Here is a 72089-nt window from a genome sequence, read left to right on the forward strand (position 1 = left end):
TTCCCTAGTCGGGCTAGTTACATACTGCTCTAGGGACCCTTCTAAAACACATTTTACAAACTCCTCTCCCTCCGTACCCCCAGCTCTAGGCCCCCTCCAATCCACTCCAGGAAGATTAAAGTCACCCACTACAACCACTCTATTCTTTCTGCACCTATACAAAATGCCCCTGCAAATGCCTTCCTCCACTGACCTCGGGCTGTTGGGTGGCCTATAGTACACCCCTAGCATCGTAATCTCTCCCTTCTTATTCCTCAACTCCACCCACAGCGACTCAATCCCTAACTCCTCCATATTGTCCTCCCTCTGCACGACTGTGATGTTCTCCTTTACTAACAGTGCCACCCCTCCACCTCTCTTCAACCCTCCTCTGTCACACCTAAAACACTTATACCCACTGAGTTCAAATTTCACCAACTGCTGTGGCGAGATTTGAACCTGGGTCCCCAGAACATTAGCTGTGTTTCTGGATTAATAGTCTAGTGATAATATCACTATGCCATTGCCTCTAACCTCTGCACACTGCCAATCCTGGTGTTATGTGCATCCTGTATCAGTGATCATGCTTCAGCTTCTGAAGCCCTGGAATTCCCTTGCTAACTTCTCCATCTCTCTGGCTTTCTCTCATCCTTCAGGATGCTCGTTCATATCCAACTTTTTGGTCATCTGTCCTAATATCTCATTTTGCTGGGGTCAAATTTTGTTTAATATTATTCATTTGGTGTGCTTTTGGATAGTTCCAATGGTAAAACAACATACACACACACACACATACATACAATGGAAAGATGGAATCAACTGCATGAATCAAACTTAAATGACGTTTACCTTTCGGATGCAAGCCAAATGGTCAAGTGCTAATTGTCCCCACCCCCCGCATCAGAAAATTGAAGGTTGTCATCAACATTGTTGATGCAGGTTCATTGGGCCAAAAGGCCTCCATCTGCATTGTGATTTTTCTTCCTTTTTATATAGGAATTGTATGTGGAATCATTCCCTGATCAAGTGCGTTGAATATGTTTCTCGTCTCTGTGATTGCTGCTCTTGTCAGCCATCTTGAATCCAACTCTCTGAAGAAACTTGACTGGATGATGCCTCAGACAATCTAATGGAGTCAAAAAACAAAAGCTGTGTAAGAAATTCCTGTGTAGTGTCTTTAACACGATGAAGTGTTAGATCACCAGTATACTGTGCACCATATGTACCTGAAAAATACATATAAGAACAAAGAACAAAGGAAAGTACAGCACAGGAACAGGCCCTTCAACCCTCCAAGCCTGAGCAATCATGGTGCCCTAACTAAACTAAAAAAAGCCTTCTGTTCTTACTCGACCTGTATCCCTCTACGATTTACCTATTCATATACTCATCCAGATGTCTCAAATATTAATAATGTGCCTGCTTCCACCACCCCTTCTGGCAGCACATTCCAGGCACTCACCACGCTCTGTGTGAAAAACTTCCCCCGTACATCTCCCTTAATATATCCCCCTCTTACCGTGAACCCATGCCTCCATGTAATTGACATTTCCACCCTGGGAAAAAGCCTCTGTCTATCCAGTCTAATTCCACAATTAATGCTGAGTAGCCTGAGATTGCTGAAGTCTCCTAGCACAAAAGAAAACAATTTTCTGTATCTATTTCTTTTCGATTTTTCTTCCCAAACATGATTAATAAATGTTCCACAGATACGAGAGAAGAAAGGCTTCTGCCACCCTATAAGCCATTCAAAGTTTAAACGGTTAAGCTTCTGCCTAAGGTATGTGTTGAAACTTAATCACTGTCTTCAGGTCACCACTTTATGTATAGCAGGAATGAAAGGGTTAAACTGGGAGTCGATAATATTTCCTGCTGCTGCTTGGGAACCTCGCCTGTGTGTTTCTCATGAAGTTCTATTTACCATGGGGGTTTGTTTTAGAGAATGGATTTTATACAGGAGGTGGCTCATCTGTTTGATTCCCAGGAGTGTCTTCCTCAACAGGTACAAATGACTTGTTGTTCCCCTGTTCTGTCTGCCTCCTTGGCGACTGATAGACGAGAGCTGTGTTCCCCATGCAATGAGACTCTAAGTGATCTGGGTCGAGTTAGCAGCAGGTTTGCAGTGGGCGGTGGTTGTGGTGGAGTGGGGCGGGGGGGGGAGGTGGAGGTGGCACTCTGCTGTTTACTGCTGAATAAAATGACTTTTCTCTTTCGGATACCTTATCAAGCTGAAACTTTTAAAACAAAGAAGCTAACTTTTTCTCAATGAAGCTAGGGGTTCCTCCACTTTCTTTGTGTAAATTTCCTGTTTACAAGTGACACCTCCTTGCTCGGCTAGATCAGTTTCACTTCCCGGCAGTAAGGAAAGTCAGGTTCTGTGACTGGGTTGAAAATCTAGCTCGCTGCTGACAGATAAATGCGCTAATTTTCTTCTGGAGCTGACTTTGCCCTGTACAGTGAACCTGTTACCAGTGATTGTTTTGCAGGACCCTATAATCTGTCCAAAAGATGATGTCAAGTACTACAAGGGCCTCTGCAAGCATTGCTGGTAACGTTTGGGCGATTGAGTTACAAGGCTGCTTTCGAATTAGGTTACCTTAGTTATGGCCTGGGCTGGGAAAGGAGTTTCACAAACTGTTCCACCGACACAAGTTGCACTCCTTGCCAGAACTGACAACATCTTCTCTTGCATCTAGCCTCAAGCTGAGAAAGTTCTATTATTTTCTGAGGAATGTAATATTCTCTCTCGCACTTAAAGATATCAGTAATAACACTGACTATCAAAAGAGTTTCCTGTTTTAAAACACACACAATTTGAAAAAATAATAATAACTTCAGTGATCTGGGCATTACTGACAAGGTCAGCATTTATTGCTCCCTCGTAATTACCCATTCCCTAATTAAATGCTGTAATGAACGGGGCGAAGGGGACTTTCCAGAATTTTGACCCAGCAACAATGAAGGAACAGTGACTTGCAGGCGATGATGTTCCCACGCACCCCCTGCACTTATCTTTCTAGATGGCAGAGGTCACAGCCAGGATTCTCCCCAAAAAATTCGAAGTTCCCAATGTGAGGGAAAATGGGAATAAATCCCACTTGTTTTATTAGTGTGATTTCCAGAATGAATCTCCGACACTCTGTGCATCACAGAGTGCACTAATGGGATTTATCTGAATCCGAAAGGCTGGCAGCATAACCCTAAGCAGGCCACTGTGTACGCACTGATCTGTCGGCACAGAGATTGATACATGTGCAGTGCCAAACCCGCCACCGCCCCCGCCCCCATCACCAGCCTCCAGATCGCTGGCCAGCCCAATTTCTGGCCAGCTCCGCAAGCCCCCCACCGCTGGCCTTCTGACACCCCCATCCTTGATTGCTGACCTCCCAGACCTCCCCAGGCCAGCCCCTATGTCCCCTCTCCAACCAGTCCCAATCTTCCTCATCACACCCTCCTTCCCCCAGTAAGAGGTCTCACAACATCAGGTTAGAGTCCAACAGGTTTATTTGGTAGCAAACGCCACTAGCTTTCGGAGTGCTGCTCCTTTGTCAGGTAAGTGGGAGTTCAGGACAACCGCTTACCTGACGAAGGAGCAGTGCTCCGAAAGCTAGTGGTGTTTGCTACCAAATAAACCTGTTGGACTCTAACCTGGTGTTGTGAGACTTTTTACTGTATTTACCCCAGTCCAACGCAGGCATCTCCACATCATGGCACCCCCCCCACCCCAATAGTCACGACCCACCTCCCAACAGTCCTGACCCACCCCCTGACTGTCCTGACACCCCCCCGCCCCCCCCCCCCCCCCCGTCGATCCCAATGACCAGCCCTAATGTCTCCCACCCCAGCAAGCCAAGACCTCTTGGACTGTCATGACCTTCCCCGATGACCAGCCCCAACCCACTACCCCTGGCAGCCCTGACACCCTCCAGCCACCCAGGCCCTCCCTCCCTCCCTCCCTCTTGCAGTGATCCCACATGCAGAATGGTAGTCGGTTTCCTCTCCTCCACCGATCATCACCTCCCCAATAGGTCCCACCCCCACTAGGCTTCACCTCCCCTTCTGCCCCATCACCTTGGCACTGCCTGGTGTCCCTTGGGCAGTGTCAGTTTGCCCCTTGGACAATGCCAGACTGGCATCTTGCCACTGTCTAAAGGGTACCCCTTTACCCCTGACCTCTTGGGGGGGGCCTCTTTTCTTTCCAGGCCACCTGTTCCCCATTAGTGAGGAGCAGTTGTAAACCTGTTGGAGGGAATGACTCCCGGTGAGCCGGGGGGCGGGGGGGGAGGAATGATATGGACCAGGCGAATCCCATCCCGGGTCCGCTAATCATATGGAAATGTCAATTACCGTGACATTTCTATATGGTAACAAGCCCTGGCACCGGGCTGAAGATACCAAAAATCTTTGCCTGCAAGACTCATGGAGGCAATGAGTCCCGAGGGGAATCCCGCGAAATAGCTGCTGCTGATGTCACCCAGTTTCTCATTCAGCACAACAGGCTGGAGAATCATCCCTCCATGTATTTGTGGGAGAAACCTTGCTGCACTTCATCTTGTCGATGGTACACAATGCAGACACAACACACTGGTGCTGGAGGAGGCCGACTGAATGTTTAAGAGTGTGGACAGGGTGACTCAATTGAAGTCTTTTGTCCTGGATGGTGTTGAGTTTCTTGAGTGTTGGAGCTGCACTCATCCACGCAAGTGAAGGTTATTCCAACACACTTCTAAATTATGCCTTGTAGATGGTGGACAGGCTCTGGAGAGAAAGGTGGTGCATTACCTGCCACAGAATTCCCAGCTCTGTAGCCACAGTATTTCTGTGGCTGGTCCAGTTAATAATCTTGTCAATGGTAACCCCACAAAAATGTTGATGATGGGGAATTCAGCAAAGGTAATGTAATTGAATATCAACGTGAGGTGGTTAGACTCTCTCTTGTTGGAGATGATCATGACCTGACACTCATGTAGCATGGACATTACTTGCCATTTGAGGCTGAACCTGAATGTTCTTGGGTTTTGCCATGTGTGGGCATGCACTGGTTCATTATCTGAGGATTTGCAAATGAAACTGAACATTGAACAATCATTTGCAAATATCTTTGCTTTTGACAATGAGAAGCAACTGTAACTGGTTTAGCCCAGGATATTGCCCTGAGGAACTCTTGCAGCATCTGGAGCTCAGATAATTGGCTTCCAACCTCCACCACCACAAATAACTTCCTTTTTGCTGGATATAACTGCAACCTTTGTGAAGTTTCCCCCCATTTCCCATTGACTTCAATTTTACTGTGTGTCCTAGATGCCCCACTCATCCAAATATCACCCTGATGTCAAGGGTAGTCTGTCACACCGCATCTCTGGAATTAAACTTCCTCTGAGAAAGGGGGACAATGTTTGGGCCAGGGCTGTAATCAGTGGACTAAACTATTTCTTGATATCACACAGAGTGAATCAAATTAGTTGAAAACTGCCTCCTGTGATGGTGGGACCTTGAGCATAGGCCGAGGTGCATCATCCATTTAGCATTTCTGGCTGAAGAGGCTTGTAACTGCTTCAACTTAGTCTTTTGCAATCATGCACTAAGCTCTCTGGAGCTAGTTCTTTAATTATTCACCACCATTCAAGACAGGATGTGACAGGACTGCAGAGCTTTGATCTGATCCATTAGCTTTGAGACCATTTATCTCTATCATATGCTGCTTCCATTGTTTAACATGATGTGGAAATGCCAGCGTTGGACTGGGGTAAACACAGTAAGAAGTTTCACAACACCAGGTTAAAGTCCAATGGGTTTATTTGGTAGCAGACACCACTAACTTTCGGGGTTCTGCCCATTCTTCAGGTGAGTGGGGAGTTCTGATCACAAACAGGGCATATAAAGACACACACTCCGTTTACAGAATATGGATTAGAATGCGAGTCTTTACAGCTAATCAAGTCTTAAAGGTGCAGTCAAGGTGAGTGGAGAGACTGTTAAGCGTAGGTTAAAGAGATGTGTATTGTCTCCAGACAGGACAATAAGTGAGATGTTGCAAATTCAGGCAAGTCATGGGGGTTACAGATAGTGCGACATGAATCCAAGATCCCAGTTGAGGCTATGCTCATGTGTGTGGAACTTGGCTATCAGTCTCTGCTCAGCGACTCTTCTCAGCTGTCTTGGAGAATGCTTACCTGAAGATCAGAGACCGAATGTCTGTGACTGCTGAAGTGTTCGCCAACAGGAAGAGAACAGTCTTGCCTGGCAATTGTCGAGCAGTGTTTACTCATCCGTTGTCATAGTGTCTGCATGGTCTCCCCAATGTACCATGCCTCGGGACATCCTTTCCTGCAGCGTACCAGGTAGACAATGTTGGCTGAGTTGCAAGAGTATGTACTGTGTATCTGGTGGATGGTGTTCTCACGTGAGAACACCAGGCAAGACTGTTCTCTTCCTGGTGGTGAACACTTCAGTGGTCACGAGCATTCGTCTTCTGATCTTTGGGTAAATGTTCTCCAAGGCGGCCTTCATGACATACGACAGTGCAGAGTCTGATAGCCAAGTTCTGCACACATGAGGATGGCCTCAACCGGGATTTTGGGTTCATGTCACACTATTTATAACCCCCATGACTTGCCTGGCCTTGCAACATCTCACTTACTGTCCTGTCTGGATACAATACACAACTCTTTAACCTATGCTTAATGCTCTCTCCACTCACATTGTCTGCACCTTGAAGACGTGATTAGCTGTAAAGACTCACATTCTAATCAATATTCTGTAAATGGAGTGTGTGTCTTTATATGCTCTGTTTATGATCAGAACTCCCCACTCACTTGACGAAGGGGCAGAGCCCTGAAAGCTAGTGGCGTCTGCTACCAAATAAACCTGTTGGACTATAACCTGGTGTTGTGAGACTTCCACTGTTTAACACACATTGTGGCTTCGCCAGGTTGACACCTCATTTTAGCTATCTGCTTCTGGCTCTCCTACACACCTTATTGAACCAGGGTTGGTCCCCTGATTCGATTGTAATGGAGGAGTGAGAGATATGCCAGGCCATGAGGTTGCATACAGTTCTTCTGCTGATGATGGCCCACAGCATTTCATGGATCTATTCTGATTCTAACCCATTTACCACTGTTGTAGTGACTTCTTTAATTCTTACTTTATTTTGTTGTAACAGTTTGATATAACTGAGTAGTTTACTGAACCATTTCAGAGGGAAGTTAGATTGCTGTGAGTCCTGTATGGAACAACTGAGTAAGGATGGCAGATTTTTTTCCCCTAAAGCCCACTAGTGAACCAGATGGGTTTTTATAACAATCTGGTCATTAGATGGTCACTATCACTGAAACTAGCTTTTCATTCCAGATTTATCGAAGGAAGTCAATTTAAAATTCACCAGCTGATATAGTAGGATTTGAATTCATCTATAGATCATTAGCTCAGCACCATAATCACTATATTACCTAAAATTGTGGTTCCATATATTACTGTACGTGAATACCATAGAATTTGTGTAATGTAAAAGTTTTAAAATTTATAGATTATTCACAAGTAGGCTTACATTCACACTGCAATGAAGTTACTGTGAAAATTCCCGAGTTGCCACACTCCAGCGCCTGTTTGGGTACACTGAGGGAGAATTTAGCATGGCCAATTTGTCTAAACTGCACATCTTTGGAGTGTGGGAGGAAACCAGAGCACCCAGAGGAAAACCATGCAGAGACGGGGAGAACGTGCAGACTCTGCACAGACAGTGACCCAAGCTTGGATTGAATCCAAGGTCCCTGCTGCTGTGAGGCAGCAGTGGTGACTACTGTGCCGCCATGCTGTCGCACTTGTTAGATTTTCCAATTTGGACAGATATCAGAGAAAACTAAATCTGTTCCTGCAAGTCAAAACTAAAAGGGTGGAATTACTGCAAGAAGTAACAGAATAAATGTTGCCTTTCACCTCTAGATCTGGGTTAGATTTCATCACAAATAAATTGGACTAAAATTTCCTCTTCTTTCTGGATATAGGACAATCTATGTGAAAGTAAAATGGGCAGTTTCAATCTGCTTCCGGTTGTGGAGATATCCACAGCTCAAAATAAATTAGTGAGCCACCCCAAACTAGCCTAAAAAATTCACACAAATGCAGGAAGGATTCCTCTTCTACTGTTTTCAGTTATGATGCATCATTTACAATCAAATTAGTTTGTTCAAAATTAAATGTGTATTTTACTTGTTGGATCAACTGTGTCAGATGGTGAGCAGCTGAGCTCTGCAGCTCAGGAATCTCTGGTCTTTGTCGATCTGGCTGCTTTTTATCATATAAACACTTCCTTACCCAAATCAGAGAATCTACCTGAAATCTTTCAATCAGATCGTCTGCTCAGGAAGGGAACAGAAAGCAGCAAAATAATATTGCTCCCTATCATTGTTTAATGCAGCAATCTCACAGTATTGACCTCATTTCTCTGGGAACGTATGCTGTTATTATGGTACAGAGCTGTAAAAGAAAGAGGAATGGGTCAAATAGATGATTTATATCGTAACTTATGCCGTGCCATAATTTCCTGGGAATTTAGTGTCACTTGTGTTACCTTCTAAATAATGAAAAGATAATTATCAGAGCTGTGTCATCCTATGGTGATTGTAATTTTGTTAGACTAATGCTGGTTTTCTCATCACCATCATTTATAATAATAGCGTTGGTGGCCTAATAGCTGCATGGTTTACCGCTCTTAGATTGGTACCTTTAAACGTGTTTTCAATATGCACGATTCTGCTGTTGAGTAAAAAAAGGCATTTCATTAACTTATCCAATCACTGGCTGTAACACAGCAGTTGCATTGATGATGAGTAAAGAAGCTCAGCGCATTGGCAGAAACTCCAGGCTCAACTTCCACCCGGAACAAAGTGATCCCGATAGAAGCCAGCCAATCTTTAGATGCAATTGCTCATCTGCCAAGAAGACATTGGCTTGGTAGGCATAGTGCTTTGGATGAGTGCCGTACTTTGGCTTCTCATAAAGCCAGTATTCGATGTATTTAAATGGCCACCCAGTTTCCAATCAATTTTGAATGGGTGGGGAAATGTTGGATTCAACACTTTTGATTTGCTACCGTATAATATGTTGGGTTTTCTAATCAGAAATGCAAGAAAATAAGGAGGAAGTTATTGACAGCAAGGTTGGTGAGACAGATGGTGAAATGCGCATTGTGCGCCACTGTAGCCATTGCAGGAAAACCGGGGCCATTATTTTCGTTCATCCTCTTTCAGACAGGATAATTTCTTGTTCAGTAAACAGAATGAACAAATCATATGAGTATAACTAAAGCACTTCACCAGTGTCTAAAGTCATCCCTATTCAGCTGTGTTTTTTTCTGCCCTCATGCCTTGCGCTGGCAGCCTCACCCCTCTCCACCATTTACCACTTACCGTTACATCTCACCTCAACTGGTATAATGAAAGTAGCATTAGAAAGAATCATGTGGGCCCACACGTACTCTGAGAAGTCTGACTATCAGGTTGACTTTGCATAAGCTTATCCAAAATAATAGATGAGAACTGGTGCCTTGGAAGTATAATTCTAAGTCTGAAAGCACCTTGCAGAGTAAAATCACTTGGGTGGAAAATCAAAATATTATAGAAAAGAAGTTCCATCAGTTCAGTCATTCTGAAATGCAAACCTTACTGGTGCAAACATCCTTGGTCTTCTCCATTAGTCTAGCTGCCAACAGCAGCAACCTTTCGCAAACCAAGTCAGCACTGAGGCACCATAATCATCCTGAATCAGCTTCTCTGGGGGCATGTTCTTCATATGCCTGACAATAGTGCTCTACTCAGAATGCAACAGACTCCTAGGAGGACAGTGGAAACACTTTAGGGAAATGCTCAAAGCATCTTTGAAGAGGCCAAACATACCCACCAACTCCTGGGAGACCCTGGCTTCTGACCAACCAAATTGGGGAAGGTTCACTCTGGAAGGCATCAAATGCACAAAGAGACTTCATGCAGAGGTGAAGTTGAGGCATTGGAGAGAGTGCACAAACCTCCAAACAACCCGTCTATACAATCCTTTAAGCAGCACCTACAGAATCTGCTGATCACACAATGGACTTGTCAGTCCTTTCAGAATCTATTGAACCAAACTGAAGCAAATCATCCTCAACCCCGAGGGACTGCCTAAGGTGAAGCAGAAGCTGCCATATAAATATACTGAGGCAGAGGGAACTGACTTGAAAAATCTGAATAAGTCCTTATTCTGTTTATTTGAATACAAAAGGAAAACTCACATCTTCTTAACATATACTTCCACTTGAGGTACCTAGACTAGATACCGTGTTGGTACTTGTCATCCCCCCTCTCCCCCCACCCCCCACCCTCTCCCAATTCCTTTATAAATGCAATTTAGTTGAAATTAGTTAGATACTTTACGAATAAGCCAATGAGATCGGGTCTCCTTATTTACACCTGAAAGGCCTCAGATGTTATCCAACAAAGCTAAACCTGACAAGATCCTTGGGCAAAATTGAACTGATAGCACAGGTAACTCTACATTCATTCAAACCAAATACCGTATGTGTCACTCACATAAAACTGCGTTTGTGAATATAGTAAAAAGTTTGACAACACCAGGTTTAAGATTTTTTACTGTGTTTACCCCAGTCCAACACCAGCATATCCACTTTGTGAATATATGCATGGATTGACAAAAGGATGCAAATACTGACAATCTGTAAATTGGGTAGGATGCTGGACCTGGAATAACCCAGGCTAATTTTAGGAGTGATAGTATCTAACTGGAAGTAGCCACAGCAAAAGTATGTGGCTGGGTACTCAGGCAGGTGGGTAAATGTTGTTGAGTGTTGCTTAAAATAAATGAATATAAAGGTTTTGAATGGCTTGATCATAATCATCTGGACTTCAGATTAAATGAAGTGCTGATAAATTCAACACATTAATTTTGCTTTGATTTTGACGCTGTGTTTTATTTTTCCCATCTTCTTTCAGGCCATCCTGGTGATCCCTGCCATTCCTAAGCATGGAGCTGGCAGCTCCCAGGTCCTGCCATTGAGATTCCTGAGCCAGCCTCCAGGGAAATACATGACAACAGTTTGAATAGTTTGTTCACTCAATTCCCCTGCATATCTTCCACCTACTGTCTCTCTTGATGCCGCACAAGAACTAGCTGTGGATAACTGTGCAGGAAAAACACAGTTTTTCTCAGCCTGCCATTTTGTGCAAGGTGCCAACACATTACAACCTGGCACTGCCAGTGGCATCATTAAAAAAAACCCGGCTGCCATCCTTGGACAAAATAGCACAGGTAAATCATTAATTCATTGTAGCTTAAGGGTTCTGATAAATTAAAGAAAGAAGAAGCATAATGAGATTGATGCTACAGAATGAAATCATTTGGCTCATTGTGTCCATGCTAACCAAAGCTGCCTCACTCAGTCTAATCCCACCTTGCAGTTCTTTATCTGTGGCCACTAGATTACAGCACCTCAAGTGAAAATTCATTTATTTTTTAAATGTGGTGAGGATTTTTCCCTCTCACACCCTTTCAGGTAATGAGTTTAAAAGCTCCATCATCCTTTTGGTGAAAACATTTCTCCTCAGCTAACTCTTCTCCCAATTATTCTCAATCTGTGCCCACTGATTATCGACCTCTACTAATGGAAACAGATCCTTTCTATTCACCCCAGTTAGGTGCCTCATAATTTTATACACCTTAGCCAATCTAATCTTTCCTCAAAGCTAAAATTCTCAATTTCTGGCAACAGAATCTTCATTGAAGTGTATTTATTAGTGTTACAAGTAGGCTTATATTAACGCTGCAATGAAGTTACTGCAAATATCCCCTAGTTGCCACATTGCGGTGTCTGTTCAGGTATACCGAGGGGGAATTTAGTCAATGCACCTAACCAGCACATCTTTCAGACTGTAGGAGGAAACCGGAGCAGCCGGAGGAAACCCACGCAGACACAGGGAGAATGTACACAGACAGCGACCCAAGCCGGGAATTGAATCCAGATCCCTGATGCTGTGAGGCAGCAGTGCTAACCACTGTGCCACCCAGAAAGAGAATAGAATTCACCAAGCTTGCACAAGGCAAGTAATCACACTCCCTGAATCTGGCACCTAAGAGCACTTGCCCATCCTGACAACTATTTACCCTCTTTGGTGTGATTGCATCTTTCCTGTAATATGGTGCCCAGAACTGAACTCAGTCTTCAGGCTGCAGTCTAACTGATGTTTTTTACCATTCTAATCTAACCACTCTGCTCTTATACTCTAGCTAGGCAGTGGACAATGAAGGAAGATCTTCTTGACCGTATTATTTACCTATCTTGCTACCTTCAAAGGTTTGTAGACATGGACTCCAGGGTCTCTCTGTCCTTCGATACCTCTCACAATCCTGCCATTGATTGCGTACTCCTTTGCTTTTTTTGCTCTTTTCAATGTAGTATCTCACATGTCTCCAGATTGAATTCAGGTTGTCACCTTTCTGCCCAGTTGACCAGTCCATTGGTATCTTCCTACAGCTTTCTTCCTCACTACCAACTAGACAACTCAAATTTTACCCGCTTGTTGTATTTGCAGACTTGTGACAAACAACCCAAGGCTGTGTTTTCCACATTGTTTTTGGAACTGAAGTATCTAACATAAGAGAAAGCTTACAGCCTTAAAAAACTGAGAGCACGATTCGCAGATATTTGACCTGATTGGTATTCAAATCAAGGGCCAGGAATCCTCACTTGCCAACTGGTTTGGGGGGAACTTCGTCAAGCTGCAAAATGAAGAAAACTGACAACATATAAATGTGGATACAGGGAGGACTTCACTGCTATTCTTTGAATGGTGGCTTAGGATCTTTTGCATGTGCCCAGGAAGACAGATGAAGCCTCAGTTTAACATCCAATAAAAAAGTGCAACACTCTTACCGTCCTGCACTGAAGTGTCAGCCCAGATTACGTGCTCAAGTGTCTGTAATAGAGTTTGAACCCGTGACCTTTTGAATCCGAAGAGAGAGTGCCACCATTGAGCCAAGGTTGACATAAAACTCAACACAGACTGGTTGGGCCTGTTTTTCTGTTGTAATTTCTATGTAATTCTACATTGGGGTTTCTCTCACTGGGACTGAAAAGGTGAAGGGGTGATCCTATGGAGATCTCAACAATTAAGAGGGTTATAATGAAGGATTTCTTTCCATCGGTCAGTAAAAAGGAAGAAAGAGTGCATAATTTTGAGATGATCACCAAAAAAGAATGAGGGAGGAAACATCCTTTGTACACAACTAGTTAGAATGTAAAATTTGCTGCCGTGAACTGTTGTTGAAATAGAATCAGTAAATCGCATTAAAAAGAAATAGTTTGAGAAAGAGGAATATCAAAATTGTCAGGGAGAGCTTTGACTTGAAAGGTGCATCGGAATAAATCACTGGCACAGACTTGAGGAAGCAGCTGGGCTGGTTCTGCGCTGCAAAGGTTAAGTTTCTTTAATTTGATAATATATCCAGCACTGACTCCACCATTAGTTTGAGAAGTATGGCATCAAACTGATTTGAGTGAGACACCGACCTTATTTATAGTAAGCCCCTCAATAAACAAGGTAAAAGAATGGACGGCTTAACGGGGACAGTGGAATCACGATTCATGCAATCAGTGCTGCCTCATCATCCAGTAGGTCCTTAACACCGTGCTGAGTAAAAGGGAGAGAACAAAACTTAAAATGCAAAAATAAAACCCCACTCTTCCTCAGTAGTAACAAACCAACAACGCTCGCATTTATGTTTGAAATGATATAGAGCATGTTTTAGCACAATCCTCAGTTGCTTAGCAATAAGATTCTATTTTAGTTAGCAATCAGGCCGTAAGTGCTTCTGCCCCCAAAATAAAATGTTACTATCTGATGAACATGCTTTTCACTCTTGGAATTGATAACAGCTTCCTTTACTGTTCACTACCTAACAATTTCCTTCAGATTGCTTCTTACGGACAATTAGATTCTGCTCCATTTATTATAAGAATACCTTAGGAGGAACATATAACGACCACACCAGTTCGATTAGTGAAGTATTTAACCGTGAATTGCAGCAAACCCATAGATCCGTCAAAGTCAAACAAAGTTAACAAGTTGACTTAGAACTTCTAAGTATATCAGCCACCCTGTGTAAAAAGAACCCCAATGATCTTCTCCTCAGCTTTACTATGTTTTTCACTAGAGGGCACTGCCACTGCATTCTGCCTCTGACTTGAAAGTGCTGTGTGGCCATTTAAAAAAAATAATTGTGCCACATTTTCTCATAAGCTGCAGGCAAAGTTTAAAAAATATATTTTGTGTGGCATTCTATTTCTTATTCCATCTACTTGACTGAGGTAAACAGGTCACGGCACTTGTGGTTACAGACCAGTTTTTTCTTCCAGTCACAGATGTTTATCACACATTATGAGCCACGGACAAAACATTGCAGTAAAACCAGGCCAGCCTGCAGTGAGACTGCTACCCAGAATTCAAGTAGTGCTGGATAGTTCCCACTAAGTTGTGGTCGACTTGGAAACAGCGACTTATTAATCTTCTGTTGGAGGGCCAGCTGCAGCTCTGGCAGATACCATATTTTACCACCAACCTGGGTCTGGACACTCATTGTCCATTTAAGAAGGGGGGGAGAAAAAGAAATCCTACAAATCAGCTGCTTTCTACGTGCAGAAATTGAGCTTTGCTATGATAATTCTGGTGCGTCATCTTACTGTGGCTAAGATTTACCAACATAGAGAGGCTGCCTTGTTTCCAGCATTAATCATATTCCCCCAGCATATTGCCATGGTTGCCTGGACACAGGATTTGAGCAAGGCCCCTCATTTGATTCCCACACATCAGACCCTGAAAAGCACTTTTTTTCTTCAGCTTCTGATTGTCCCTCTGCTGAAGCCCTTCCCCCTGCTGTGTCAGTATGGGTGGGCAGAACACTGGCAGAATAGGCCAGGGGTGAGGGGCAGCCCAGGCTGCTGGTCACACATCAAGGCCTGAAAACAAAGCCCCCAGGAATCATCCTTACAAACACAAATTCCCTTCAGAGAAAACAAATTTGGTTTTCCCTCATAGTGTGGGTGTCACTTTAGTACTTTCTGAAACTTTATTAAACCTGTTGCTCTGTATTGTGATTGTGTTCATGCAATATCCAATAAAGAAACCTTCTTTAAATCTAACAGGTAATTGTACCGGATCGTGGCCATAATAGGAACAATATACACCAGTTAAAGTAGTACAAATCTCTGCTACATTTAGTAGATGATTCCTTCACGGTATATTCACAGAAAAAAAAATGAGTCTTTATGCAAACTCGAAGTAAAATTTTGACAAGGTTGTGCCTTCTTTTGTAACTTGGTGACCCTACAATCAAGGAATAAATCTAATCTTTAAAGATTCAGCAATGCCCAACAGTTAAGCTGTCTGACTTCGAAGAAGGATTGCCAACCATCACTAAGGCAGAACGTAGTATCATTCAACTTAAAGCAGTTATTGCCCCAAATAGCTACATGGATGATGCCCACATGAAGAAAATAAAAGAAAAAGAGAAAAAAAAATCCCAGTGCTTTCAGCAGTTTTCTGTGGCTGTTATCTGTGTGCTGTGTTTGTCCTCGTGTAGCTCCACCTCGAGATGCCTGAGCGTTGATGTAAGACTTTGAAATAAGCTTGCACAGGAGTGCCCAGATTAGCAGCTTTGCCAGGCTTTAGCCACTGTGACCCTTTACACTTCAGCAGTCTGAGCCAGACACTTTGAAAAGCATTACTTTTTTTTAAAACAAGGATTCCTCAAGTTTTTTTTATCAAAAAGTTTCATTTCTCTAGGCAGAATAATCATCCCTCTTGCTAATCAGGAAAGCAGAATTCTTGTGGGTGTTATAAAAATGTGAGGAGCAGCTGAAGAATTAGAAAGAGGAACGATCAGGTTAAAAAAAACCTACAAAATTGGTTGAATGATTTAAGATTCAGCTGTTTACAGCAAAGTGTTTAACATGAATATGAATAAAGGCAGCAATATGCTAACTCTCAAAGTTGGGCGGTTCAGTAAATGTTCAGTGGCAACAATTTACAAGAGTGGGAATAGGGAAAACCTTTCAAACTCCACCTCAGCTTTATATAATCCCTCTCTAAGCTGTTTTAAAAGATATCCAGCTCCATGCTGTATAAATATTATGAGGCACCACTGGTGTCCGACTTCATTGCAGATGATATGTTGTGCCAACAGGATTGAGAGCATAACTTAATAATGTACATAGACACAACTGAGTTTCTTTATTATTAAACTAAAAGCAAAATACTGCGGATGCTGGAGATTGGATATCTGTTCCAAAGAAGAGTGATATTGGACTCAGGGCATTAACAATAGGCAGGAATTTCCAGCCCTCCCCGATATGCCGGGCCCACCAAAGGTGATTAGTGCTCCCCCTCTCTCCTCAATGGCGGGTTCACAGGCAATGGGCGGATGAGCCATGCATTACACTGGAATCACCGGCAGGACTGCAAGATCCTGCCAGCAACAAATGCCGAGCTAGCTCCATGGCTGTGGGGAGAAGGGGTATGCAAAAAATCCTACCTCCTGTCTCCACAGAATCTGCCAGATTCACCGAATTTTTCCAGGCTTTCTGTTTTTATCTGAGTTTTAATATTAACCTTTGAATATTCTTCAGGATGCTATAACTATTAGCCAGCCTCAACCTGACATTAGCCACTGTGAATACTCAGAAACTGAGGTCTGTAAAGTTTATACAACATCAGGCCATGAGTAGCCGAGACAATCCTGTCATATAAGGAGTACTGAGAAGGATGGTCCAACAGTAATGTTCTGGGTCATAACTGATACAGGTAAAAATGTGAAGTGACTACTGCAGGCCCGTGCTTGCTTGCACCAAGCAGGCATCATGTCATTGCAAGGGTGAACTATGGTATGATATGGGGGTAGATTAGGACTGCTGCTGAAACAGCTCTGCTCACAAGTTTCCCACTACAACTCTCTTCCCTGCTGGATTTATTCAGAAACAAATTATAGAAACAGGGCTTCCTTGCCCTCATCCTCCAAAGTGTGTCAGAGAGAGGGGCAAAACTTTAGTCACTACACACAGAAGACACAAGTTAAAAACATTTCCAAAAGCATGAGTGAGATAATGCTGTGCTTTCAAATTGTAGAACACAAACAAATGTTTCACGAAAATTTGGTTGCAAGTACTTCCATTGTCAAAGTGGAATAAACAACAGCGTAAAGCCTTGTTGAAAGCTTGCCGAGTAGCGTCTGAACATTTGCTCTCTTGTTTCCCTAAGCAAGTCGTTGAAACACATCATTCATCCTGCTGGGTTAAGGAAGTTTACTGATCCTATCGACTCAATCATATATAGCCACATTCAAAGCAATGCAGGAGGCTGTTTGCTATTGTTTCCACTTCTCAAGCATGGTCAACATCAGTAATTCCAATTGTGTTCTTTATCTTCATGCTATAGATGAAAAGGAGTAGATATATGCACTTCAATGTTTATTGCTTCCCCAGTTCTTTGGGAGAGGGTTAAAATGTTTTATATGAACTAACATGTCACTTCTTGTGACCTATGCAACCCTGATATGTTTTAAAGAAGTAGGAAGAAAAAGAAGGAAACGGAGACCAAAATGTAAAAATCAGAGGAAACGCTAAAAAAAATGAAGGGAAAATTAAATTTGTGAGAAGAAGGAGCCCCTCTTCTAATATTTTTTCATTATATTAAGTCCATTGTCCATTTTGGAAACTTCCTCTCTTCATTTTCCATTACATAGAAAATCTGAGAAAGGTAAGCAATACATTTAATTACTTCTTTTTCTTTTTAAATATTGATGTCAAACTCAAACTTTCAACCTTTACAAGTTGTGAGTTGTGCACAGGCTTTCCACTGCAAAGTTAACAACTCAATGTAATCTCAAACTGCGATAACTTTGCTTTTAATTCTGTCGTTAGTCTTTTGGAAATTTCCTCCTCTCCCCTCTCATTCCTCCAATAACTCTTCAGAGATCTGAAATACTGATTCCAAATTGTCCTCGTTTGCTACATGGTGAATAGAGATTTATTAATTAGCGCAGAAAAGGATTGCTTTTCTGAAAGTCTCTCTCCCTGCTTTAGATGACTGGGCCAGTGTCATTTTTGAATGGAAACCCAGTTGAATCAAAAAGATCTAACTCAACACTCTTAGTTAAAAATCTAACATCCTGATGTCAGTTTATTAAAAGGACAAGTTTTTTATTGGTTACAAGGAATGCTTTTGAAATAATCTTTATCAAATATATACCATTGCTCAAGTTTCGACCTTAAGATATTATAAAATAGATTACTGTACGAAAACAATCTAATGGACAAATTATAACATTTTTTCTGAGTTTTAAACATAGATAAGACAAGAAGAGAAATTCATCATGTCTTAAGAAGACTTAAGAAGAGTTATGGAAGTAACAAAAGTTTGCACATGATTTCAAGGGGTTATTTTAATGGTCAGACCCTCCGTCAACGGGGTGAAATTTCACTATTTACATGTTCGGAACTAACACAGCTTGCCTATCTTCGTAGGCCATTCCCATGCTCATATACTTAGCAAATGCAGCTTTGTGTACATTTCACAGAATTTTGGCAGCATTACTGACTTTTACAGAGAACTGAGCCCTTTGGTAGACATAAGCCACAAAGAAGAGGATTATAGGGGTTACTCTATGGCTGTCTGTCACACAAATAGCTAATTAACTGCTGATTGTATCCTCTTAAATCTCCCCTTATATTCAGAATATTGGCCAAACCTACAAAAATAATTACAACACATCTGAAAGCCTAGTCAAATAAATGCAGAAAATCTATGGAGTACATCTACATGGGAAAGACAGTTAATTTTCACTGTAAGCAGTAAGGCACACACAAGTACAAAGTCGCAATGCTCATTTTCCAACAAGCTACTTGCTGAATTTAGTTTCCCAAATTCAAAATGTGACATTGATTATTCCGAATATGGGCAAACAAAGTTCAAGCCCAAACTGTCAATAATTAAGGCATAAATGCAAGATAATCAATAATCATTACAACAAGGAATTAAGAGACTTCTTTAGCCAGAAAATGGTTAGTATATGGAGCTTGCTCCCACGTGAAATAGTTGAAATGAAAGGTACAGATGCATTAAAGGGGAAGATGGGCAGAGTACATAATGAAGGAAGCAACGGAAGGATGCGATGAGGTTCGGTAAAGTACTGAGCAAGCAAAATTGCATGGAACATAAGCAACATGAATCAACTGGGTCAAATGGTTGATTTCTGCAATATAACTTCTATGCTGATTACGACAAGCACAATGACCATGACCATAGAATCCCTATAGTGCAGAAGGGGACAGTCAGCCCATTGACCCTGCACCGATCACCAAGTCCTATTCCCATAACGCCACATATTTACCTTGCTGACATTTACCCTGATGTCTGGGACTGCTGACCCTGAGTGAAACAATGAAGTCTTCTTCAACTCTGACTTTCTCACCCAGTCCTACCCACTTTGAAAAAGACAGAAAAAAACGGGTGAACATTCCAAAAAGATAAAGGGTGGGATTTTCTGGTTGCGCTTGCCCCCAAACCAGAAAATCCGGCTCAAGATCAGTGGACTTTTCCATGGTCCGCTCCATGCCCGCTACGATGCCCATGGCAGCAGGACAAGAAACCCCCCCCTCAAAGACACAATTGAATTGAAATAAAAGCAGAAAATGTTGCAAAAACTCAGTAGGTCTAACAGCTCCATGAAGAGAAAAATGGAGTTAATGTTTCAAGTCCATATGACTTTTATTCAATTGAATTGATATACATGAATGCACAAAGACTTTAAAAACAGATTGAAGAGTTTAAAACATTCATAGTTCTGATATTCTTCTTTCTTTTTCACCTTTTCACTCCTTAAAAGAGTACAGACCACAAACATATTCTCTCCATCTAAGTTGACCCTAGTATCAGGGGGATCAGCGAGGTAAATACGTGGGTTAAAGGAATAGGGCCTTGGTGGGATTATGGTCAGTGCAGACTCGATGGACTGAATGGCTTTCTTCTGTACTGTAGGGTTTCTAAAATTCTATGATACCAATCCTGTTTTGGTAAACTCTCCAACTGTTGCCATGTATAATCCCAGGCTCTCATTCTCTGTATCCCACCTCCATGTATCTTTTGATTTGTTTCAGGTCTGATATGGGGGGGGGGGGCAATTTTTAGCCCACTTTAGTCATCAGCATAAATGGCAAAATCTCACAAGTCAAAAAGTGAGGTTCTTGCCAGTGAGATATTGCTTTTCCAGTTTTCCACACCTCTCACCAATGACATAACGAGGTTCCCATCCAGAAAGGGCAGGAAACTAATTTCAATGTATTTTAATACACTTAAATATATATAAAGGGCTTATCTGCCATATGTTCCCCTCTCATCAAATATTCATACCTTGCTGACATGATATCACATTGGCAATTTTATACAAGGTACTTAAAAACTTGAAACAGTCAAAGGGAATGCCCTGGGGTGCAAAAGTAAGCCTCCTGGGGAGAGGGACATACCTGGGCAATGCCCTGGCACTGTCCCCTGGCACTGCCCATCTTGCAATGCCAGGGAGAAGCCCTCTGAGGGGGTGATTCCCCTTATACATGGAGGCAAATCTCCCTGATGCCTGTTTGGGGGTGAGGCCACTTTGGTGAAGTGGTGGAGGCTGCCTCGCTAAATATTTTTAAGAAGCGGGTTGATGGGTTCTTGATAAGAGAGGGGATTAAGGGTTATGGGGAGAGGGTGGGAAAGTGGAACTGAGCCACAACAGATCAGCCATGATCTTACTGAATGGCGGGGCAGGATCGAAGGGCTAGATGGCCTACTCCTGCTCCTATTTCTTATGTTCTTATGTTCTTATGTTCTTATGGTGCTTGACAGAGGAGTGGGTCACCCCAATGCTTATGGGGGGGTCCCTGTGTTTGTGGGGGGAAGTTCATCTCAAATGCAGATTGGGGCACCCTTTAAAGATGGCACCCCAATCTCTGTGGAACCATCATTACCGACTCTATCAGGCCACATCACACCAGAGTGGCGGCAGAAACCATGCCCCCAGATTCTCTGCACACATCTGGGCTGCTACACATGGTTTTCTCACTGAAACTGATACTCTGACAAATTACTGGAACATCCCATCCAGTAGCTTTATGGAGATGCTGTTTGATCAGGGCTGGGATTTAATATTCCTGGATATAACATTTATTGGAGAGATAAGGAATGGGATGGAAGTATTAGTGAAAGATTATGGGGTGAAGTCACCAGAAAAATCCTAAGTTCCAAATGAGCAGTAAAACAGCAGAGTTTCAGATCTGTTTTTTCAGCGAGGCTACAAGTACAATCTTATGCCACTCGATGCAAAAAAATAATGCACAACCTGTTTCCTGCCAGTGGGGGAGGGGTGGGGCTGACACTCACCTGAAAGATGGCAGCTCACAGTAGCGAGGACAACTGCGTATGCGCATATGTGTAGGAGCCAGCTAATTGGCCCTTATCCCCCTGGGTATCACACCCTCCACCCATCTTGGTAGATTGCCTCTCCTCACCGCGTCGACTGCCGCCCCCCTTCCCCTGGCCTAGTCCGGTTGATTGCACCATCCTCAGTCGATCGGCAGTTACAGATTGCTCAGCGTCCCTCCCTTCCTGATCCCAGTTTAAGGCCGTGCAGCTTCCCCACTGTCCCCTCCCCTCAGGCACCACCCCCAACCAGGCCCCCGCCCCCTGAGCACTGCCTGATCCCGGGGGGCACTGCCAGTGTGCCAGGCTGGCAGTGCCAGTGTCAGTGGGGAGTGCTGGGTTGATGCCGCCGGGGTCCCAGGCTGGCAGTTCCACGCTGGTACTGCCTAAGGAACACTGCCACCCCCCCATTTCCCAACCTCCCAAGAGGTCCTCACGGTGAGGCCATCACGATAGGTCCTCGTTGATGGGGACCGTACATAATCCTTGCTGGTGAGGACTTTCACCAGGAAGGCCGCTAAGGCAAGTGAGTACGGATGATTGCATCCCAAGCTCACTAATAATATTTAAATTCACATTTAAGTGGATTTAGAGATTATAATCAGCTTCACGCCCTACCCGGGTATGAGGCTGATCTAACCGGAAATCTGGGCCCAGTAAGATCGCGAGAGGCGAGAAATTAGATGCGAACCTCATTTTTCGCCTCACTTATGAACGTACTGGCTCGCCCTGCCCATCAATTGGCAGGACGAGAAAGTAAGATGACTCCCATATATTTCAGTAATACAGTCCAAGGATGTCCTGACAAGACATAATCCTTAAGAGCTAAGAAAGAAGGAGGGAATTGTACAATTCTTGGTGTACATGACAGGCCAGCAGACATTAAAGATGAAATAGAGGGGGATAATTGTAGCGTGTTCAACAAGATATACAAGAACAAGGCAATAATATTAGGTGTTTGTTAACTATCTTAAGATAGATTGGAATAAAGGCATTCCACATGGTAAAATTTTTAGAATTAATTCTGTTAATTCATTTCCCAGATTAATTTTTTTTTTAAACATGTGAAGAAGCATTAGTTGATTTCAGTGTAAGAAATGAAGCTGGGCAAATAACTGTTGTGCATGGCAGAAAAACTGGGACATAATGGTCACATTACAGTTAGATTCAATGTAAGAACAGAAAAGGATTAAAAAATGAGTCAAAGATATGGGTGCAGGATTGGAAAAAGGTAAAGTTCAGGGAGATAAATAGTGATCTGATCTTTATTAACTGGGTGTAGAGGACGGTAAATAGGTCATTAGCTATAACATGATGCCAAATGCAAGGCATGGAAAAGACAATGCATCAAAATATAGGATTCAATTTATAAATAAGTGGAAACTAAATTTAAAATGAAGGCATGCAATAGCTAGGACTAACTATGTATAATTGTGGGGAATATAAAAAGTGTTAGGCAGGTGAAGGGGAGATTGGAATGGTGAAAAAGGGAGCAAGTATGAGAGAAGATGAGCAGATATCATTTAAAAAAAAATTAAGGGATATTATAAGCATATATTAGGTAATTAGGTAGATAAAAAGAAGGTACAGGGTGCCCACTAATGTTCAAGTTTGAAGAAGGCAATCCAATTGTGGCAAACATATGGCCAAGATAGTAAATAAATATTTTATATTGAGTAAACATGAGAGTGAGAATATGAGTGTATGAGTGAGGAACATGGAACAATGGTTGAATTTATTGTGGAACAGGAGTTTTTGTGAACATGAGCAGAATTTAAGTGAAAACTCACTGGGCAAATGTGCTGCATTTAGACATTGAATGAAATCAGATATCAAATGTTTTTCAATTCTCCTGTCTAATGATGCAGTTGTATCATGTTACAGGAACTTAGTTGATCTGTTCATCCATTCCTTCCACTGTCTTTTCATTAACTCTGCATTCTCAAACATTTCTTCCATCAAAATGTAGTGGGGGCAGCATGGTAGCACAGTGGTTAGCACTGCTGCCTCCCAGCTCCAGGGACAGGATATGGCGCTCGACTCATCGATCGACAGTTCTGACGCACCACAGCGAAAACCCACACTGACCTCCTCAGAAGACAAATACGGAAAACAGCGGACAGAGTACCGTTCGTCATCCAGTACTTCCCTACGACATCTTCTCCGGAGGCTTCAGTATGTCATTGATGAAGACGAACATCTCACCAAGGCCATCCCCACAGCCCCACTTCTTGCCTTCAAACAATCGCACAACATCAGACAGACCATTGTCCGCAGCAAGCTATGCAGCCCTCAGAAAAACAGTGACCACGATACCATATAACCCTGCCACAGCAAGCTCTGCAAGATGTGCTGGATCATCGACATGGATGCCATCATCTCACGTGAGAACATCATCCACCAGGTATGCAGTACATACACTTGCAACTCAGCTAACATTGTCTACCTGAAACGCTGCAGGAAAGAATGTCCTGAGGCATGGTACATTGGGGAGACCATGCAGACATTACGACCATGGATGAATGAACACCACTCAACAATCATCAGGCAAGACTGTTCTCTTCCTGTTGAGGAACACTTCAGCAGTAACGGGCGTTCGGCCTCTGATTTTCGGATAAACGTTCTCCAAGGCGGCCTTCACGACCCATGACAACGCAGAGTCGCTGAGCTGAGACTGATAAACAAGTTCCGCACACATGGAGACGGCCTCAATTGGCATCTTGGATTCATGTCACACTATCTGTAACACCCACGACTTGCCTGGGCTTTCAAAATCTCACTAACTGTCCTGGCTGGAGACAATATACATCGCTTTAACCTGTGCTTAACCTTCTGTCCACTCACATTGTCTGTACCTTTAAGAACTGATTACCTGTAAAGACTCGCATTCCAACCATTATTTTGTAAATTGAGTTTGCGTCTTTATATGCCTTGTTTGTGAACAGAACTCCCACTCACCTGATGAAGGAGCAGCGCTCCGAAAGCCAGTGGCTTGTGCTACCAAATAAACCTGTTGGACTTTAACCAGAAGACATAAGCCGTGTAATGGGCTTCCCGCTGGGCACCATGGCCTCTGCGCATCTCCAGCCACTGGATTTCAGGCGTCATCACCTCCATGTCAGAAATCGACGGGGAACTGAATAAATTATTATAAATGATCACTTGAATATCATTAGCGGGCCCCGGACTAACGTCTCCCCCCACCCCCTGCCAGGAATGTTACACTCCAGCAGGGTTTATAACAGCTCCCCACTAGTGGGAATGGTGGGTGGGGGTTGGGGGGGGGGGGGGGCGTTGTCTGCTGGCCGGGGGGGGGGTCGGGGCTGCGAGGAGTTGGCGGTGGGGGGGGCGGCGGTGGTCAGGACTGCATTGGGGGTAGGTGTTTGGGCTGCTGTTGGTGAAGGTGAATCTGGAGATCAGGACTGCGGGGACAGGAGAAGGCAGACCAGGAAGGGGCAGTCGGGGGTGGCTAACACATGTCCGGGAGCCCAGCGATCGGGCTATGGGAGTTCACAGGCCAGTGATCGAGCTGGTCAGTGATCAGAGGGCCAGCAGTATGGGGCTACTACACATGCGCTGATCTCCACAATGACAGATCGGCGCAGACACAATGGCTCACTCAACGCTCTGCTGCCAGCCTCTCCAGCGGGAATAGGCCCCACCCCCTGATTTTTAGCATGGATCCTGCTAGGGCACACTGCAACGCACAGAGTGGGAGATTCATTTTGAAAATCCCACCGAAAAATCCAGTGGGTTTTACTCCAGCATTTTCACAAATTCTGCATTTGAGTTTTGTAGGAGACTCCCACCCATTGTCCGTGATGATTATTATCCCTCCTCATTCTTCCCAGCTGGTCTGTAGCCTTTCACATAGTCAACTATACCATCCTCCTGCAAAACCTTTTCTCTGTTGTCCAGCTCAGTAATATTGTCCTTATTTTGCTCTTGTCTTACCTACCAAATCAGAGCCAGACCATCAACAGTAATGGTTTGTCTTCCTACCTTAGCAAATTTACCTCCAGAGACTCCATGGATCCATCTTTGGCCTCCCCACCCTAGCTCACCTCCATGCTCCCACTAAGTAACATTATTTAAAGACATGGATCAACTTGCACATGTTTGCTGATGACACTCAGTTCCATCTCTCCATCACCTCTCGCAAAACCTTGTTATCAGATAACTTGTCTACTCTTGGATGAGCCACAAATTTCTAGTCATACATTAGGAAGACTAAAGCTACCATCTTTGGTCCTTCACAGAAATTCTTTTCCCCTGCCCTCAATTCCTCCTACCTCCATGACTGCATTCAGTTCCAAACTAAGTGTCACAACAGCAAGAAAATGGGAGTCTTCTGCGTCAGTCTTTTCAGTGAGCTTAACACTACAATTTTCCAACACTCCCTCACTTTTTCTGACAGCTGGGAGCTTTGTGCTGGTACGGGCCTACACATACTGGTGGAACCAGCTTCAGAACACTTAGGCATTCTGCACGGCATCCCAATCTGCCAGTAAACTGGTGGACTTCCTCCCACCCCCACAGACATCACACCCTCCCCCTATCTAACAGTGGCATTGTCACCCCTCACAAAGGCACGGGTTGCCAGCATCGGGGCATCAAGGCCATCCTGATGGGTCCCCTGATGGACCCCTGACATGCCGATCCATTTCATGATCCTCTCTGCGACCCACCCCTGCATGACCCCGCTCCCTGCATGCACCCTCTGCAAGATCCGCCCCCCCACACCACACCCCACCACACTATCCTCCCCAATGCATGACCTACCCCTCTCTTTGAATGACATAGCCATCCTCAGAGGCCCACCTCACAGGCCCTGCCCCATTTTAGACCACACCCACTTGACAATGCCTCTGGCACATTTGCAGTGTCCATCCAGGCACTGCTAAGGTAACAGATAGGTACTGCCTAGCCATGCCCCTGACTGTCCAGGCTCCAATGGATTCTGTCCCCTTGGCCTGGCCATAATATCTGGCTTCTGCAGGTGAAAACAAGTCGTGATTCTCCCTGGCATACCATCTCACTGGCGAGGTGGGAAGCATCCAGGAGGGGGGAAGCAGCCATGCCTGACTCTCTAATGATATGGAAATCCAGGCACTATGATGCAAATCAGTCTTTCGCCCTTTGTGGATGGAAGCCATGCTTGTCAATAAAGCAGGGCCAGGAAGGTAGCATTCCAATGTGTGCCGACCGCCAGGCACCAATCAGACTTTTGACTCTCACTCTATCCTTCTGGCTTGCCAAGCTGAGTGACGGCTGTGGCAATCTGGTCAGGGCCCAATATCTCTTCCTTTGGCTTGGCATTCATTTTTAACTGATTATACCTCTGTATGTTTTTCTACATTACTAAATGCAGGCTAGGTTTACTTGCACTGAGGCAGAGATGGCTAAGAGGAGATTTGACTGAGATTTTTAACGTTTTGGTGGGTTCGGATAGAATGAATAAAGGAAAACTTTGTTCACTGGTTGTGGAACCGGTCACAAGGAGAAAATTCTTTGCAGAGTATGGGACGCTGTGGGGAACGACTGCACCAGAGGTCATTGTGCCTGAAAATTAAAACCTATGTGGAGCAGAAGATGCAGGCTGATGGGAAGAGAACAGGGTAGTAGGTCTCGTTTCAGATTACTCTGGTAACGAGTAGGCGCATACATGATAGATTGAATGGCTGCCCCTTTTGTGCTGCAAGTTCCTATTTTTCCCTGAGGCTGCCCTTGGCTGCCTCAAGATGACTGCTGTTCTATCACAGCAGAGAGCATTCTTTCCACAACGAGCATGAAGTTTTGTGAACTTGCAAAACATGCGATGCATGTAACTATTTTATATGTGACTTTCTGACTAATATTTTTAACTTTAGACATCAATTCTTGACAATCAATCTGATTTCTTATTTGGTTCATGCCAATGATTTTTTATTTCAAATCTTTATTTGGCATGAACTGTGCAATTAAGTGATCTTACATTGTGCTTAGAGTCTGTCCTTCGCTCTTCTCCTTTCTAAAATGTAAGAGGAGTGCAATAAAAATAGGTTGATTAAAAATGATATCGCTAATTGTGATGCCTGGAGCCACCAAAGCTGATTTGCCCTCTAGTGCTGTCTGTGCCATTGGAGAACAAAATCCATACTGCACCGGCCCAATTCTGTTGTTTGCGTTTCTGCTCAAGCTGATAGTATTTTCTCCCGTGTGACTCTTCTTACCAAAATTTTGTGACAAAAAAAACACATATCAGGATAAAATCAATTGAAGTATTGGGGTGCAGCTAGATCGAGGCTGTTGTGGGGGGGAGTTTTCACTCAGATATCTGCAGGGTCACCAGAAGGAAAGAGTTTGTGTTGTTTTAAAAATAAATGTGTGGGGTTCCAGGAATAAAACCTGGCTGGGATGTGGTCAGTACAGATTCGGTGAGCTGAATGGCCTCCTTCTGTACTGTAGGGATTCTATGATAAATACTTTAATACCAGTAAGAGAGAGAAAAATGACAAAATCAGATATTGCTGTACTAGACCCTGCCTGACATAATCATAGAAATCATTGCAAGAGGTGTATTTCCTCCTGTTACAGTGAAAACATATTTTTATACATTTACTCAGAACGCTTTGCTTGATGCATGCTTTTTAGAGACTGTCTCCTCTTCTCATCTGTGAGCGTATTTAAAATCTAGCATTGTAAAAGGAATGCAATAAAATGAGTTAATTTAAAATTAAATTGCTAATGTTGAGCCTGGCACAGGCTATACTTTGAATAAATAAGAGATGTGGATGGCCTCTATGTCTAAATGGTCTTGTGATGCTGTAACACTGTTAAACCTACATTAAACTGTCTGGTATAATGCCACATTATGATGGAATGATGTTCATATGGACAATTTACATTGCAAATTTGGATTTATTCATTTGTATTAAGCAGTGGTTAGCACTGCTGCCTCATAGCGCCAGGAACCCAGGCTCACTTCTGGCCTCGTGTAACTGTCAGTGTGGGGTTTGCACATTCTCCCTGTGTCTTTTTTGGTTTCCTCCAAGTGCTCTGGTTTCCTCTCACAGTCCAAACATGTGTGGGTTAGGTGGACTGGCCTGCGCAATTGCCTCTTATTGGCAGGAGGATTAGCAGGGCAAATTAAAACCTATGAAGCAGGAAGGACCTTGGTAATTTTGGTTCTCGGTTCAGACTCAAGGGGCCAAAAGGCCTCTTTCTGCCCTGTAGGGATTTTATGAATTACACCAACCATTATATCTAGTTGCATTTGTTTTTCCTCCATATTGCTTAAGCTGTCAAGAGCCACAGTTGGACTTGTAAAATTATTGAATCATATCAGATCCACACGTACTTCATTCACAGAATATAAGTTGCCTAAGAAGTTGCTTTAAATACAAGTAGAACAAAACAGTGCTGAAACAAAGCAGACTCACACAGAAGACACACTGAGGCCAGAATTCTCTGGCCTCATTCACTCAGCCAGAACTCCATTAACTGCAGCGAGACTGGAGAATCCCAGCCACGGGTAAGGATGGAGAATTCCGGCCTAAGTACCTCTTGAAGCTTAAGACTCAAGTTGTGCCAATGTTACCTATACTGAAAAACAGATAGAAAAGTAAACCAAAACAGCTGAAAGGATGCTAAATATGTCAACAAATAGGCATTTGTATGTTTAGCTGGGTTCTGCTAGTACATTATTTACATTCTCTGCCCGTTGAAGTGGTGGAGGCTGCCTCGCTAAATATTTTTAAGAAGCGGGTTGATGGGTTCTTGATAAGAGAGGGGATTAAGGGTTATGGGGAGAGGGCGGGAAAGTGGAACTGAGCCACAACAGATCAGCCATGATCTTATTGAATGGCGGGGCAGGCTCGAAGGGCTAGATGGCCTACTCCTGCTCCTATTTCTTATGTTCTTATGTTCTTATATGTGTAATAAATTGAGGGTGACTCAATGTGACTCAAAGTAACAAAGGATTTATTGCCAATGATGTGGGGTTACAGGGATAAGGTGACGGCAGGATGCTCTGTTGGAATGTCAGTGCAAACTCGATGGGCTGAATGGCCTTCTGCTTGTAGGGATTCTATGTTTCGATGATAAAAATATATTTACAGTAATAGGGCCAGACAGAATAAACGATGCGACTGTACAACACTCCTCCCTGGCTCCAACTGAGGATCCTCCCCCAACTGGGATACGCTTGATTGGTTCAGCTTCCCGTCTCAACACTCCATAGGATCCAGCCCAATCATAAGGCTCTCAAGAAATGCCTCCTTAAAGGGGCTATGATACCTCACCCGTTCGCCTCAACTCCTAAATTTACCTATGGAGGAAACAAAACAAAAATCAACATAAACAACAATTGCAAAATACATCAGGAATAGCCAGGGCAACTCCTCAAAGTTTAGTCAATGCAGAGACTTCCCAACCACGGGAAAACTTTGAGCTAGGCTCTTCTAGAAATGAAGAATTAGGTCAGACAGATGTAAAAGGCAAATTCATCAATCGAGGAGGACGGAAAAGGCCTAGTGGTATTATTGCTGGACTATTAATCCAGAAACTCAGTGAATGTTGTGGGGACCTGGGTTCGAATCCAATCACGGCAGATGGTGGAAGTTGAATTCAATAAAATGAAATCCGGAATTAACAATCTACTGATGGCTGTGAAACCATTGTGATTGTTGGACATACCTATCTGGTTCATTAATGTCATTCAGGGAAGGAAATCTGCCGTCCTTACTTGGTCTGTTCTACATGTGACTCCCAGCCATAGTAACGTGGTTGACTCTCAGTTGCCCTAGGACAACTAGGGATGGGCAATAAATGCTGGACAGCCAGTGCCGCCCATGTCCCATGAACGAATATAAATAAAAATCCTCCTTGGTAGCTGCTGTATCCTCAGTTTCAGAAACCGCTGGTTCCAATTCAACATTTACAACCGGGTTCCCTGGAACCAATCCTGGAGAATCCAGATTTACTGCAGGGGTCGTCTATTAATTCCTTGTATCAGGCACTGCTCTCTTCTTCAGATAGCCTACATGTTATTTGACACGGTAGTTTTATATCTGTACAATACAGGAGATCGATCCTGTTCTTTCCACAGTCTTACCAGCCAGCTATGCCAGACCTGCTGCAAAATTTCTAACCGTGACTAAATCCTCAACTTAAAAAATGTCTGTTATTTTCCCTTGAGTCATGATTTTCTTTCTGAGAGGCTTGCCTCGTCTTCCATTACATCCGCTAAATCCGGGAATATTATATCCAAAAGTGTTCTTAAACTGCATCCTATTAGCAGCTTGGCTGGGTGACCCCCGTGGTCACATTTGATGTGATGTTGTAAAAGCTGGCTATATAGAGGGGTTGAGGCCTATTGACTTGTTTCTTTACTGAGGACTTGGAAGCATACACAGCATGTTCTGCTAACCCATTAGGGACTGGGTGGTAAGATGCTGACCTTCCATAATAAATATTATTGGATCTTACACATTGTTGAAACTCCTCCACTGTGAATGATGTACCATTGTCTGACACTAAGACATCCATGATCCCAGGAATGGCAAACCTTTCCCTCAATTTGTCAATGGCAGCGGTGGCTGGTATCGACTTCATCAGCTGGACATCCAACCACTTAGAGTGTGCGTCCACTAAGACCCACAAATGATCCTGCAAAGTTGATATGTGTTCTAGCCCAGGGTCTACCTGGCCACTCCCAGGGATGCAGATTCACTGGTGGCAGCAAGGGCTTCACAACTGGGGCATTGACTGACCATCCTTTCAATTTCTTATTGATGCCCTGCCACCAAACATAGCGGGGGCAATTCTCCCAGCCTGGTTTGTAGCGCAAGAGCTCGGGGCACTCAAGCAGAGGCTCTTTGTGGACTTCCTGCTGGACGCCATGGGCTCTGCCATCAGCTCCACGCCAAAAATTGGAGCGGAGCTACATAATTAGTTTAAATTACCATTTTAATATATTTTACATCTGATTAGCAGGCCCAGAAACTTCAGTCCCGGGTTAATGAACCTCCCCTCACCACCCCACCAGGAGTGTTTCACTCCAGCCGGTTTACAATAGCTCCCCACTTGTGGGCAGCTGGTGGCCCGACCCACTGGAGTGAAGGGGGGGGTGTCATTAAGGCCTCTCAGTAAATGGGGGGGTAAGGGAGCATGCCCTCTGGGCATTGCCAGCGTGGCAGTGCCAGCCTGACCCTCTAGTACTGCCCAAGGGGCAAAGTGCCAATGCCCAGGAAGCACCTTGACACTGCCCACCTGGCACCAGGCAGTGGCAGGGCCTAATGGGGCAGGGCGTCTGGGGAGAGATCAGTGGGGGTGGGGGTCCCACTGCCATTCTGCAGCTGGCAGTGACTGAGGGAGGGAGGCCAGCAATCAGGGCTGGCCATCAGGGTGCAGGGGCAGGTGTCAGGACTGTAGGGGGGGAATTGGGTCTGTTGCTGAGGAGGGGAGCGAAATCGGGAGATTGGGCTGCCAGTGGGGGTGGTAGGAGTTCAAGGCAGATCGGGCTAGGGTTGGGGTCCGGGGGGGACGTCAGGGCTGGTCCAGACATGTCCAGGAAGCAAGTGATCAGGGGGTTCTCTGGAAGCCAGTGATGTGGGGATCAGGGGGATGAAGCGATTACGCTGACCAGCAATCAGGGGGCCAGCAGTGTGAGTTACTGCACATGTGCTGGTCTCGGCACTGACAGATCGGCACATGTGCAGTGGCAGCTTAGCACTATGTTGCCAGCTGATCAAGCGGGAATATCAAACTTGACACTTAGAATTTTTTTGGGAGAATAATCCCCAACGTCTGGGTAACACTGCTTTGTCCCGGATATGAGTCGTGCAATTCCTGTAACAAAAGTTGTCTCCCTTGGGGTTGGACTATAACCCTAGCTCCCCACAACCATGTTTTCATCCTTGTTTGTTGATAGGGTTTAGGCAGCTTTGACTTATCAAACCGCTACCCTTGCATCAGCATCTTCTTAACTTCCCATAACACTGGTCTCTTTCTGTCCACATCCTTACGCAAGACTGGTACAGTTATCAGGTACAGTGTCAGCACTATCACTTGTGATGATGATTCTGTTTAGCAGCAAAGGCAACATGCTAAGTGCATCTGCATTTGATATTTGTATCCCAGGGCGATTTGTATCCCAGGCTGAAACTATGTACTGCTAACAAGAGAGACCTCCTCTGTATCTATGCAGTGGCAATTGGTGGCACCAGCTTATATTCTCTGAATAAACCTAATAATGGCTTGTGGTCTGAAACTATTGTGAAATGACTTCCATAAGTGCACTGATGAAATTTTTTGGCTGTATATATGGCTGCCAAGCTTTCTTCATCTATCTGGGGATACTTTTTTTCCACATCAGACAATGTTCTCGATGTAAAGGCAATTGGCCTTTACCCCATCAGGCATTCTGTGGGACAAAACATTCCCCATGCCATACGGTGATGCACTGCAGCTGACCACTAAGGGCTTGGATGGATCATAGTACACCAACAAGACCGATAGCTGCAGAGCTTGTTTAATTTTCATGAATGCTTCCTTTTGTTCTTCTCCCCACCTCCAGCTGATGTTTCTTTAAAACAGCTGGTGGACTGGGGGCGGTAGACACATTATGCAAAAACCTACCATAATAATTCACTATTCTGAGGAACGACTCGAACTCTGATACATTTTTTTGGCTGTGAAACCTCTTTAATGGCTTTAACCTTATCTTCTGAAGGATGTAAAAACCTTTTGAGTCTACCCTATATGTAACTTCATCTGCTTGGGAAGTGTATTTCTCCTGCTTCAATCTAACATCTCCTCCTTTACATCGCCTCAAAACTTCCTTCAAGTTTGCCCTGTGTTCTTCAGATGTGACTCCTGTAATTAAAACGTTGTTGAGATAAGTCATTACATTCAGGATGCCTTGTAATAGACATTCCATTGTACAATGGCAAATGGCACAAGCTAATGAAACTCCAAAAGGGAAATGTGTATACTGGTATAAAATCTTGTGAGTGTAGATGCTAGCCAGCCTCTGTGAGTCTTCATTCAACTCCAGCCACTGGTAGGCATGACTAAGGTCTAATTTGATGTATTTTAAACCTCCTGTTAGTGGCATAGAGGTCATCAATTCTAGGAATGAGGTATCAGTCGATCTGAGCTCCTCTATTCGGTGTTAATTTATAGTCCCCACAAATTCTTACAGTACAATCAGATTTTAGGAAAAGAACGATGGGTGCTTCCCATTTTGAGAATTATTCAAGCATTATGCTTCCTTAATCTTCCAGTCTTCTCAGCTCAACTTCAACTTTATACTGAAATGTTCTTCCCTAGCTTCAACTGAGAATCCTCCCTGACAGGGAAATCTATGTGATTGGCTCAACTTCTCGCCTTGATACTCCATAGAGTCTGGCCCGATCATGTGGGCCTTAGGCAACACCCCCTCAAGGGGCTACCCTACCGCAGTATGTTGGGTACTAAAAGTTCAATTCATAATTGACTTGGAAATGCTGATGTTATTTTACATAGTTTATGATACAGTCGGTTAATGCTGTTGAGCTGAGTGTCCCATTTTAGTGTATGGTACCATGTTGAGTTATGTAACAACAATTTACAAAAGTCAACTTATGAAAAGATACAGAAGTCTGAGGACACGTTACAACCGATGCAAGAACAGCTTCTTCCCTGCTGTTTGAATGGACCTACCTCACACTAACTTGATCTTTCTCTACACCCTTGCTATAACTGTAATACTACATTCTGCACTCACTCCTTTCCTTCTCTATGAACGGTATGCTTTTTCTGTATGCTGCGCAAGAAACAATACTTTTCACGTTATACTAATACATGTGACAATAATAAATCAAATCAAATTTATATCGGTTCCTTACTAAACAAAATATGCTTACAACTCATCCCTTATCATTGTGTGCAAAACATCTTTAGTTCTTACTGACCATACTTGTCTCTACAGCATCTTATTGAGCACCATGTTCCTACTTTATACAACTCCACACTAAATTGAAAGTCCTAACATTTCGTACAGTGCCACAGTGAACAAAATCTGCCCTTCCCATCTGTACAGCGCTGCATTTACAGAAATGTACAAAAATGTAGCCTGTCTAGCAACAAAAATGTGCTTGCTCTGCATCTCAAGACAGAGCTCAGCAAATTTCTTTGTGTCAAATTCATTTACTTGTACTTCAAGAAGGAAAATGTTTGGGGTATTAATAAAATAACTTTGTCTGAAAACTGTATAGGTGCAAACTTGCATTGTACCACAATATGTTGAAGATCTAATATGTGTAGTCATTGTAGTTTTCATCATCAATGCTTATTTTATTAAAGCATTGTGAGCTCACTCGGTAGAATTTAATGCTAAATTATGGATAATTTTTTGTATGGTTTGCAAATCTAGGGACTGAATTGAAATTGCCCAAACTGATTCAGTTTAGGGCCAATTCAGATCCAAAAGGAAATCATGATTCAAGCAGCTCATGCTAGACTTAAAGTCCAGAATATAAGGTGAAAGATCATGAATGGGATCTGCACTACCCCCACACGGCATGTGCTGAGGTGGCAGAGATGGCCTGCCATTGGCCGCAGGTGGGATCTTCTGGTCCCACCTTTGTCGATGGGGTTTCCTGGTGTGAGCACCCTCTGCTGCTGAGGAACCCATGGTGGGGTGTCACTGTCAAAAGGACCGGAAGATCCTGCCATCGGGAACGGCTGGAAAAACCCGCTCCATCTGTTGGTCTTATAGAGCATGAGCCCCAACCTTTCACCAGCCTCTGTTTAGAATGACAATGCTTAGCTAGTGAGTGGAAAAGAGCTTCAGTGTGTTCAGCAGAGATTCCCCTTTGATTTTTCTGTTCACCAACTAAGATCAGATACTCGAGAAGGTGGAAAATCAAATATGCGTCCCAAGAACATTGACTTTGCTCAATTACCAATACTCAGCAGTAACTTTGGTTTTGGAAAGGACTTAACCACATTAACTTAGGCTAACATTGTAATGCAATGCTGAAGGGTTTCTGTGGTTATGGAAATCAGATAAGGTATTAAGCAGAGATGCTGCCACACAATTTGTGATATGCATTAAGATAGCATGATTAGAAGAGGAATGAAAAATCTCCCAATGTCATGGCCAATATTGTCTCAGCCAAAATAGATTCATTTAATGCTACTTAAGCGAGGCGGTGGTGTAATGGTATTGTCACTGCACTTGTAATCCAGAAACCCAGGGTAATGCTCTGGGGACCAGGGTTCTAATCCCAATAAAGCAGATGGTGAAATTTGAATTCGGGGAAAAAAATCTGGAATTAGAAGTCTAATGATGACCATCAAACCATTGCTGATTGTCATAAAAACCCATCTGGTTCACTAATATCCCTTAGGGAAGAAAATGTGCCGTCTTTATCTGGTCTAGCCTACATGTGACTCCAGATCCACAATATTGTGGTTGACTCTCAAATGCCCTGAGAGATGGTAATAAATGCAGACCCATCCAGTGAAACCCACATTCCATGAATGTGTAAAAAAAAACTATTGGGACATTACTGGGTGTAAAATTATTGCCACATCTTTTTGTCTACAAGTCAACCATCACCGCACGTCAAACAAAATAGGCGTGCTTCAAGATGTTGATCTAGATATATATCTTTTTATATTGCAATACAAGTCAACACTCCCTGGTATGATGCAGTGATGCAACACCAACCTTTCTGATTGAGCCTGGCTTGAACACTTTTCCCCCACTAAAAAACTGTTGGTTCATTTAGCATTAATAACTGTTGTCCATCACTTACATTGTGGAAACCTATATATCCCAACCATTGAAGTTGAGACACTGGCATTCCATTGTAGTATTAGAAAATATACCCCACACGCGGGTAGATTTTATGAGCTAAGATGATGGGTGGGATTTTCTGGCCACACTCACCCCACAACCGGAAAACCTGGATCAATGGACCTTTGCATGATCTGCCCTCGGCCCACGACGATTTCCGTGACGGGCGGGATGGGAAAATTCTCCCGATGTTATTATGTACACACCAATCGAATACTGAAACTGGGCGTGTACTGGCAGCAGTCAAAGAGGCTAAAATTTATTGTACAACTCAGGTATGAGTCACTTGCTGCTTTTTACAGGTGCACGCTTAGACTGAGGGATGATTAAGCTCATTGGCAGTTTTAAGTGAAAGCACCCATTTAACTGAGTCACGCGTGGTAACTGTGACCTTTATAATGTTAGTGCAGTCAGCACGGCATTGCTAACTGGCCTCCAAAATTCCCACTGCCCCAGGTCAGGAGAGTATCTGCTGAGACTGTGGAATAGAACACTTTTATAATCACGTTTCAGTCTTAACAGGTAAAAATGTTCATGTTCCACCACTCAATCATTTGCCACAGTGTGATTCATCAAACTGCCTCAGCAAAACATTTTAAACCACCTTGTGGATGAGTTAACTAATAAAGTCCTGTATGTTATGTATAATGCAGTCTGTATGTTTTATATATAAGGCAGTCTGTATGTTACGTCTAGGGCAGTCTGTATCTTACATAGAATGCAGTCTGTATGTTTTATATATAAGGCAATCTCTATGTTATGTCTAGGGCAGTCTGTATGTTATGTATAATGCAATGGTAGTTCATAAACCTTGATATTTTTCCTTACTTCATTATGACTCAGACAAATTGGCAATACACGAAACGAGAGAAATGTGGCTGGTAGAGGGAGGCATGGACATTCATATCTAATTGTACATCAAAGAGTGATTAGTCTGTAGCAACTTAAACTAAAGTTGGATCAGATGAGATCAAGTTCATACGGGGGTGTGGGTGGGGGTTGTGTTGGTAAGGATGGGGATGGGCTGGTGAGGAGAGGGTCATGGTAAGGGGGGGAGGGGGGGCGGGGCTAGGAGAGATGGAGCCCACAACATTTGGTGTGTCTATTTAAAAGGCCTGAATACCTAAAAAGTTGTTACTCATCGGAAGAAGAACACTGAACCAGAAAAGTTTACAGCACAGAACAAAATAAATGTATAGTTCATTATATTTGTGTGTGCTCTTGCTATAATTAGGAGATTTATCCTTTTATTACCTTTTGGGACTGTATCCCTAAACATAGGGTAAATGAAGGGGGTCATATGACTTGTTCCACCCACAGTCTGGTTGACAGTAAGTTTGTGTCGTTTGACTGTTAGCAATCAAAGACTAAGGTTATTGTATATGAGGTGCATGATATTTACTCTTGGGGTGAATGACAACAGTCCCTGAGTTTTCAATCAGTAGGCTCTGAGGATGAGTGCTCTCATTTGGGAGTAAGCCTCATGGTGGGGACAAGAATGGGAATGTTTCCCACTGTGGAAAACACGCTAAATCTTTTGGCACTGACCTGTGTGTTTTGAGTCATGTTCATTGGCAGAGCAGGCCTGATGGCATGTCCTATCCAGGTGCAATACTGAAAAGGCACCCAATATCATTGAGCCACTATTGAAGAAAGGAACTATTGAGAATGAAGATGATTCTACAGAATATTCTCAGGCTGGGATTGCCCACCCCCCTCCTCCTCAGGACATCGAATCTGAAAGGTCCGCTTGCTGATGCTTCCCCGACCCACTGATGTAGTTCCAGGGTCCAGGCTTGCTGTTGGCCTCCATCACAAATTCGGGAAGCAGCCCCAGATATTGTTCAGGTGAGTTCTGACATCTGCATGCGTTGCTCCAAACAATGTTTGTGCCGGCATGTTTTCCCACTAGCATCGTGGAGAATCTGGCATGGGCAGTTGGGCCTTCATCTGAACCCCATTAATGGGATACTAATTAGTTTCACACTGGCCTCCAGTGATTCTCTGGCAGGCACCAGTGGAAAATCCTGCTGTAAATTCACACTTAATTAAAACTGATTTCAGGGCCTCCCATTATATCCTCCTTCAATGTCCATCATCAAACCTGCTAGTAGGGGATTCGGAGAATTCCATCTCCCAAGGTTCCAGAAAAGGATCATCGGTATTGGGTTATAAACAGTTGTGGTGTAAACTGTCTATTAAGATCAAAGGGAGTTAGAATCAAGATAGTCCATTAGCAATTTTACTTGGATACATGTGTTTCATTTTGCCATAGATAAGAGGGAAGGGAAGCTATTTTTGAGATCAGGTTGCAGGCTTACCTGGAAATTAATAAATATCTTGGGTAGACAGTAGTTCTGTGTGGTTAGCAAAAAGAAGTAGCTGCTTGACTTTGTGAGCTATCTCTGCCAATTGTGAGTTGGAGACAGTCTCTGATTGAAGAGCTGTATTCTGCAGTCTACTACGGATTCCTGAAGATATGTTTTGACACGTCCTGGGGGAAGAAGAATCATCAGAACAAGCTTTACTGCTGGCGGCGGGTTTAAGAAACTCTTCAAAAACTGAAGAAAGCACATGGAGACAGTCACTTGAAGTTACTACTCACTGAAACCATAATTCAGGAACCCCCTGGAAGTTGGAAGCAACTGTGGACTGTTTGCTAAAAGGACTGCAATTCTAGGGAGAGTGCAATGGGTCATGAGTATGAAAGAGGAATGTTCCTCTCTTTAGTTTAAAGTGTAAGTTGCCTACAAAAAGTAAATGATGTTTAGTCATTGGTGTTTTTTGTCATTTATTACAGCAAAAATTTTAAAATGTGAAATCTAGATGTGTAATTTTTTTGTCATATAATTGAATTTATTTTGTAATGTTTTCAGTCTTTATTGAGATTGTAACACTCTGCTAGAACAATCCTAAACTTTTCTCAGTTCTTAACTTTCTTCCTAAACTATTGCATCTTCTGCTTCATATATCCAATCACCTTTCCCTTAAAAGAGACAATGACCTCTACACCAGCTATTCCCTGGAGTAAATCATACCATGCTCCAACAATTCTCTGTGGAAAGAATTTTCTTCTAACCTCTCTTCTCACACTCTTTTTGGTAATTTTAAATTGCTGACTCTTTGGCATTAGCTCCTCAGCCAGCTGAAATAGTTTGTCCTTATTCACCCTACCGATGTTCCTCATAATTTTAGAAACTCATTTAAATCTCTTCTTTTCCTTCCGTGTACTAGTGGAAATAGTATCAGCTCCTCACTGAAGAAAAATGAAGTGTTAAATTCAATTCTAAAGGGTCAGTTCATGTTATTAACCCTCATTCAATGAAAAAGGTGCAAGGTTAGGAAAAGTGGTGGAACAAGTATTTGTAAATGTCCAATGTACAATATGTTCAGTAAACCTCAATTTGACTGCTGTTAGTATAAATCTATAATATAAAAATAGACAGAATGTGAAGATCATGGTGCTAAATTGGGTCATTTCATTCTGAAAGGTCACAGGAATGGCTGGTATATGAAATGGAAATGGTGCCATAAATGAATGTGAGCTCCTACTGAGATTGGGGAACTTTGGAGCAGAGTAAAGGAATTTCTACACACACACTTAAAAAAGTTATATACATTGTCCATTGTTTCTCCTCTTGAGGCCCGCTGTGTTACATACTTTAGTCTTCAGTTGGGAAGATAAGCAGGAGAACACGGGACATCTTCAGAGGTCTAGATATTTCTTATCTGCCATTGTAGGTAGCCAGTGTGTGGAGTTGGAAAAGCTGTAGCTCCTCAAGATTTGTCACCACCCCAACTCAATATCGGCAATGAAGAGGAGCGTCAGGCAAGACTGTGAATTCAACTCTACCAGCCTGTGGGTGGCCTGCCAATCTGTTGTACCACTGAACCAGCCAATTGAATGAGAGTTTTAGAAATTGAATCATAGAATCCCTAGAGTGCAGAAGGAGCCAATTCGGCCCATCCAGTGTGCAGCAACAATAACCCCATCTAGGCCCTATCCCCATAATCCCACATATTTACCCATCTAACCTATGTATTCTGGAACACTAAGGGGCAATTTAGCATGGCCAATGCACCCAACCTGCACATCTTTGGAGTATGGGAGGAAACTGGAGCACCCGGAGGAAACGCACGCAGACACGAGGAGAATGTGCAAACTCCACGCAGATGGTGACCCAAGCCAGCAATCAAACCCAGGTCGTTGGAGCTGTGAGGCAGCAGTGCTAACCACTGTGGCACCGTGCAGCCCATAAAATAGATAAGTTCACCACGGACAGTAAAGTTAATTTGTTAGTGTCACAAGTAGGATTACATTCAGACTGCAATGGAGTTACTGTGAAAATCCCTCAGTCGCCACATTCTGGGCCTGTTCAGGTACACTAAGGAGAATTTAGCATGACCAGTAGACCTAGCCAGCACGTCTTTCGGACTGTGGGAGGAAACTGGAGTATCCGGAGGAAACCCACACAGACACATGCAAACTCTGCACAGACAGTCATCCAAGCTAAGAATTGAACCGAGGTCCCAGATGCTGTGAGGCAGCAGTGCTAACCACTGTGCCACAGTGCTGCCCAGAGTGGGTGTGAATTATTCTGATGGAAGCGGTAACAAGCAGCATCAAGACAGAAAGGGCCAGGAAAGGTAAGTAATACTTTTGTAAAAAAATGGTTGAGATGTTCCTTTGGGTTCAGGAATGGTAGGAGTGCTCTGGTCAGTGTGACGAGGAAACCTTGTGGCCTAGGAGATCCCTTGGTTCAATCCTCGGCCTTCTTCTGGCCATGATTTCCCCAAGCCTGAAACTGTTGTTTGCTCTGTTACCTTGCCAACAGCCAAGTTCCAGGTTATGGACAGCTTATCATTCTATATTCGGACCACTGAAGTCCATATCATCCCCACATGCTTCAAGCAGGAGTCAGCATTGGGAAAAGTAAATAAGGAGCCTGGAATTATAATCTGCTGACACAGCCTCAGAGTAAAGGGATGGCCCTTTAAAACCGAGATGAGGAAGAATTTCTTCAGAAAGAGGGTGGAGAATCTATGGAATTCATTGCCACAGAAGGCTGTGGAAGCCAGGTCATTGAGTGTATTTATGATAGAATTAGATGTGTTCTTGATTGGTAAGAGACTAAAGGTTACAAAGAAAAGGCAGAAAAATGGGGTTGAGAGACGTCATCAGCCATGGTCAAATGGCGGAGCAGACACAATGGACCAAATGGTGTAATCTGCTCCTGTATCTTTTGGTTTTATTGTGGCCCTGGGCCTCATGCCAGAATTATTTGGCAATTCATAGCCAGAGTTAAATTTGGGGCTATATAGCTAGTAAAGGGACACAATATCCTCATTATAGAATTACTTTATACTGTAGCATAGTAAAAGGAAATATAATAATAGTTTGATTCATTTTTGTAATCATTTTGTGTAAAAGTCATCATAAATACAGTAAAATTGAAATTTGTAATCAGAAGAGTCCTAAAAATGAACTATGGTCATATCTATTCCCACTGTCTGAACCATAATCCCTTCATGCTTTGAGTAGCCAAATACACCCTTGGAATCAACCAAGAGTTATTTTTCATTTAATGGCTAAAATATTCAGGAATTTCAGAAAACAAAACACACATTATACACAGTTAATGAAGAGAACATCTAATTCTAGTGACAACTAAATCAGTCTGCCCAGATCGCGAGAGTTACTGGACCAAGTAACAAGGGTGCACTGAAACATTTGTCTTGGGACTGAGAAGCTTTGGCTTCTTCACTTAGAGATGCAATGTTTCCAGAAGTTAATAGAAAATCTAATTCTAAAACATTTTTAAAAAATAAGTCCAAATTGGGAAGAGGAGAATAAATCAGCCTCTGGATTTGTTGGGTCACTGAGGTATAGCAGTGTACACTCGCCGTATTTAACTACTTTATTTTGTCTGTCAACTGTATGGGTGTGACCAGGAACAGAGGCTCCAGTCTGACAGTGGTTTGTGTTTCTACATGTGACAAAGTGAAGCATGAATGACTAGCAAAATAAAAGTACCAACATTAATAATTTTAAAGGAATGCTCCAGCAAAAAGGTCCCTAACCTCCTAAGAAATGCCATATTGGCAGCTATGGGGATTAATAAACTAATTCATTTACATTAACTTTAACGTTTGATTAGCTTCTAAACAGGGGCTCAGGCCCCAGCATCCTCGTGAACAAAACTGGTAAAACAAGCACTCTGGGCAGTGGCATAGTGGCACAATGTTTAGCATTGCTGCCTAACAGCGCCAGAGACCCTGGTTCAATTCCAGCCTTGGGTGACTGTCCACGTGGAGTTTGCAAGCTCTTGCTGTGTCTGCGTGGGTTTGCTCTGGGTGCTCCGGTTTGCTCCCACGCTCCAAAGATGTGCGGGTTAGGTTGGTTGGCCATGAAAAATTCCTCTTACCGTCCCAAGATATATAGGTTAGGGGGATTAGCAGAGTAAATACATGGGATTATAGGTTAAGCTTAGGTAAGCATTGGTGCAGACCCGATGGGTCAAATGGCCTCCTTCTGCACCATAAGGATCCTATTGTTGGAATTGTATGCACGCGGGTGCTCCTATTCCGGGGCAGGAAAGGCTCACAGAACGGCATTCTCCATTGGCCTCGGGCGGAATTTTACAAGCCTCAGGTGGGTGAAGCAGTAAGATTCCAGCGGAAGACTTTAAAACCAGACTACCTAAAAATATCTGAATGAGATTAAAATTTAACACAGAATCCTCTAATGGCAGATTTAAGTCCAGGCAATCAAAGAAACAATAGCTTCATATTTGATCAATCAAGCTTTCCCTACGTGTACAGAGAACAGAAATGGGCTGGCAGAATTTGTTTTTGGTAAAAGTGTCCTATCCTCCTCCCCACCCCTTTCCCTCCTTCCCAACTCTCTACTCACCTATCCCTCCCAGGAGCTGCTCTCTGAGGCACTGCACTCCTCTATAAATAGCACAAAGAGATCTTTGGCTCTCTGGCCTTCCTTCAAAGTCAACATTAGAATGGGATGTTCCTGTTCTTGCATGGTAGATACAGACAAACCTAGCTCCAGAAAGGTAGTGTTTGTTCATTTTAGACTAAATGCTTTCTTTAATGGAATGCTAAGTTCTAATTACTGACAAACAACCTCACTAGCACTGAAAATTAACTTTTACAAGTGTAGACTTCTCATGCCTTCAGATTTTTATTATTTTTGGAGATTTTTTTAAGTAAAATTTATTTATAAAGCCTACAAGTAGGCTTACATTAACACTGTAATGAAGTTAATGTGAAAATCCCCTTGTCGCCACATTCCAATGTTTGTTCAGGTACATTAAGGGAGAATTTAGCATGGGTAATGCATCTTACCAGCATGTCTTTCGACTGCAGGAGGAAACCAGAGCACCTGGAGGAAACCCACACAGACACGGGGAGAAGATGCAAACTCCACACAGACAGTGACCCAAGCTGGGAATTAACCCGGGTCTCTGGTGCTGTGAGGCAGCAGTGCCACTGTTTGTCTACTGTGCCACTGTTTGTCCCATCAGGTCTTCACTGACAACAATCCTACCCAGGCCTAAACCCCATATTCCCATGTATTTAATCCACTAATCCTTCTATTTTAAGTACCCTGGGACACTAAGGGGCAATTTAGCATGACCAATTCATCTAACCCGCACATCTTTGGACTGTGGAAGGAAACCGGAGCACCCGGAGGAAACCCACCTAGACACAGGGAGAATATGCAAACTCTTTGCAGACAGTGACCCAAGCTGGGAATCACACCAGGGTCTGTGGAGCTGTAAGGCAGTAGTGCTAACCACTGTGCTACCATGCTGCCCAGTGCTCAAGTTTTTTAGACTTTATCTTTACGTCTCTTTTCATTGTATCTGTTAGTCAAATCTTTCTTGCCCTCACCTTATTTCACTTTCTGCACCTGATTTGACATTGAATTCATGATTCTAATTTACATTGCCTGGTCGAGACGTTTTGTTGCTAATTAACAATCTTTTAGTTGGATTGATTAGGGAGATCCACACTTGGTTAGTCTGTTCATAAAGTACCAGATGTTCTAGAGTGTGCTGTGGTTATAGAAATTAAATTGTCAAGGCCCAATCTAATAAACAACAGGCAATGTTCGCCAGCCAACTACAGTAAATTATTGTTCAATATGTATTTTCTTCTATTTTCCAGGTTGCACGAAAAGCCAGTGATTGAGACTAACTATGCTATTTGTTATAAATATTCCATTAATGCCACTGTGAAAATAGTCACTATGAAGGTTGAGTTAACCACCCTGGTGATCTCCTTGCTGTGTGGAGATGCACCTAGAAGCCATTACCACCTCCCTACAGCAGCAGGTGGATAGTGACTCATACTCTCTCACGTTGTATTGTATCATGCCCGAATTTCAGAAAATTGTGCCAACCTGCTGGCTGAATTAACTCTTCATCAGTTTGGAAATTACTTTACAACTTAGTAGCAATATGCATAAAAATCATTGGCATGATACCAGTCTTTCTCATAGTAAATCACTCAAATACATGCGCTTAGGGCAGAAACAATGAAGTCTCAGGTTTGGGTGACATGGTGGCACAGTGGCTAGCACTGCTGCCTCACAGTGCCAGGGACCCGGGTTCGATTCCTGGCATGGGTCCCTATCTGTATGGAGTTTGCACATTCTCTCCGTGTCTGCGTGGGTTTCCTCTGGGTGCTCCGATTTCCTCCATACTCCAAAGATGTGCAGATTAGGTGCACTGGCCATGCTAAATTGCCCCTTAGCATCAGGGGGACTAGCTAGGGTAAAGGCATGAGGTTACAGGGATAGGGCATGGATGGGATTGTGGTCGGTGCAGACTCGATGGGCTGAATAGCCTCCTTCTGCACTGTAGGATTCTATGATTCGATAGCTAAGTTGGTTTCAGCTTGCAGGTGCAGCAGGTGGCCAGGAAGGCGAATGGGATGCTGGCCTTCATAGCGAGGGGGATTGAATATAAAAGTAGGGAGGTCTTACTGCAGCTGTATAGGGCATTGGTGAGGCCGCAGCTGGAGTACTGTGTGCAGTTTTGGGCGCCGCACCTGCGCAAAGATATTTTGGCCTTGGAGGGAGTGCAGAGGAGGTTTACTAGGCTGATACCGGAGTTGAGGGGGTTGAGCTATGAGGAGAGGCTGAATAAACTGGGCTTGTACTCGTTAGAGTTTAGAAGAATGAGGGGAGATCTCATTGAGACGTATAAGATGATGAATGGGATGGATAGGATAGAGGTGGAAAGACTCTTCCCGCTCAGAAAAGACAGTAGGACTAGGGGGCACAGCCTCAAGATAAAAGGGGGGCGGTTTAGAACGGAGTTGAGGAGGAACTTCTTCACTGAAAGGGTGGTGAATCTCTGGAATTCGCTGCCCGTTGAAGTGGTGGAGGCTGCCTCGCTAAATATTTTTAAGATGTGGGTTGATGGGTTTTTGATAAGAGAGGGGATTAAGGGTTATGGGGAGAGGGCGGGAAAGTGGAACTGAGCAGCGACAGATCAGCCATGATCTTATTGAATGGCGGGGCAGGCTCGAAGGGCTAGATGGCCTACTCCTGCTCCTATTTCTTATGTTCTTATGTTCTTATGTTTCATACAAACTGATTTAACTGTACACCAATGTGCAAGGCATTTAATTCAGAGAAGGCATTTACTATGAATCTCAGCTTTACTTCCTGTTTTCTGGCACTCAACTCTTCTCTGCAACCACAGAGCTGTACTAAAACATGCGCCACTTCCTTCAGATTAACTGATAATTTCAGGTAACACCCTTCTTAAAAATGTTGGACGTAAGTAACACTTTACATCCTTGAGAATGTTTATCCCAGTTGAACCTGACCAACAAGTTAAGGCAGTCTCCAGATAGTCAAAAAGCTGTACAATAAGCTGCATCTGAAACAGAAAGTGTGGGATAATTAGGAGTACAAATTAGTTAACCATGAACTGATCTATTAAGCAATGAACTTGCTCTGATTACAACTACTCTGACTTATAATAGTTATTTAACTGATGCAGTAGCATTACATTTTTTTTATAAACCAATAACATATATAAAAGACCTGTGTAATACTGCAGGACCTGTTACATAATGTTGTTTAACTTCAGATGTAAAATCACAAATAATCAGAAGCAATACTCTGCATCTTCTGAATACATTAGCTAGGACACCAGCTACTTTCCTTAACATGTATTATTTGCCCTTTAAGTTATGGCCAAATCATGTGTGCTAAGAAAATATCATTGGAACTAGGTGTTAGGTGCAAATACTGTATACCAAACTATAGAGAACCATTTTTCCCATACCATATGTTGAAGGAGGACAGGGGAATTCTCCAGTGTTCTGGCCAATACTTATCCCTCAACTAATCCCTATAAAACAGATTACCTGATCATTATCACACTGCTGTTTGTGGGACATTGCCAAGTGCAAACTTGATGTTGAGTTTTATCATTACAATGGTGTCTACACCTCAAAAAATGTACTTTATTGTGTAAATGTCATTCTGAAAGATCGTTTGGGATGTCCTGAGGTTGTGAAAAATGCTAAATAAACGCAACACTTCTAAAACAGAGGCCATGAATTGAAGCAGAAAAAGATAGCCAAGGGTCTAGAAGAGAATTAAACTTGATGCCATATGTTTCTTTTAAATGCTCAATGTTTATATTAATTTTGAAACATTTTCAATATATTTAGGTATTTAACCATACACCTGCTGAAGCCAATGACCAAGAAGAAGAAAGGTAATTCATTCAGTGTAAAAATATTTTCTTTGGAAGGTTTTTCTCTGATCATGTCTTCGTCTTGTTCTGAAGGTTTGTCACTGATTCTGAATTTGTTGTTTGATCATGTAAGTGGACATAGAGAAAGTGCAGGCTCTTTACAGGGGATTATGGAGCTGCATCTGAATGGATGAAAAGGTTCCACTTGTTTTGACACCTTAAAGAGCAGAACAGATCAAATATCTCACAGCATCTCAACCCAATTTATGAGATGTTGCAAGAGCCTGCCGAAACCATTGCATTATCAGTCAAGGCCTGCCCACTCATTGGAAGTTGGCCAAACGATTAACATTGCTGTCAAATTATTCTTTTCCAAGTTAATATGGATAATGCAAATTCCCCTTTGCCCCAATTTCAGTTGAGAGAAACTCCCCGAAACACGCTTTAATTAAAACTCAGATATGTCTGAAGCAGTCTGAATTGTGTCCACAATGGGAGAATTCAGATCCATGCTTCATCATTTTTGTTGCGGTCAGTTCTTAATAAAAGAGAATACTTGTTCTCAGCCCACTCCTGTCTTCCATTTTTCAAAACCCTGAATAGCAGCTTTCATATTCAATCACTCCGCTTCGTGCAAAATGCTTCCTTTCCGTAGGTACAGGATCTACTTTAAATTATCAGCAGCAGATAGTCGCCTGCAAGAACTGGCAGCACCACGTTTGTGTCATAGATGCCAGATGTTAAATATAGCATTCCCATCTTGTTCCATATGGGGGCATGCTTCCCCAGAATTTACTTTAAAACAAATGTGCCCTCTGCTACTAGTTCAGAAACGTAGGTAATGGGAAAGCCAAAAGATTGCACTGTGGCTTCTTATGTATTTTGTAACTACATTCACTTAAGAATTCAGAAAGTGTGAGCAATAATGCTACAAGAACAGTCAGGACTAACCGGCTGTTATAAACCAAGCAGTGGAACTTGTCCAGAGAGCAGTGAAATTAACCAGCAAATACAGTCAATGATTGTGCAGAAAATGCAATTAAAAGCAATCTGATTGGATTAGTGCTGGGAGTGTCCCATGAAAGTTAATGAGAAAGACCCCCGTCAGTAAGATAGGAGAGCAGCGGTAGGAGCACTGTGCTCAGAAAAGGGATGGTTTTCCTTCAGTAGTTCCAACGGAGCAGTTTCAGCTGGCTTGCTTTCATTGTTGCTGAAGCAACAAACAAGGAAAAACATCCTTTTTGGCACTGTATTCTTTGCCTGCTGCACAGCAAGTATACAATGTAATGGGATCAAGGCCAACAATGACTTGATCTGTTGTCTGCATTTTCCTTTAAATTGAGAAACTTAGATAAGGGGCCAAGGCTTATTATTTGCTGTACCACCAGGGCTGATGAGGCGAGCTAAGTCGAGAAATAGTCATTAGGTGCTGCCAAGTTTGGGTTTAGGGATCCTGAAGTTTGCAAGAGTTTCATCGTTCTGATCCCGGAAAAGAATGAAGCAAGAGTAGAAAACTGCTCAATCTATCTCTTTTTTAAATGATTCTACTTTAATAATTATCAGGTGAACTCTTTCCAAAATTTGCTACTGCTCCATGCTGCCTCACGCTTGAATGTTGAGGCTGAATTACAGAAGGCTTTCTGATGAAGTGAACCATTCAAGTCGAACCCTTTCTTCCACCTTACAGTCACACAATCACACCCCCAACAGGGGTAATGGACAGATATGAGGGTTGGACAGCCTCACTGATTTCAATTGTTAGCTTTAAGTCTGAGATAGACAATTTTTTTTATAGAGCAGGGGTATCAAGGGATATTGGCCTAGGGCAGGGAGTTAGGCCACAGATCAGCCATGATCTGATTGAATGGCGGAGCAGACTCGACGGGCTGAATAGCCTACTCCTGTTCCTATGTTCCTATTTGGCCTTCATAATCTAAGGACACTGGTGCTAATTCTAGTCTCGCTATTACTGCAACTCCATGGAACAAATAAGATGATTGTTTCCGGCCTACATGGCTCATTGAATACATACGCTGATCAATCACAAGTGTTGTAAGAAGAGGCCTGACTTCAACCCAGAGCGAATGAAAGGAAGAGAAAAAGCATGCAATTTCTTTCCTTTCAGCAGAAAATCGAAACAAGTTCAGTAACCATGGTAGTATCTATTGAATGCTATGAATGGTGAAGGTAAAATGTAAAACTACAAGAAGAGTCACCTATCAAATGACAAATGTGCTATTGCAGTCTGTTTTGGCATATGAGAGATAATAGACATGGAAAAAATATTCAAGTATTAAAGGGTCGCAGCTTGATGGATAAGTAGAGTTGCTCAGGGGAATGGAAGAGTGGGCAACATGACAGATGAGACGTAGATCCTTGTGGAGAGATTTAGCAACAGAGGCGATGTGTCAGCCATGATTGGTAACACTGTCACCCTTGAGTCAGAAGGTTGTGGGGCCTCAGTCTAGAGACTTAAAATCGAACTCGGCACTCCACTACAGTACTGATGAAGTGCCGCACTGTCAGAGGAGCTATCTTTCAGATAAGACATTAAATCAGGCTCTCATGTGCTCTGTCAGGTGGACGCAGAAGATTCCAAGGCACTATGTCAAAGAGCAGGAGAACTACCACTGGGATCGTGGTCAATATTTATCCCTCAACCTACAGCACTAAAATAGAGAGTTACAAATTCTTGGCATTGTAACATAACTCATTCACTTTTTGATTTCATGTCTAAAGTTCTTTAGAGTGAAGTTTCATGTCTTTTTAATCATATCCCAGAGTTCCCTCTCAAACATATCACGCGCTTTAGTAAGGCAATCTGTATGGATTAGAATACTGTGTACAGATAAAACTGAAATAGATACATATCTCAACAATATGGGTTAGTCTAGCCATATGTTGGACAAGTAGTAACAGGAGGAAAAGTTCTGTTTCAGGGAATTAAGAGTGTAAAAGCCACCATGTTTGACTTGCATCAATTAACAGACAAGCAGGTTCAAAAATAACTTTTTAATTATGGGCAGAATTTTCTGTTTCTTTGACTGCCAATTCAGGTGGGAATAGCAGTGTGTAACCCGTCAGCTCGATAGCCAGCTTCTCCCGCCATGTTCTTTGACACTTCGGGCAGGCCCCATGACATCATGCTGGGCCCGGCAGCAATGCCAGCCTTCATGAGATCAGGGTGTCCTGTGAAACCTAAAAAATATAAGGAAATGTCCCCTTCCCCACAGACATGGAAACTCCCATTACCAATGCCCCCCCACCATGTACAAGCTCCCCTCCCTGTGAATCCTCCCCTCCTCCCCAACAGTGGACATGAGGAATGCCCACATGTACAGATCTCACCCAGGAATCACCCCTCTCCTCCACAGATGTGGGGAGCCCCCTCCACCCACAGATCTCCCCATTAGCATCCCCTTGGGGAAACTGCAAGGGTACTATGCAGACATAACCCTCTCTCCCTTAGGGGCTGTAGTTACCTGTGTGCCTCCATGGATTCTCTTCACCAGATTCCCACCTGTCAAAAACTGGTGTATATCCCACCAACAAAACATTGCATTGGCATGAGGGATATCCTAACATGGGGGATAATAGAGTGGGAAAGCCTACTAATAATATCAAAATGTATAAGACCATAAGACATAGGAGCAAAATGAGGCCACTCGGCCCATCAAGTCTGCTCTGCCATTCAATCATGGCTGATATTTTTCTCATCCCCATTCTCCTGCCTTTTCCCCATAACCTCCGATTCCCTTATCAATCAAGAACATATCTATTCTGTCTTAAAGATACTCAAATGACCTGGTCGCCACAGCCTTCTGAGGCAAAGAGTTCCAAAGATTCACCACTCTTTGGCTGAAGAAATTCCTCCTCACCTCCATTTTAAAGGATCATCCCTTTAGCCTGAGGTTGCGCCCTCTGGTTCTAGTTTTTCCTACTAGTGGAAACATCCTCTCCACGTCCATTCTATCCAGGCCCTGCAGTATCCAGTAAGTTTCAATAAGATCCGCCCCGCATCCTTCAATGGTAATAGGGTTTCTGATCTTTCATGGTGAGAACCCCATTATGTCATTGGCAGGGTGCGGGGACAATCAAAATGGGAAATCCCGATGGCATAAAAGCCATCTGGGGGCTCCCATTGGATTCCCCACCCCTGCTGCCATCCCCTCCCAGTGAAAACAGGAGCAAAAAATCCTCTCCATGGAAGGAATAGAACATAGAACATAGAACGTAGAACATAGAACATTACAGCGCAGAACAGGCCCTTCGGCCCACGATGTTGCGCCAACCAGTTACAAAAACAATGACCCACTAGCCTATACCAATCCCTTTTCGTCCATAAACCTATCCAGAGATCTCTTAAACGCCCCCAAACTAGACGCATTTACAACTGCAGCAGGCAGGGCATTCCAATCCCTCACCACCCGCTGGGTAAAGAACCTACCCCTGACATCCGTCCTGTAGCTACCCCCCCTTAATTTAAAGCCATGCCCCCTCGTGCTAGCTTTCTCCATCCGAGGAAAAAGGCTATCACGATCCACCCTATCTAAACCTCTAATCATCTTATATGTTTCAATAAGATCCCCTCTTAGCCGCCTTCTTTCCAACGAAAACAACCCTAAATCCCTTAGTCTCTCCTCATAGGACCTCCCCACCATACCAGGCAACATCCTAGTAAACCTCCTCTGCACCCTCTCCAACGCCTCCACATCCTTCTTGTAATGCGGGGACCAGAACTGCACACAGTACTCCAAGTGCGGCCGCGCTAGAGTAGTGTACAGTTGCAACATGACGCTGTGACTCCTAAATTCAATCCCCCTACCAATAAACGCCAAGACACCGTATGCCTTCTTAACAACCTTATCTACTTGATTCCCAACTTTCAGGGATCTATGTACACATACACCTAGATCCCTCTGTTCATCCACACTATTCAAAGTCCTCCCGTTAGCCCTATACTCGACACATCTGTTGCTCCTACCAAAGTGAATTACCTCACACTTCTCCGCATTAAATTCCATCCGCCACCTCTCGGCCCAGCTCTGCAACCTATCTAAGTCTCCCTGCAGACTATGACACCCTTCCTCACAATCTACCACACCTCCAACTTTGGTGTCATCAGCAAATTTACTAATCCACCCAACTATACCCTCATCCAGATCATTAATAAAAATTACAAACAACAGTGGCCCCAAAACAGATCCCTGAGGCACACCACTCGTAACTGAACTCCATGATGAATATTTACCATCAACCACTACCCTCTGTCTCCTATCTGATAGCCAATTCCTGATCCAACTTCCTAGATTACCCACAATCCCATACATCTGCATTTTCTGCAGAAGCCTACCATGGTGAACCTTATCGAACACCTTACTAAAATCCATATATACCACGTCAACTGCCTTGCCCCCATCCACCTCTTTGGTCACCTTCTCAAAAAACTCAATAAGGTTAGTAAGGCACGACCTACCCGCTACAAAACCATGCTGACTATCTCTAATCAATTCATTACACTCCAAATAACTATAAACCCTATCCCTAATAATTTTTTCTAAAACCTTGCCCACAACAGAAGTGAGACTCACCGGTCTATAATTCCCGGCAAAGTCTCTGTTCCCCTTCTTAAACAATGGGACAACATTCGCTATCCTCCAATCCTCCGGGACTACACCAGAGACCAATGACGACCTGAAGATCAGAGCCAGAATATCTGGCTAAAAGCTGGAAATTCCCACCTGACTGTCATTGGGGTTTCACATTGTCTGCAACCCTCCTGCTAAAATTCCAGTGGCAGGCGGGATGGGAGAATTCCGGCCCATATCTCTGAATGAGCAACGGTAAGTGCATTATAAATTGAGTAACAACACCACTTTGGAACAGCAGTAAAGGGGGTTGGCGTTGACTTTTACCTTGCCAGCAAGTCAGCAACCCCTTTTATATTACGCTCCATGTTAAAGGAATTTTAAAGTATTGGAAAAGATGTAAAAAGAGCTGCTGACTTGCTATCACCCATTTTACCTTCTCCACAGAGTCAAAACTGCCCTCAATTAGTTTATTTAGTATTGACAATGCTTCCTCCCATTTTCTATCACACCACTTCATTTCCAATGGACATCTTCAATCAGGAGGACAAAACAGTAAATTGATTGTGATTGTCAGAAATCCTGTTGTATGATTGGACAACCGGAGACTTGACCGAGAGTTTAGTCATCCCTTACCCCTCTCCGAAGCACCTTGGGACTTTTTATTTGCTCAATTAATTACAAGTAGTTGTTGTGACATCCAAATAACAACCACTATAATGCTTTTAAGGGAAGTGGTTAATAGCTGTAGCATGGAGCAGGGTTTGTCAAGCTCTGGGGATATTAAGCTGGACATTGCAATGTTGCATTGTCCTTAATAACCACATTTGTGAAATGGATAGCTACTGCCTCCTTAGTAACAAATTACCAGAGTCATCAATCAGCTACAAATATATTGTTTGTAGATTGACTACTTGTCTTACTCCACTGTGCTATTGAGCCATAGCTTGCCGTCCTCACAAAAGCAGTGTTGGCATAGTTCCTATGATATTATGCATGACTCATTGACAACATATATTGGAACACAACATTTCTATCACTGTAAAATCAAATGATAATCTCTTCAAGATACCAGGACAACATTTTTTTAAAAGAAGTGTTTTGTTCTGTTTATTTCCTTTCCTCTTTTTAAGCTTCCTTGCTTGTTGTTCAGCTGAAGGAGATGGCAGACGGGCACTCTCTGCCAATGCCATTTTAATCACCCACAGAGAAATCTGCATGAATGACCCTTTTCTGTGTCTTGTTTGGTGGGGATGGGGGAGAAGGAACAGTATAAGGGTGGTCTGGTGCTCAAAAAGCTGAGTGACATCACAACTTCATTGGCACATTCATTTCCATATCGTCCATACTCATGGGCTGAATGAGACTGCCACGTTAACTTGAACTAATACTGAATTACAGTCCGTTTGGCTTCTTTTTATTCATTCATGGGGTACAAGCAAAACTGATGAGGCCAGCAATTTATTCCCTGTCTCTAACTGCGATCGAGGTGGTGATGGCGCTCCCAAGGTACTGTTAGAAAGGGATTTCCAGGTTCCACAATTCTTGCCTTCCTGAAATTAGGTTGAGGCTATCTAAAGTTATTAGAGACCCTTTAGCCATCAAGGAGAGGACATGTTTCCCCTATGGTCAGGCCTCAATTCAGAAAACAATCAGATACAAAACCAGGTTCAATGGTAAATGTTTTAGTCCCAGTGTTCTGCCCAATCAATCCCACCTTTCCCAGAGGAATGCCTGTCGATACTTGTAGCTTTTCCTTTCACACTTTCCGCTGCCTTGGCAAAGCAGCCAGCATAACTAAGGACCCCATGTACCCTGGAAATCCTCTCTTCCACCTTTTTCTGTTGGGAAAAAGATACAAAAGTCTGAGGTCATGTACCAATTGATTGAAGAACAGCTTCTTTCCTGCTGCTGTCAGACTTTTGAATGGACTTACCTTGTATTAAGTTGATCTTTCTTTACACACTATGACTGTAACACTACATTCTGCACTCTCTCATTTCCTTCTTTATGAACAATATGCTTTGTCTGTATAGCGCAAGAAACAATACTTTTCACTGTATGTTAATACATGTGACAATAATAAATCAAATCAGAAACTATAGAATCCATACAGGGCAGAAGGAGGCGATTCAGCCCATCAAGTCTGCATTGGCTGTCTGCTCTCTGAAAGAGCATCTTACCAGGGTCCACCCCCACGCTCTATCCCTCAATTCCATGCACTTAGTATGGCTAATTCACTGAACCTGCACATTTTTGGACTGGGGGAGGAAACTGGAGCACCCGAAGGAAACCTACGCAGACACGGGAAGAATGTACAGACTCCACACAAACAGCCGCCCAAGGTAGGAATCAAACCTGGGTCCCTGGTGCTGTGAGGCAGCAGTGCTAACCACTGTGCCACCCAAAGATGTGCAGGTTTGGTGGATTGGCCATGCTAAATCACCTCTTAGAGTCCAAAGGTACACAGATTAGGTGGATTAGCCATGGTGAATGTGTGGGGCTTTGGGATAGGTGGGAGGGGGAGGGGAGAGAGGGGCAGGATTGTGCCTGGGTAACATGCTCTTTTGGAGAGTCAGTTTAGACTCAATGGGCTAAAGGGCCTCCTAGAATCTCTGCACTACGGAGATTCTATGGTTTCTATGGTTTCTACCTGCTTCCTTCAGGGATCTGTGGATGGGAGGCACGGTGGCACAGTGGTTATCAGTGCTACCTCAAAAAGCTGAGTGACATCAGGACTTCATTCGCACCCATCTCCATTTCCATATTGTCCATACTCCATATGGACCTGGGTTTAATTCCCAGCTTGGATCACTTTGAACATTCTCCCTGTGTCTGTGCGGGCTTCCTCGCACAGTCCAAAGATGTGCGAGTTAGGTTGATTGGCCATGCTAAATTGCCACTGAGTGTCAGGAGGACTAGCAGGGTAAATGGGGTTGCCAGGAATGGGACCTGGGGGGGGACTGTGGTCAATGCAGACTCGATGGGCCATGTGGCCTCCTTCTACACTGAAGGGATTCTATGCACCCCATTGTCCGTTTGATCTTTTCCTTTATGACCAGAAATAGAGGATCAACAGCTTGGCTGGTTCAAGTATATATTACACTGCTGTGTGCTAGGGCATTTCATAGCACAGTACGCTTATAAGCAACATTTTACGGCAAATCTCTTGAAATCATTCGCTGTTAACATTTATGACTTGCACTGCTCCATTCTGAAGTTGTAATTGTTCACTTTTGAGCTCATATGTGCACGAGACTTTACAAAGTGCAGTTTGAGGCCAAATACACCAGCAGCATGCATTGGAATTTTAAAATACAATTCAGAAATTTCACAATAACTTCATTGCAGCGTTAATTTAAGCCTATTTGTCACAATAATAAATAAACTTTAAAAAAATGGATGACATGGTGGAACAGTGGTTAGCACTGCTGCCTCAAAGTGCCAGGGACCCAGGTTGGCTTCCCAGCTTGGGTCACCGTCTGTGCAGAATCTGCACATTCTTCCAGTGTCTGCATGGGTTTCCTCCGGGTGCTCCAGTTTCCTCCCACAGTCCAAAAGATGTGTTGATTAGGTGCATTGGCCATGATAAAATCTCCCTCAATGTACCCGAACAGGCAACCGAAGTGTGGCGACTAGGGGATTTTAACAGTAACTTCATTGTAGTGTTAATGCAAGCCTACTTGTGACATAAATAAATAAACTTTTAAACTTGAAATCTTCAATCCTTCATGTATTCAAGTTAGGCTCTGTCCATGTTGTCACCAAACGCTGAATACATGGGAGTACCAGGAACATCCCTCTTGTTTTATCTTATTTTCAATTATCCATTGATTTATTTAGTTCAATGTGTGACAGGATGTTGCTGGGTTTTTTGCCATTTAAAATTTTTCCCCCTTAACTAATATTTTTCTTCATGAATTCTGAATCATGCTTACTGAGACATTATAGAGTCATAGAGGTTTACAGCATGGAAACAGGCCCTTCCACCCAACGTGTCCATGCTGCCCTTTTTTTTAAAACCCCCTAAGCTAATTCCAATTGCCCACATTTGGCCCGTTTCCTTCTATACCCATCGTATCCATGTAACTATCTAAATGCTTTTCAAAAGACAAAATTGTACCTACCTCCACTACTACCTCTGGCAGCTTGTTCCAGGCACTCACCGCCCTCTGTGTGAAAAAATTGCCCCTCTGGGCACTTTTGTTTCTCTCCCCTCTCGCCTTAAATCTATGCCGTCTATTTTTAGATTCCGCTACCTTTGGGAAAAGATATTGACTATCTAGCTGATCTGTGCCCCTCATTATTTTGTAGACTTCTGTAAGATCACCCCTCAGTCTCCTACACTCCAGAGAAAAAAGTCCCAGTCTATCCAGCCTCTCCTTATAACTCAATCCATCAAGTCCCAGTAGCATCCTAGTAAATCTTTTCTGCACTCTTTCTAGTTTAATAATATACTTTCTATAATAGGGTGACCAGAATTGCACATAGTATTCCAAGTGTGGCCTTACCAATGTCTTGTACAACTTCAACAAGACATTCCAAGTCCTGTACTGAATGTTCTGACAAATGCTTTCTTCACTATTCTACCCACCTGTGACTCCTCTTTCAAGGAGCTATGAACATGTATCCCAAATCTCTTTGTGCTGTAACTCTCCCCAGTGCCATTAACTGAGTAAGTCCTGTTCAATCTACCAAAATGCATCACCTCGCATTTGTCTACATTCAATTCCATCTGCTATTCCTCAGCTCACTGGCCCAATTGATTCTTCACTGTCCACTATGCCATCAATCTTGATGCCATTTGCAAACTTACTAACGATGCTTCCTATATTCTCATCCAAATCATTAATATAAATGACAAATAACACTGGACCCAGCACTGATCCTTGAGATACACTGCTGGTCACAGGCCTCCATCTTGAAAAACGGTTCTCTACAACCCCCCTCTGGCTTCTGTCAAGAAGCCAATTTTGTTCCCATTTAGGTAGCTCACCCTGGATCCCGTGAGATTTAACCTTGTGCAACAAGCTACCATGCGGTACCTTGTCAAAGGTCCTACTAAAGTCCATGTAGCCAACATCAACTGCACCGCCTTCATCTACCTTCTTGGTTACTTCTTCAAAAAACGCAATCAAATTTGTGAGACATGATTTTCCACTTCTCTCATTACAGTGAGAATGAGTTCAGTCTGGATACACATCATCTGTTCACTGGTCCTGGATTACAACTTCAAGTTGTAGTAAGTTGTGCAGATCGAAAACGGCTGTGTTAAAAAGAATTGTCCCAAAAAGATGTTGTTCCCAGCAGGAAAATCAGTGAGATTCCCGTTGGGTGGCTTGGTGCAAATCAATTTGCAGTTCAGCCACACTTGGAGGGGCAATCTTACCAAAAAAATCCTAAGTGTTGAATGACCGTGGGAACAGGAGAGAATCATGCTGCTTTTTTGGCAAGTTAACAATCAAATCGTACCCTCTTTGAAAAAAAATTTGAAGCAGGATCTGATTCCCGCCAGCAGGGGAAGAGGGCGGGGTCTAAGCTCAGCAAAACTCTGCAGATTGCTGTAGAGGGCACCATTGCTAATGTGAGATCTCTTTGTTCTGTGCTACAGCACAGAACACAGAGATCTGTTACTGTCTGCACCTAGCTATCGCAGGATTCCATGGTCAAATCCCCCCACCCCAAGCACAGACTGATCATCGACCACCCCACCCCCACATGCAATGATAGCTGACCCCCCCACCACCCTCTGCACAGTGATCACTGGTTACAGAGTTCACAGTGCACCCCCCCTCCCTCCACACATGATCATATTTGCAAAGCACACAGCATCTTCCCCCTGATTGGCCTGCCCCTTTCAGACCTCCCCCTTCTGTTGGCACTGCCTCCTCAGACTCCACCCCCTTGGCACTGCTCAGTGGGTACTGCTAGTGTGCCAGGCTGGCACTGCCAGCTTATTTTAAATAAAATTTAAAAATGGAGATCAGCTTCACACCCCTTTCAGGTGCATGGTTGATCTAGCTGGATATACGGTGCCAGCAAGATCGTGAGAGGTGACAAACTGGGCACGAACCTGATTTCCCAGCTCTCTCAACCTCTTAGAATTTTTTTGGAGTGTGGGGAGATTCCAAGTGAATTCACCCAAACTTAGAATTTTTTGGAGTGGGGGCCTAAAAGCGCCAGCAAGACTGGCTCCTTGGGAACCTGGACATTGGGATCTCTGCATAACCCTATGCATACCCCTTCCATTTCCACTCCCCCAACTCACTGGCTACGACCCCCAAAACTCATCGGCATCAGGCTCCCCTGTACTCATTGGTACCTGCTGCACCCCCCCCAAGGTGAGTGACACTCAGCTATGGGGTCACTAAAGGCACTCATTCAAACCCAACTTTCAGCGCCCAAGGGTCAGGGAATTGCAGGAGCTGAGAGAATCCGGTTCCAAACCTACTCTGAATATTTAAGTGCCTGTTTAAATATGCTAATCTGGTTCACAACCTCCCTGGGCATGAACCAGTTTACATCAGGGCACGGGGGCTGGGTGAATCCCAAAAGGGGTTCTCGCTGGCACTGAGCACACCATGGCCCCTCTCCTGTGAATGCCCGGGGCCAGCTAACGTGGGAAAATGACCTTGTACAACATTTGAAACAGTGACTGTGATTCTCTAATCTCTTTCGCCCTGCCATCGCTGCCAGCGAGAACGGAGAATTTGGCGCTCAACCAAATCTCCATTTGCAGCAGCGGGGCTGGAGAATCCCAGCCATGGGCAAGGTTGGAGAATCCCGGCAAGTATCTTTCCAGGTTGTGAGCAAATTGCCACCTTACATGGATATTATACCCGGTGAACCTCACAGGAAATGCAGAGAAAGTGAGGACTGCATCATATTCATTGCAGCCAGGTACAAGACAGAGTTAGATAATGGCTTTGAATCTCCTTTTCCCAGCCCAAAAAGAGCAACTCTCAATTACTGCACCCCTCAGGAAGAAGCCTATGTCTTCAGCATTATCCACTCTCGTCTGTACCATGGTGAGCAATGAGTCTATTTTACTTCTAGTAAACCACAACTTTCCATTTTGTGGCAGCTTGCAGCTCTTTACAAGTCATTCCCTTCTGAATGAATACAAGTGTCCTTCCATCCAAGTTCTCTGGATAAGCTTGTATAACTAAAATAGGGGGCAGGCTTTATAATTGCTAAATTCAGCACAGCGCACAACTTGAGCTGTGGATGTGCTTTCCTATTGGGTGAGAACAAGCTCACTATTTTGTTTTTATAGATTCCTATGTACCCTTATTAGAATTATAGGAATTATTAATATTTTCAATTGTTAAAAGCGACTCCTTTTAAAATTTTGAAACAGATGCATGTTCAGTGCATGAGCTAGAACTTGTTCAATAACTGTGTGAAAAGATACCCCTTCCGGCACTAACCTCACTCCGTACTTAAATTACAATTAATGTACAATTGCTTATCTTGTAGATCCTTCCTTTGGAGGAAATGGCTGAATCGGAAAGAAGTGGTGAGTTTTTGTTTTTAAAAAAAGGAAGGATTGCATTGCAACAAGTAAACATTAACAGTTAAAAATGAAAATTAGACCCAGAGACACAAAATTAAATCAGTGAGCAAGTAGGTGAACAGTGTCACTATGAGAAGGGTGTTAGAAGGATATGACTGTTTGGGGCACAGGGAAATTCACTTCAGATGATGGTATTGCACCATGTCGAGCAAAGGATCGTGTCTGGGCAAGATCATGCCCATTGTATTTCATTTGATTGATTATTGTCATATGTATTGGGGTACAATGAAAAATATTGTTTCTTGTGCGCAAAACTGACAAAACTTAACGTTCATGGAATACATAGGGAATGAGGAAAGGAGAGGGTGCAGAATATAGTGTTACAGTCATAGCTAGGGTATAAAGAAAGATCAGTTTAATATATGGTAGAACCGTTCAAAAGTCTGAGGCAGCAGGGAAGAAGCCTTTCTTGAGTTGGTTGATACATAACCTCAGATGTACATTTTGTACCTTTTTCCTGAAGGAAGGAGGTGAAAGAGAGCATGTCTGGGGTGTGTGGTGTCCTTGATTATGCTGGCTGCTTTTCCGAGGCAGCAAGAAATGCAGACAGTATCAATGGGAGGCTGGTTTGCGTGATGGACTGTGTTTCGTTCGCAACCTTTTGTAGTTTCTTATGGTCTTGGTCAGAGCAGGAGCCATGCCAAGCTGTGATACAACCAGAAGGAATGCTTTCTCTGCTAAATCTGTAAAATCTGTAGCTCCTTGGAGAAAATATGAAAAAATATCGAAGAATACATGTATTGAGTAGACGGTACAAGATTTTAGGCCATAGGGTATTGGCTTTCAATCATTCCATGGTTCCCACCTGTCCATGCCAAGCTCTTACATAAGCTTACAGCTCTGTCATTGTATTTCAAGCAGTGCACACATTCAAGGTGCAATATACAATTGAAAGCCTTGCCATACACATATCTTCAAGCGCTTCACACATCAAAGCATTGTAACACAATCTGGTAGCATGATGCATAGCCATTTACTGACATTACACATTACACTGAAAGCAAATGTCTGTAAACAAGATAAGAAGGTATCCACTTAATAGCAATTCACAACAAATATAATTTAACAGAACAGACACAAATCGAATGTGTTTGGGAATTTGAAGTTTCTATTTACGGAGAAGTTCAGTTCTATATTGCCGTGCATATATTTTAGCATGACGTAGAATTTCACAAGAAAAATAATTTGGATGCCCATGAGCTTACAAAAAGGGCACAGATTGGAATGTCACAGATAGGGCAGTTAGCTCTGCCAACTGCATAATGGGGCTTTCCATGTATACATGATTGCATGGATGAAAATCTTGTTAATGGTCTTCCCTGCCAAAAACAAACTGATTGAGCCATCAGTTAATGGCACCTCAGATGACTTTGTCAGTCAGAGATGATTGAGTCAGTTGGGTCAACCAGCCCATTCATTCTTTGCCACATCTCAGAAGCATACTTGCATTTCCAATGCTGGAGATTTCTGCCTGAGAGACATTTGAAGATGCTAATTATAGGATATGCTTATCTCTCAGGAACGGCCATCTTTAGGGAATCATTTTCACATTGGATGACTGATGGTTACACGGAGTCACCAATATTGGTTTATATCACAATACATGGAACCAAGTGAAGAGATTTGTACGTTGGATCATAGGAGTTGGGAACAAAAGTGGGCAAACTCAGTCCTCTGAGCTTGCTCTGTCATTCAATCAGATCATGGGTGATCTCTCCTTGGTCTCAAATCCACCTCCCCACCTGTTCCCCAAATCCTTTTTTTTATTAGAAATATATCTATCTCCTTCTTGAAACATTCAACAATTCAGACTCCACCGCGCTATACGACAACAAGTTCCGCAAGTTCACCACCCTCTTCGATAAGTAGTTCCTCCTGATCTCAGTTTTAAATCTACTTCCTCTCAACCTACACCTGTGACCTCTTGTTTGAGATTGCTTCATAAGAGGAAACATTTGATCTACATTTACTTCCTCAATCCCTTTTAGTATTTTGTAAACCTTGGTCAGGTCCCCTCTCATCCTTCTAAACTCCAGCGAGTATCAGCTCAAATGGTTTGCTCTCTCTTTATATGTTAACCCTTTCGTCCCCGGAATCAATCTGGTGAACCTCCTCTGAACTGCTTCTAATGCCACTACATCCTTCCTCAAATAAGGAGACCAAAATTTGTACAAGAACTCAGTGACCTGCTGAAAGGTGTCTGTAGTTTCTTCAAAATGCCTACTTCTTTCTCTGAACACAGGGTGTTTGTACATCAATTGCATCTTTGAAAATAGATGCCTTTTACAATTTTTAACACCCCAGTCATATGTCCTTCCCTTTAGAAATTTTTAAAAATTGATTTGAGACTGCATAATTGTATCATTCTACAGGTAAACTGTAAGCCCGATCAAACTGGTATATATGTATAACTTGGATACTTCTGGTCAGATTTCCGAATTTCAGATTGAGTTTGATTTTCTTGCTGATTATTATGGTCAGACTGAGTCTTACGTGTGACATCAGGAAAGGATGCCATGCACATGGTTATTTGACCTACACTCTGTGATGTTGGTGGCTTCAAAATTCTTTGGACTAATTTTCTAAATGCTACAACCCAAAGGCTGCTTGCCCTCACTATTCCAGAGTTTCAAATTCTATTCCTTTATATTCACATATGTTGTCACATTTCCTGTCAGCTTGTTACCTGAACCAAAATGCCTCACCAGCTCTGCATTAGACACACTCAATTTCGTACGTTGGCAAACTGACTGGGATGACATTAGATTAAGTTCCACATCATGTCATTATCTGTTTAGCACCTCCCATGACCTCTGGACATCCCGAAGCACTTTGAAATGCCTTGCAAATGGCTCTAGTATACAATATATAGTTTGCACACTGCAAACTGCCATATTAGCAATGGGATAATGACCAAATAATATATTTTTGTTATCCTAATTGAGGGATATTGGGCAGGACATCCTAGTGATAACTCCCCTGCTCATCTTTGGATTAAAGCCCTGCGTAGACTTATGCATCCACCTGAGAGAGCAGAAAGGGCTTCTATTTAGTGTCTCATCTGAAAGATGACAGCTCAGGCAGGTAAGCATATCTCTGTATTGCACTGAAGTTCAGCTTCCACCTGTGGGATTCAGATTCACAACCTTCAGACAAGGGGGTGAAAATGCTGGTGACTGAGACATAGGGGGCAGCACGGTGGCATAGTGATTAGCACTGCTGCCTCACAGCACCAGGGACCTGGGTTTGATTCCCGACTTGGATCACTGTCTGTACGGAGTCTACACGTTCTCTGTGTGTGTTTCCTCCGGGTGCTCCAGTTTCATCCCACAGTCTGAAAGATGTGCAGGTTTGGTGAATTGGCCATGCTAAGTTCTCCCTCAGTATAACTCAACAGGCGCCGGGGTGTGGAGGATAGGAGATCTGTACAGTAACTTCTTTGCAGTGTTAATGTAAGCCTACTTGTAACGAATAAATAAACTTTAAAACTTTATTAGGCTGACAGCTCTTCCTCACCCTGAATTTGACTATTCAGCTGAGTCCAACAAAAATAATGTAATTCTTCCCCCACCCCCAGCAAGCTACTCCATTCTATGGACCTTATTATATTGTTGGCCTGACAAGGATTTGCATATTTTAGCAAAATCATTTTGTTTTCTTTACATAATGTTTTCACACTTATTGATGCACTGTTCATTTTCTCCTCTCTATTATTTCCCACAGTACTTACACAATCCGGGATGTGTTGTTGACCAAGTCAATATTTTTTTTAATTGTATGAAGTGTTTCTGGTCCATTCACATTACTGAAAACAGTGTTGGTATGACAAGAGGTGTCAAAGTTGTACTTTTCTGGCTTCTGTGGCTGTGTAAACATTAACCACTCTTTGATCTAGACATTTTTCTCTGTGGTAATGTGGTTCCGATCCATTACAGGGTTTTCCAAATGTTTCCAGCCACAGAACCACTTTGACTTCCCTAGAGTACTTACAGAAATCCTAAGAAACAGTCTTATTATTTTGAAGAGTTAAAACACAAAAAAAGATTGTTTTGGCAAATTGGTACATATGCCCACCTTTCTTTTTCACTCTCGCTCACACACCCCCCTCTCGCTCTCTCTCTCACACACGCACACACACACGCGCCCATAAGTGCCTCTTACTCACTCACTCTCCTTCTCTCTGTCACGCACTCAGCCACTTCTTTCAGACACACATACTCACTCTCTTCTCTTTCTCTGATCCACTCTTTCCAGCTTGTCCAATCAGAGGCAGGCCTCTCGTGTATTGGTTGCTGATTGGCTGACTAGTGCACCTAACAGTGGCTCACAAAGTGAAAAAAGGCCTTTGATTGGACAAGCTGAAAGGAAGGCTTTTTTTCAAATATAAAATGGCCGGATCTATAGAGGATCATAGGGTTCCATGGGTTCCAGTTTGGGAAAAGTTGATTTATTCTATCAAATGCAATTCTGGTTGCAAGAAACCATTCTTCAAAGGATCTTTGCTTATATATCCTTCCATAAATTACGTGCTGGAACACTTCCTCCCTGATCTTAAAACTTGGATTAAACATATTTTTTGTACATATTGTCCTCCTTAGTTGTAAAATAATTCCTCAAACTTATCCCATTAACACCTCACTGTTAATTTATCTCTTGCTTCAGTGTACGTACATGTTTTATATACCTTTAGCATTCCATTGCCTTTTGTATAACATACCAGCTTGTAACTTTCTTTTTTCTCTAAGGCCCAGTTGCAGTTGCAAACAAATCAAAGAACTCCTTTCCTTTTTTCTGTGCTTCTGAGATATCCTTTCTTCATCTTAAATGTTTTGCCAATTTATGCCTCCCATTTCTTTCTAGCTTATAAATGTTTGTGACAAAGTTGAACAATTCTCAGCAATCCGGCCACAGCATGCCTTTCACTTTACTCAAAATGTCTGTCTCATATGGTGTTTGTTTATCAATCCATCTATGAACACTACGTGATTTTATACAACTTCAGCATCTGAGACTAAATTTGGTGGTTAACAATGAAAGATTATTGTGATAACCCCCATTGTGCATGGAGAATCACTGACTGACCTTCCTGTAGAATCCACTGAATACAAGCTCCTAAAGGATTAGTAATTACCCAACCAGGCGGAGTTTGTATACTGAGCTCTGTATAAAGCAGGCCCCTGAGTGGATTCATTATTCTTTTGTCCCGGTTGGGGCCTGTTGCGTTCAGCATAGGCTTGTGGTTTTACTTTACTTTATTTTGAGCAATAAAGTACTCTTCCTTTACAGCTGACTCCTGGAGTTGTTACAATTATGTTCAACACTGATATCACAGAAAGATATTCACAAAGAAGTAGCAATCTTTGAGATGTAGATCATTCCTGATATCAGTTTAAATCTGGTCCCAATTCAAGGGGACGTCCAGGCTTCCAGCAGCAGTGATGGCAGCAAGAAGGATAAGCAGCCAAACACACTGAAGTAGTGAAGTCACAGACAACAGATCAGGAACGTAAAGACACTGAGCCCTTTCACTTTTAACTTGAACTTTCAGATGGCAAAATAAATGATGATTGGATTAAAACCGAAGCTAAAATATTATACACAAACTCCAAAAAATTAAAACATGTAGGGCAGAATTTTCCCATTCTGCCCACCGCGGGAATTGTTGTGGGCAGGACACAGACCACGCAAAGGTGGGATCTTCTGGCCTTGGGGAGAGCACGGTCAGAAAATTCGACCTGTGGAATTCATGTAACAAAGATATTTGGCATTGCACAATTATAGAACAATGCCAGTGAGGCTTTTCAGCAGTACATCAGTAGTTACACTTCATACAACAAGGTGTAACTTCTTTAATGGGTGTTTGCAGCGAGAGTAAGCAAGTGAAAGAGGAAATAATAATTCACTGATTGTTTAGGGAGTGCACCCTAGGGAATTTCACCATGGCACACTCTGGAGGAGTATAGAATGTGTGACGTCCGTGTTTCACTGTGCGTACGCGGACTCCTAAAAGCTTCAGTGGAATAATCACAGCAAACACTGTCATTACCACTTTAAAATCGAGGCCAATAATTACACCAAACAGTTTGAGAGATTGTGACCTTCCTTTTATCAGGTACAAAGATGGTCATAGTTCTGATGGTGGAATTCAAATGGATCAGTGTTAAATAAACTACATTTACGGTTATCTTACATGATCCCAGTCACAAGGAGAGATTAGGTGAGGTGAGAGTGGCTGTCCTTGACTTAAAGGCAGCATTTGACCAAGAGTGCCATTGAGGAACCCGAGCAAACCTGGAGTCAATGGGAATCATGGAAAAACTCTCCACTGGTTGGAATCATACCCAATGCAAAGGAAGATGGTTATGATTGTTGGAGGCTACTCACCTCAGCCCCTCAGCAGGAGTTCCTCAGAATAGAGTCCTAGGCCTGCAGCTGATTCATCAATGACCTTCCCTTCATTATCAAATCAGAAATTAAGACGTTCCCTGATAATTGCACAGTGTCCAGCACCATTCACAATTCCTCAGATACTGAAGCAATCCATGTCCAAATGCAGCAAGATCTGAACAAAATTCAGGCTTGAGCTGTGATGCGCTACACAAATGCCAGGTAATGACCAGCTCCAACAGGACAGAATCTAACCATCTTCTCTTGATAGTCAATGGTATTATCATCATTGAACATCCCATCTTCAACATCCTAGGGGCTACCATTGACCAGAAACTCAACTAAACAAGTCATATAAATATTGTGGCCACAGAAGCAGGTCAGAGATTGGAAATTCTGCAGCGAGTAACCCACCTTCTGATTCCCCAAAATCTGTCCACCGTCTACAAGGCACAGATCAGGAGTGTGATGGAATGCTCCCCAATTGTCTGGATAGGTTTAGCTCCAACAAGCCTGACATCATCCAGGACAAAGTAATCTACTTGATCAGCATCCAATCTACAATCTTAAGTATTCACCTACTCCATCACAAGCGCATAGTGGCAGTAGTATGTACCAAATCCAAGATTCACTATAGCAATGCACCAAACTTCCTTGGGCAATACTTTGCAAACCCACAACCTCCATGAACTGGAAGGTGAGTGGCAGCAAGATGCATGGAACACCACCACCTGCAGGTTCCTTGGCAAGTCATGTATCTATAACATGGGACTACTGTGCACCAAACAGCATAGACAGCAAGTAATAGGCAGAGATAATTGATTCTACAACCAACAGATCAGATCTAACCTCTGCAGTCCTGCCACCGAGCTGTGACTGGTGATGGACAATTAAACAATTCACTGGAGGTGGAGGCTCCATTAATATCCCCATCCTCAATAATGGGAGCCCCCAGCACATCAGTGCAAAAGATAAGGCTGAAGTATTCGCAACAATCTTCGGCCAGAAGTACTGAATGGATGAAACATCTCAGCCTCCTCCTGAGGTTCCAACATCACAGATTTCAGTCTTCAGCCAATTCAATTCCCTCCACGTGATATCAAGAAATGGCGAAAGACAATGGATACTGAAAAGGCCATGGGCCTGACAATAGTCTGGCAATAGTATGGAAGACTTGTGCTCCAAAACTTGCCATGACCCTAGCTAAGCTGTTCCAGTACAATTACAACATTGACATCTACCCAGCAATGGTAGGAAGGACTATTACTTACGGGGCGAAAAACTGCAGCAGGCAACGGTGCAGAGGGACCTCGGGGTCCTTGTGCATGAGTCGCAAAAACCCAGCTTGCAGGTGCAGCAGGTGGTCAGGAAGGCGAATGGGATGCTGGCCTTCATCGCGAGGGGGATTGAATATAAAAGTAGGGAGGTCTTGCTGCAGCTGTATAGGGCATTGGTGAGGCCGCAGCTGGAGTACTGCGTGCAGTTTTGGGCGCCGCACCTGCGCAAAGATATTTTGGCCTTGGAGGGAGTGCAGAGGAGGTTTACTAGGCTGATACTGGAGTTGAGGGGGTTGAGCTATGAGGAGAGGCTGAATAAACTGGGCTTGTACTCATTAGAGTTTAGAAGAATGAGGGGAGATCTCATTGAGACGTATAAGATGATGAATGGGATGGATAGGATAGAGGTGGAGAGACTCTTCCCGCTGAAAAAAGACAGTAGGACTAGGGGGCACAGCCTCAAGATAAAAGGGGGGCGGTTTAGAACGGAGTTGAGGAGGAACTTCTTCACTCAAAGGATGGTGAATCTCTAGAATTCTCTGCCCGTTGAAGTGGTGGAGGCTGCCTCGCTAAATATTTTTAAGACGCAGGTTGATGGGTTTTTGATAAGAGAGGGGATTAAGGGTTATGGGGAGAGGGCAGGAAAGTGGAACTGAGCAGCGACAGATCAGCCATGATCTTATTGAATGGCGGGGCAGGCTCGAAGGGCTAGATGGCCTACTCCTGCTCCTATTTCTTATGTTCTTATGTTCTTAATGAGCAAAATTGCCCAACTATGTCCTAGCCACAAAAAGCAGGACAAATCCAACCCAATCAATTACTGCCCCATCAGTCAACTCCTGATTATCAGTAAAGTGAGGGAAGGGGTTATTGACAGTGCTGTCAAGTGGCACTCACTCAGCATTAACCTACTCATGGAGGCTCAGTTTGGGTTCTGCCCAGGTCACTCAGTTCCTGACCTCATTACAGCCTTGGTTCAAACATGTACAGAAGAGCTGAATGCCAGAAGTGAGGTGAAAGTGACTGCACTTGACTTCAAGGCAGCATTTGACTGAGTATGGCATCAAGGAGCCCTATCAAAAATTGGAGTCAATGGGAATTGGGGGAAGGTGGGGTGGAACATTCTGCTGGTTGGATTCATACCTGACACAAAGACAGATATTTCTGGTGTTTGGAAACCAATCCTCTCAACTCCAAGTGATCAGTGCAGGAGTTCCTCAGGGTAGTGTCCTTGGCTCAACCATCTTTAGCTGTTTCCTTAATGACCTTCCTTCCATCATAAGGTCAGAAGTGGGAATGTTCACTGATGATTGCACAAGGTTCAATACCATTCACGAACCTTTAGATATTGAAGCAGTCCATGTCCAAATGCAGTAGGACCTGGAGAATGTCCAGTGTTGGGCTGACAAGTGGTAAATAACATTTTTACCACACAAATGTCAGGCAATGACCATCACCAGCAAGAGAGCACCTAACCATTAACCCTTGACATTCAATGGCATTACCATCGCTGAATCCCCCACTATCAATATCCTGGGGGTTATCACTAATCAGAAGCTGAACTAAACTAGCCAAAAAATACTGTGGCTACCAGGGCCAGTCAAAAACTAGGAAACCTGTGGTGAAAAACTCACCTCCTGACTCCCCAAAGCCTGTCCACCATCTACAAAGCACAGGTCAGGAGTGTAATAGAATCGTCTCTACTAGCCTGGATGAATGCCGCTCCAACAACATTCAAGAAGCTTGACACCATCCAGGAGAAAGCAACCCAGTTGATTGCTAAGCCTTCCACAAACATTCACTCCATCCACACCAATGAAAAGTGGCAGCTGTGTGTATAACATCTACAAGATGCACTGTGGGAGCTCACCAACACTCCTTAGGCTTCACGTATCAAATCCATGACCACTACCATCTAGAAGGACAAGAGCAGCAGGTACCTGGGAACACCACCACCTGGGAATTCCCCCCAAGCTACTCATTGCCCTGACTTGGAAATATATTGTTGTTTCTTCATGGTCGCTGGGTCAAAACCCTGGAATCCCTCCCTAACAGCACTGCAGGTGTACCTACACTTCAGGCACTGCAGCAATACTAAAGGTAAATCACCACTACTTTCTGAAAGACAACTAGGGATGGGCAGTAATTGCTGGCCTAACCAACGACACCCACGTCCCGCAAATGAATGAAAAGACCATGTTAACTTGCAAATTTATCTCCATCCCTTCACTGTCCAAATCCTGGAGTCACGATGTGGATATGCCGGCGTTGGACTGGGGTGAACACAGTAAAAAGTCTGACAACACCAGGTTTAAGTCCAACCGATTTATTTGATAGTAAACTCACAAGCTTTCGGGGTTTGTCCCTTCGTCACCTGACGAAGGGGCAAACCGGTTGGACTTAATCGGTTGGACTTAAACCTGATGTTGTCAGACTTTTTACCAAATCCTGGACCTCAGGGTGGCACAGTGGTTGCACTGCTGCCTCACAGCACCAGGGACTCAGGTTCAATTCCGGCCTTGAGCGACTGTGTGGCATTTGTACATTTTCCCCGTGTCTGCGTAGGTTTCCTCCGGGTGCTCCGGTTTCCCCCCACTCCAAAGATATGTGGACTAGGTTGATTGGCCATGCTAAATTGACCCTAGTATCGGGGGGGGAATTAATCGGATAAACATGAGGAGTTATGGGAATAGGGCTTGTAGTCGGTGCAGACTCGACAGGCTGAATGGCTTCCTTCTGTACTGTCGAGATTCTATGATTCTATTCCTATCAGGACCGTGGGCGTATCTACACCGCGTGGAATGCAGTGTTTCAAGAATCATCAGGTGCAATCAACATGCTGATTTGGTGAGTGGGATTCTTCTTCAACTGAGGTTGTTTCCGATAACTTGAGGGAGATCTTTGAAGCCAAAAGTTGCAAAGCCAGCTGAATCATCCAGATGTTACAAAACACTCCATGTAGGTGCTAATGTTGGAAAGATGATAGGTAGCATGACTGAGCTCTTGGTATCCGAGGCTGTGCCAGTCATTGTTATTTAGAATTGATGCTTTTTGAATTATTTATACCGATGCTTCATGACCTTCTTTGGAGTCTCTGACAGAACTCACACGCTGCAAAGTCGTACATAACTGGGAGGCACAAGTTATAACGGGGGAATAGTTTCCCGTAACACAGTCTTGGCAAAATATTCCACCTACCAAACAATAAAACTAATTATTGTGCCCACAGGCCAAAATCAGATACAATACTGTAGAAAGAGTCTCACAGTCCTATGAGCAATGTCAATGTGACTAATGTGAACAAGAAAAGAACTGAGCATAAATTCAGAGAGGGCACTATATAGGGCATGGGAAAGGGAAAGGTTATGTCGAAGTGTGATGTGCTTTTAAAGGGACAGGCATCCTCCAGCTAATTGCTGCACTGGTTTCAGATCATCGCCTCAGTGTAAAATTAATAAGGACATTGTTTGATCCCTGAACTATTACAATTCAGTAATTTTTCTGATAATTCACAAATGTGAATGCGTCTAGAGTACAATCTCTTTAGCCAATCATCCTGTTCACATCGAGTACTATCAGGCTTTTTGTTTCATTCATTTGTGGGATGTGGGCGTTACAGGCAAGGCCATCACTTTACTGCCCCTCCCTAATTGCCCTTGAGAAGATGGGGGAAGCCACTTATCTGAACTGCTGCAAAGGCTTTGGTGGGAGTTATACCTAGAAAGCTGCAAGGATGTTCCAGGATTTTGATCATTTCCTGCGCCCAAACTGGTCACTACATCATTCAAGGATCATAGAATCTCGACAGTATAGAAGGAGGCCATTCGGCCAATCAAGTCTGCACTGACCACAATCCCATCCTAGGCTGTACCCCATAACGCTACTTATTTACCCTACTAACCCCCTGATACTAAGAGGCAATTTACCATGGCCACCTTTTGGCTTCAAAGATCTCCCTCAGGTTATCGGAAACAACCTCAATTGAAGAAGAATCCCACTCACCAAATCAGCAAGTTGATTGCACCTGATGGTTCTTGAAACACTGCATTCCACACGGTGTAGATACGCCCACAATCCTGATAGGAATAGAATCATAGAATCTCGACAGTGCAGAAGGAGGTCATTCAGCCTGTCGAGTCTGCACTGACCACAATCACACCAATGTGACTAATGTGATCAAGAACTGAGCATAAATTCAGAGAGGGCACTATATAGGGCA

This window comes from Carcharhinus amblyrhynchos, chromosome 3, assembly GCF_965287045.1.
Source record: "Carcharhinus amblyrhynchos chromosome 3, sCarAmb.v2.hapA, whole genome shotgun sequence".
Taxonomy (NCBI): domain Eukaryota; kingdom Metazoa; phylum Chordata; class Chondrichthyes; order Carcharhiniformes; family Carcharhinidae; genus Carcharhinus; species Carcharhinus amblyrhynchos.